Below are 70,783 nucleotides of genomic sequence, written 5' to 3' on the forward strand. Positions count from 1 at the left end.
TTTCCTATTTGAGATAGTGATTTTACTTGTATAACCCTTTTTTAATAGTGGATATGTACATATCAGAGGTTTGTTCATCCGTGGACATTCCGCTTTTGTTTTATTTCTGATTCTCTCCTCTATGTTAAGTAATTTATTCCAGGATTTTTCAGGTATCAGTACGTATCGGCTGATACATATCGGCATGGCTGGTACCCAATGTCGATGCCGTGTATATATTGGTCTGTATCGAGGGTAAAATAGTCACAAAATGTTTTTATTTTTTCCCAAAAAAGTATTGGTTTCCTATGCTAGCGTCCATTACCACCACGTCCCTCTCCATCTCTATCCTCTCTCCATGAAATAATCTCTCCGCCCTCTATTGATTGAACCGATAAAGAGTGCTCATTGCCTCTCGCATGTCCACGTAGCTTCTGCAATAATAAACTCTCTGGACAGGGGGGGGGGAGGACTACAAGAGTTCGTAGAGAGAGAGAGAGAGAGGACTGATGGACAGGGTGTTGCGGTGTCCCGGTATGGAAAGGAGTAGAGGGTTGGGGAGAGGAAGCGAAAGAGAGGAGGGGACGGACAGGGTGTTGCAGGGTTCGGGTGGAGAGGGGAGGAACTGCGGGAGAGAGTAGAGGGTGGGGGGAGAGGAAGCAAAAGAGAGCGGGGGATGGAAGGGGTGTTGCAAGGTTCTGGGTGAGAGGGGAGGGATTACGGGAGAAAGTAGAGGGTGGTGGAGAGAAAGCAAAAGAGAGCAGGAGACGGACGAGGTGTTGCAGAGTTTGGGGGACAAGGGAGAGACTATGGAGGGGTGGGAGAGAGAGATGCATAGGGTGGCAATCGCTTTTAGGAGGGACAACACTTCGCTGATGATCTCATGACCTTCTCCAAGGCTGACCCCCTCTCCCTTGAGTCCATCATGTCTTCCCTCCACCTCTTCCAGGGTTTCTCCGGTCTTCGCATTAACCTCCTTAAATCCCAAATCTTCCTTGCTGGGATCCCTGATACTACCAAAGTCTCCCTCTCCACCATCACAGGCTTTTCTCTTGGCACCTTACTCGTCCGCTACCTTGGCCTCCCCCTCATCCTTGACAAACTTTCAGCCCACCATTGCCATCCCATCCTTGACCTCCTCCGCAAGAGGCTGCAACTCTGGAAGGCCAAACTTTTATCCTATGCAGGTCGCCTTGAGCTCATCAGATCGGTTCTTCAGTCGTGCTACATCTATTGGAGCGGTGTTTTTGACCTCCTTAAGGCCACCATCAAGGCAGCCGAGTCTATTATGTGTGCTTTCCTTTGGAAAGGTGTGGATTCAGCTAGGTTTCTCCACCCCAAAAACTGGTCCTCCATTTGCTACCCTAAATCTGAAGGCGGTCTTGGTCTCAGAAGGATTAAAGATGTGAATATTGCAGGTTCTCTCAAGCTGATGTGGAAGCTTCTCACCAACAAATCTAGCATCTGGACCTCCTGGGTGTATGCTGGGCTTCTTCGTAGTGACTCTATCTGGACTATCAGCTCTACTACAGACTCCTCCTGGATTTGGCGCAGAATCCTCCAAGTGAGGCACATAGCCATGGGAGCTATATCTTACAGGATTGATGATGGGTTGCACACCTCCCTTTGGCTTGACAATTGGCATCCCTCAAGTGTTCCTGCTTCCATTGTCAGCCCCCGTGTCATATATGCCTCCGGTCTAGACAGATCTTCCCTTGTGGCTTCTATCATCACCAGAGGCTCTTGGTCCCCTCCCCTCTCCCCTCCTCCCTTTGTAGACATCTGGAGATCCCTCCCCCCTACCCCCCTGGTTATCGTGGTAGAGGTGATGCAATCACCTGGCTCCCCTCCCCCTCTGGCAGGTTCAGCTCCTACTCTGCTTAGGACATGGTCAGACATAGAGGGACCCTCAGTCCTTGGCACAAAGTGGTTTGGTTTAGAGGGCACATCCCTCGTCAGAGCTTCACTGCTTGGCGCGCCCTATCAAACTGTCTCCCTACCCAAGACTTCCTCTTGCATCACAATATGCAAGTCTCCTCCAACTGCTGTCTTTGTTGGAATGAGCATGAAGATGTGGAGCACCTATTCTTCTCTCGCCCCTTTGCTACCTCCATCTAGAGCCGTGTCCTTCGCCTCTGTTGGCCCGCCTGGAGATCTCCTCTGCCCCTATCTAGAGAATGGGTTTGGATTGATATGACATTTGGTGGGAAATCGATCTGCGATACGATTGGGAAGCTTGCTTTTTGTACCACTATCTCCCACATTTGGATGGAGAGAAACCTAAGAAGATGGACATCCAACTCCCGTTCTTTCGACAAGATTTGGAAAGCCATCTTCTTTGATGTTTCATCTAAAGCTAGCTCCCTCTCCCCCCTCTGGTGTTAAGGATACCCCAAGGAACAGGCTTATTGTTGTCTCCTGGGGTCTTCCTACCTCCATTTTGCGCTCTAGCTAGCCTCTAGCTTCTTTGTTGTTGGCCCTTGGGCTTGTATATTCCTCTTCTTTCTCCGTAATTTATGTTTTTATTCATCCAAAAAAATACACGAAGGCCCAAAAGTGCTCCACTCCTTGGAGGAGTTAGGCCAAACATAACATATGAAGCATGAGGTACTTCAAAAAGCGTAGTTTCTCTAACGTTTAAGTACCTCAAGTGTAATTTTCCTAAAATCTATTAAGAGAGAGAGAGATCATTGTTTGGTCATTGAACTGTGCGATTAGTTATCGTTTTTTCTCGAAAAAATATAGGATTGAGTTCCCTGTCCAGTTGCATAGCGTTTACTAGCACGTCCATGTGTCTATCTCTCTTCTCCCACGATAAAGGGCCAGATTTGTCATTTCAGTGGAGGGAAAAAAGAGAAATTGAGACTTGAGAGGCGTTGGCACACTCTACATGGCTTGGCTGCGTTCTTTTCCCCGTAAAATTAAAAAAAAAAAAAAAAAAAAAAAAAGGAACAAGAACTCTGAAAAGCAGTGTGGCATCTGCATCGAAACACCAAGAGACCCAAAATGACCGCGGGTCCCCATGAAAGACAAAAATCACACCCATATTGATGCTTCTGCATATAATTCCAATTTTCCATTGGACGTGCACTAGTGCAAGGATCACGCTGCCTTCCAATGAACCACTCTCCCCCAAAAAAATCTGAGATTGAATTTATTTGAAAATAAAAAATCTAAAAATAACGTGGTAAGAGCATCCAGCCACAGTCCTTTATAATATGCAAACTCTTGTGGGGCCTGCCGTTCGTGTCACAAGAGCGACTGTATTCAAGGGAAACACGTTGGATTCAGAAATTTCTTATGATTAACGGTATTAATTAATGTACATAATAATAATGACTCTAAAAGTTTGACAAACAACTTATTTTGGTTTTTTAGTACATTTTTTCATTTTATGATGATCTGATGATTCCCAGACTTGTTGGAGGTGGAGGGTAGTAGTGTTAGGTTGGAAAATCACCAGCTCCATATGTGACAAGCAGGATGACATGCTGATAAAGATTTTTTATTTTCTTTTATGAGAAGTAGTTTTCTCTCTAGGAGTGTTGGCGTCGTGTCTATCACTCTTCTTTTCAAAATAAGGGGACTGAGATATCTATTCATATGGAAATGAGAGATACTCATGGGAGTGTTGGCGTAGACCACGTTCCGAGACAAAGATCTTTTTCATTTATTTATTTTTTAATAATGGAGGGCCGATTAGGAATGATATTGGATTCGCTGATTAGCTGATTTATAAAGACTCAAGGTCAGAATAGGGATTACAAGGAGTAATAAGTCCTCCGGAAAAGAAGACTCCCATTACCTTGGAAGTGGGCAAGAAAGAACCTATTTTGCAACATTATGAATTGGTATATTCCTAATTTACCTCTCTTTTTTTTTTTTTCTTTTTTTTTTTTTTTTTTTAAAAACCAGTTTTCCTTGATCAAAGTTATGCATCCCAATTCCATAGCTTCCCAATTTCATTGATTTCATCAGAGTTATATTTCATTCAGATTACTAGCATTGTATTAGTGTCTCCTTCAAAGTCCCACTTTCCTCCTTTGGCAACTTCATCGGCCTATTGGTTGTCTCGACTCACCTACCTTTTTCGGTCTCTATTAGTATCTTTTTGCTCAATTTTGAAACTATAATTGAACCATTTATTAAATGATTTCACGGTTTCGATAAATGGTTCATGTTTATTTTAATACATTTATGTACATCTAAGAGTGTTAAATGATTAATTCAGTTAAACGATCCGGTTCAGTTTAAGACAGTTAATTAAACGGCCTCAATTTTGAAACCTTAATTGATCCATTTGTTAAACGGTTTCACAGTTTCGATTTAAACAATTCGATTCGGTTTCAATAAACTTTCGCATGTTTTTAATATTTTATTTTTTTAAAAAAAAAAAAGGTAAATAATAATAGTTGAGGTTTCCAAAATTTCAGAAAAATGCATTTGAGGTACCCATGAGTCCATGACAAAACAGCAAGAATTAGTTTGGCCTTCTGAGACCTGAAACTATGGGGGGAAAACAAAAGTTTTTGGCCTTCCGTGACTCGAAGGTTGGTTGTCCTGAATCGTCCAGTTTGCATATGTCAGCCGTTATCTAAGGCTTAGCTAGCAAAAATTACTTGAAGGAAGCAACTTCTATTCAATTATTGATGATATTAATTTGTTGATTCAAGTGGATCACACGATCTGAAATTATGAGTCAACTGATGACAACCAATTGAAATGAAGATGAAAAAAAAATAATTTCCTTGTTGAAATAAGAAGAATAAAAAAATATTCCTAATCAAAGTATGCTTGCTTCAGCATAGTTGATTCTCTGGCAAGGAACGCCTTGTCCGTAACGTGTAGGGCAGTTTGGCCTTTATCCTATCTATGACCTTTATCCGATCTATGGATTCAAGATTAATGTTTGGTTTCTATGAGCTCCACACATTTTTCTGAATAAATCTGCATTTTATCAAAAAAAAAACAATGCTTGCTTCATGGTTCTATTTTGGAATGGAATGGAAGAGTCCATGCAATGCCAATATACTCATGGTTTTAAGTATTGGTATTGTATCGCCCGTATTGGGCGATACGTACCGATTTTGCTAGTCACCGATACCATTATCGTGCCGATACCATATAGGTAGCATGGTACGGACAATGGGTAAAATGGTTAAAAACTCATTTTTTAAAGAAATTCAGGGATATTCTTGTCCGATACAGCCAATCCAGACCGATACCATATCAGTATCATATTGATTTTACGTGTTGTCGATACCTGTTCCAATACCATGCACTAAAACCATGAATATACTATAATACTTAGTTGAGTACTTGAGTGAGTATTTGGGATGAAGCATGCCATCTTCCACAAAGAGTGTCTCTCTTAACTGACAAGCTCCTATCCTTAATTCAAGTGGTTAAACCCTTTCATTCTTTCATCCGGACACATTGAATAATTGAATTGATTGATCATTTATTTGCTTTCCGATCTACTTTATGTTTAAGGTACTTTTTAAATGACACTTCCATGATATGTGACCTTCTTTTGATTGTTTTTGTTTTATTTTTAAAAATCCTTAAATTAAGAGCAAGATAAGATTTTCAAAATTATGTCATTCTCGAGAAAGAGTCGTCATTGTCTCACACTTTTTTTTTTGTTACATATGTGAAATAACAACATTTTACCCTCAATCAAAGAAAATGTGTGTTATACTAACATGACTACGAAATAAAGTTAGAATTTATTTAACATTTTAAGGGTTGTCAATAAGAAAATCCCTATACCTAATCTACGTACCTCGTATGTAGCATGCACACAAACCCCCACCTCTCACAATAGTAGGCTTATGTTGCACTAGCTGATCCGTTAGCTCGTAAAGCTAACATTGAGAGACTATTGGTGGAGTTTGTGTGGGACTATAAATCTTTTCTTTTTCTTTTTCTTTTTTGTATGTTAAAATGGGAGAGGGTTTTCTATCCTACAGTGTGGGGGGAGGGGATCTTTTACCCTACATCAATCATGGTGCGGGAAATGTTTTTGTTCAATTAAAGGCCAATATGATTAAAGAAAAAAGAGAGTATCAGTACGAGACCCACATGGTCAGGATATGAGGGCATGGGAAAGCATCCTCACACTATTGTTGTGGTGATATTTTTCCATTTTAATGTTATTTTAATAAACAAAAAATCTCTCCCAAAAACCATCAATCCATATTAAAACCAAAAGGTTCAATTTTTTATTGATGTTACTTGTAAAATTTTGCTCTCTTGTAATCTTTATTTGTATTTGACAAAGGGATTTTTTTATTGACACCTGGTCAAGATGTCAAATAATTTGTAACCATATTTTTTTATCCGTGTAATATAATATAATTTTTTTTTCAATGAGGGTATTAGTATCATTTTACATGTATACTCACAAAATATGCATGACACTGAAAGCTTTTGATAATGATATAACGATATATCATTTTCAAATTATTTATGAAAACTCATTTGTACCCTTATCTTAAAGAACTTTTGAAAATTAAACAAAATGCAATTAAAAAAATGTGTCTTAAGTCTTTTCTTTTTTTTTTTTAAGTAGGAAAAAAGAAAACATGGCATGAGAAAAGATCTCCAATGCCAATTTTCCTAATTTATTAAGATTCATGCAAACCGGACTAGAACATAAATCCAAAAGCCATGGAACCGAATTGAGCCAAATTATCTTACATGAAATTGATAGTACCCTCCCAGCAATTAAGAGGTGTCTAAGTCCTAAATACAGGTTAGAGGTGTCATTCAACACTTTGAAAAAAAAAAAGACAAAAAGAGTCATCTTAAAGACAAATATGTTAACCTAGATTGTGGAAGTGATTCCAATAAAAAAGTACCAAAGAAAGAAAATGAAGGAAAAATTCGTTCTCTTCAGTATTCATTGCAGCTTTCCAATAAAATCATAAGAACTAAAAAAAAAAAAAAGTTTTATACAAATGCCCCTTGAAAATGTCCATTTGTTCAAATATCTCATACAACTTTTCTAATTATAAATTCTTTTTATTTTCAAACATGTAGCACTAACTCCGTTAATTTGAAAGGTACTTTAGTTTTAGGGAGTCTAATAACTAAAATGCCTTTCTGATAAAAATTCATCATAATTAAAGAATAAAATGATCAAATTGCCCTCTTCTTCTCCAAATCGTTTTAGGATTTGAAACTGAACTTTTTTTTCCCAATCGGTTAGGGTTTGAATCCATCTGAAAAGCAAGAGATCAGAACGGACTGGTAAAGGAGGAGAGAAAGGGGGTTTGATGATGAAAAGTTCTGGACAACCTACCCGAGCATCTCTGCAATTTCTTCTTCTTCAGCGAAGAACGAAGAATAGTAAAATCTATGTCAACTCTCAGCTCTTGAACCGTGCGCTCTTGAAATTCTGGTGGTCTTCGATCTCCCATCCATGGAAGGAGCTGGAGTTGCAGCAGAAGAAAATGATTATTCAGTTTTTGCATTACCGCCTGAAAATGTGAACCAGAGGTTGAAGGCGCTAATGAAAGGTCTGAGATCGGATTTCGGAGGTCCCGAGATCGAGCCACACATCACCGTCGTCGGAATGATTCGCCTCACCAAGGCCGACGCCCATCAAAAGTTCAAATCCGCCTGCGAAGGTCTGAAATCGTATACAGCACAAGTAGATTCGATGGCTACAGGTACTTTCTTCTATCAGTGCGTCTTCCTTCTCTTCAACACTACTCCTGAGGTAATATGAAATTATTAATCTCAAAAACAAATTAAAATCATGAATTTTAGATATTCGTAATCAATAGGTTCAGTGATTTGTTCTGTTTCGAATATGGATGCTTGTGATGGTTCTCATCTTTCCCATTTTTATGTTCACAAAAAAGCCGCCATCCCTGGAGTTCCATTTTCTTCCGTTTGAAGAAAAAACCAAAAAATTGCTTCCCAATGGCTTCAAACCCTAATCGATTTGGAAAAGAAATTTTCAGTTTCAAACTCTAAACGATTTGGGAAAGATGAGGGTAATTTGGTCATTTAATTCTTTAATTTTGATGGATTTTATCAGAGGAGTATATTGGTCATTAGATTTCCTGAAACCAATGTCTAACGTCTCAAATTAACGGACTAGACCAAAGTGTGTTTTGAAAATCGAAAATTTACAATTAAAAAAGTTGTAAAGGGACATTTGAACAAATGGGCAATTTTAGGGGGGCATTTGTAAAAAAAGACACTCACGAATCACGCCCAGTCAACGTAGATGTTTTTTCCACGCCATTTCTCTTTTTCTCAACACCTTAGACATTCTCTCCGACAGTGTGAGCTCCCTGTTCATTTGTGAGACATGAGAGATTTCCCTCCCATCTCTACTGCCGAGCTGCCCCGTCCTGCCATGCTGCGTAGACTCAGCAAAGCGGGAAATGACTGCCTTACCTCTACTCACGCAAGGTGCTCGGGTGGGGATAAGGCGGTCATTTCATGCCTTGTTGTGTCTGCATAGTACGGTGCAGGATGGGCAGTTCGGGCAGGGGTAAGGTGATCATTTCATGTCTTGCTGTGTCTGCGCACAGGACGGGTAGCTCGGCAGTAGAGGATCCAAACTGCCCATCTAGTGAGGTGGGAAACTCTCTCCACCAACCCAAGAAAAAAAAAAAAAAGGAATCAGAGATCCTTTTGTACAGGACAGATCTCTCACCACAGCAAATTGACTATGGATGGATAGTTCAACTCCAACAGCAATTGCAACTCCTTTCCGTTCCATGCTCCCAGTCCAGAAAAGACCCAACCAGAACCAGCAAGAGCTCCATCTATTCCCCCTGTCACTCTGACTCTTCTCTCTTGTCTAATAACTGAAGAACTGCTAAATCAAAACCAAGAACAATCTGCAGAGCCAACAAGTAATCACTAAATGGAAGGAGGAGACCAAAAGGAACGAGACACTGAAAGTAACTGTCTCCATCAACCACTGCTCCAAACAAACCCAACACTCCCCTCTAAGGTCTCTCAATTGGAGAGCTTGGACTACGAGTAAGAACTCACTCACTGCATCTCTGGTATCTCTTCTTATAGTCTCCGGACAATTGTATATGAAAATTTAACAACTGGGTTTGTTTCTTCTCTTATATCATTGCTTGTGGCACTTATTTTCTGATACAGAATCAATGAGAGTGATCTCTTTAAGCACGACCGGAGGAGCAGATCCACAGTGCAGGTCTTGCAGTATATTTTAACGAAATGGATGCTGGCCTTGCTTATTGGGCTTCTGACTGGTATTGTCGCCACCCTTATAAATGTTGCTGTTGAGAACATTGCTGGATTCAAGATTCTTTTGGTGGATAACTTGATCAGGCAAAGAAGGTTGAGCCATCTTTCTCTTCTGTTTCTCCGGTCCCCATTTCCTTATAACCAATTTGAGATTCCTCGTTATCAAAGCTTTCTTGCAAGTCCTTCAATTTCGAGTTCATATTTTGCTGGTGCAGATTTGTTATGGGGTTCATCTATTTCACAGGAGCTAATCTGGCTCTCACCATGGTTGTTGCTGTTCTGTGCCTGGTGTTTGCACCTACAGCAGCTGGACCAGGTGTACCTGAGATAAAAGCTTATCTCAATGGAGTTAATACTCCCAACATGTTTGGCGCTTCGACATTGATCGTCAAGGTGGGTAGCTCTTTCAATCAGTGAAGCAGTCTTGAAGAGGAAAATAGATTTCTTCTGGGTTTGTCAATCCAACTAAAATACTATAAAAACCAAATTAACTAGATAGATTCTGGTTTCAAGCTACTATGATTTAAATCATAAACTACTCAAGAGCTCTAATTCACTGAACTGTATCTAATATGGGTACCACAGTGTTCTAGTCGGTAGCAATGACTTGATTGGGTTCACTTCACTATGGTGTAATTTGATAAGCTTGAACTCATTCTCACCTCCAGATTATGTTATAAATCAACTGTTAAAACATAAAGGGACTTTTCCTATATGAAACGGGATTCATCTCTACAGAAGTTCTAAAGAGAAAACCTTTCCCTTTGCAGATCATTGGAACCATTGGTGCTGTGTCCTCTGGGTTGGATTTAGGAAGGGAAGGACCACTAGTACACATTGGCTCCTGTATAGCTTACTTGTTTGGCCCTGGTGAACCTGGCAATCACCACCTTCAATGCCACTGGCTGCGCTACTTCAATAATGACAGAGACCGCAGGGATCTCATCACCTGTGGGGCTGCTTCAGGTGTCTGTGCTGCTTTCCGGGCCCCCATTGGTGGGGTCCTGTTCGCTCTTGAAGAGGCCACAACATGGTGGAGAAGTGCCCTTCTCTGGAGAACTTTCTTTAGCACTGCTGTGGTGGTGGTTGTGCTTAGATCATTCATACAGTATTGCCACTCCGGGCAATGTGGGTTGTTTGGGGAAGGAGGTCTCATCATGTTTGATGTGAGTTCCATTACTGTAAGGTACCAAGCAGCAGATATGATTCCTGTTGCTATAATTGGTATTATTGGTGGAGTCTTGGGAAGCCTGCATAATTTCCTTCTGCACAAAGTCCTCAGGCTCTATAGTCTCATTAACGTGTAAGCAAGCTATTTCCATTTCCTCTAGAGGTCAACTACTCTTTCTAATTTTTCTTTCTTACTGGTCTGATATGATAGCTGATATGGTCAGTCCTCTGGTTTCATGCAGGAAAGGTAGAATTCACAGGCTCCTCCTCACTCTGTCTGTCTCAGTCTTTACTTCTGCTTGCCTTTACTGCCTCCCTTTCCTTGCCAGTTGCAAGCCCTGTGATCCTAGCCTTCCTCATGCTACATGCCCAACCACCGGCCGAGCTGGCAATTTCAAGCAATTTAACTGCCCTGCTGGCTATTACAACGACCTGGCCAGTCTCCTCCATTCTACCAATGACGATGCTGTTCGGAACATCTTCTCCACATCCACCCCTACCGAATTCAACGCCTTCTCCCTCTTCATATTCTTTGCTCTTTACTGGATCTTGGGTCTCATCACCTTGGGCATTGCTACCCCGTCCGGGCTTTTCCTACCAATCATTCTCACGGGTTCAGCCTATGGCCGCCTATTGGGTCTTGTCATGAGGCCCTACACCAGCATAGACCAGGGGCTTTATGCCGTCCTAGGTGCGGCTTCCCTCATGGCTGGCTCCATGAGGATGACTGTCTCCGTTTGCATCATCTTCCTTGAGCTTACCAACAATCTCCTCCTGCTGCCCATAACCATGCTAGTCCTACTCATTGCCAAAACTGTTGCAGACAGCTTCAACCCAAGCATCTACGAGATCATGCTGGACATGAAAGGCCTGCCTTTCTTGCCAGCCCACCCTGAACCATGGATGAGGAACCTTACTGTAGCTGAGCTAGCTGATGCAAAGCCAACTTTAGTCACTCTTCATGGTGTGGAAAAGGTGAGCCGCATTATCGAGGTCCTGCAAAACACGACACACAATGGCTTCCCTGTTGTTGATGGAGGAGTGACGGCAACAGAAGGGCTGCTCACTGAAGCAACAGAACTACATGGACTGATTCTGAGAAGGCACCTTGTTGCAGTGCTAAATAAGAAATGGTTCCTGACAGAGAGAAAGAGAACAGAGGAGTGGGAAGCTAGGGAGAAATTTACATCTTTTGACTTGGCAGAGTGGAGTACAAAGACTGAGATGACTGTAACAGACGAAGAGATGGAGATGTATGTAGATTTGCATCCTTTGACCAACACCACCCCATACACAGTTGTGGAGAACATGTCAGTTGCCAAGGCTGTGGTGCTCTTCCGGCTGGTTGGGCTCCGGCATTTGCTGATTGTACCAAAGTATCAACCAACTGCGGTGAGTTGGTCAAGCATTTCATATGCAGTTCACTTCTCCTCCCCAACCCCCCCCCCCCCTCGCCCCCCAGCCCCGCAAAAAAACAAAAAATAATGGAACTACTTGGTTTTCCTTCAGTTGTTTCCTGTGATTCATAACTCAAACAATTGCTGTGCCAGTATTTCTTTTCCATGGTTTGATATTACAGGATAGGAACTTATGCCGTACTCCTTTCAAGTACCAAGTCTCCATAAGCATTTAAGCATTTGTGATTTATACCACAGATGAAACATTTAGTTTGGCATTTGAGAAAATCATTTCTTTGAAAGAACTGGAGCTGATGGATATTTTTGGGTGTTGAATTTTGTAGGTGTCTCCTGTGGTGGGGATCTTGACCAGACAAGACTTGATGAGCCACAACATTTTGAGTGCCTTCCCTCACCTAGCAAAAAGCAAAGGAAGATAAAGGAGAATGTAAACCGTCTTTAAACAATATACTGAATTATCATATACTTGTAACCTGGATATTCAATTCCATGCATTCGGTCATCCTTCCAAAGGAATAAGAAAACAACCTCAGAGAACTTTTACATTTTTTGTTTCACTCTGTTTTTTCGTACATGATGAAGAATAAATTACATTTTCATCTGAAAGGACGGCTTCCATGGTCTTTCCAGTTTATATCTCATATATCTTGTAGTGATTTCTTCTTCTTCTTTGTCTTTCCTGTTTTCTTTTTCTTGAGGCTGGTCCCTCCCCGTTTGAACACTGCCAAGACTTCAATGCTGCATCCAGAGTTCATTAACATAATCAATATTCAAAGGAAACAAAGAAAATGGCATGTTTTACATCCCATGTCTTGGAATAAAGCTGCACCAAGGTACTTTTACTCCTTCAAATCACCCCCCAAAAAAATGTAGCATAAAGTGCATTCCTTAAGGACTCAAAATATGTTTCAAACCACCATTCATATCAAAAGATTATACTTGAAAATAAAAGAGTACATAAGAATCATCTTCTCAGTGATTGAGAACACAGATTCCTATTGTTTATGAATTGTTGAAAAAATAAGACGGGAGGCATAGTGATTAACAAAATGGACTACGATCCTTTTTTTCCCCATCATTATGTGGACCATGAGACTACATGTAGTTTTCCAGACACACGGAATTATCGGATTGAGAACACAGGGAGTGCCAGATGGAAGCTGATTATAGGGCTCATCTTTTCGAGTGTTTCTGATGCAGATCTGAAGACCTACATCCGTAAGAAGAAGTCCAAATAGCTTGCTGTTTAAGTTCTCATACTTAGTTTATTTTTTATGTCTTTTGTTTTAAATTGAACCGGGTACAAGTTGGTCCAACTTTGGTTCAATTTAAGTGATTTGATTTATTTACTTTTTACTTATGGTAAGTTGAGTCCACTCCTCTCCATGCATAAGAGAGGAATTTTACCCTGAAACCTACCATACTTAAAACTCCCTGTAATCATGCTTAGATAGGCACTCCCATACTTAGTTTATTTTTTATGTCTTCCTCGTGAAGAAGAATCTTGTGTTTGATCAAGGTTTGAAAGCATCGGTGTTTGATCCGATTGACACCTTGCGGTGGGAAGCTCAGGTGGATCATTTGGTTACTTTATTGCATTCTCAACTGCTGCTCTTCAAATTTGAAGGTTCTATTTCAGTTTGATGCCATTAACAAGTACTCCCCTTCTAGAAGGTCATAAACAAAGTGATTTTCGGGATCCACCAAACCAGTCATCCGATTGACCTTAGTTTTTCACCACACCTCCAAGAACCCTAATTTGAGAAGTAATTCAAATTTGACCTAATTGCAGTGGTCCGATTTGGATTTATTCCCAACTTTCCTATTCTGCCCCTACTCCTACTTCAACTCTGCTTTAACTCCTCATAGCTTGCCGCCAATTTTAATTCCTACCCCATTAGCTTGCTGAGATCAGATTATCACACCTCTGAAATCAGTGAGTTAACTTCCTAATACCAACCCTAAATCCAGTACCCTAATTAACCTATGTTTGGTCTGTCAACCCTAGATTGAACCATCCTTTGATTAAAAGATCCAATTTGGTTTCTGGTTTGAGTAATTCAGATCCAGGACTACATTAGTTTCCCATTCATAATTTCTACTTTTCTAGATGACCAAATATAGAGGGTTGCATTTCAAGTGGGGGTTCACATAAAGAAGTACTTCATAATCATATTGTGTGGGCGTTAAAAGAATTGCTTAAGCTTGTAATCAGACTGTAATGTATAATGCATAGGGATAGCTCTGACCCTGGTTAGCTAACCTCAAGCAGCTCACATCTTACACAAAACCTTGTAAACAGCATCACTGACGACCAACATAAATTGACATGATCAATGAGTGAGTTGGATTTGAGAGTTAAGACTCAACTGTTATAACTTATAACTAGGGATCAATCCAATCAAGAATATTAAATTTGATTGCATTGACATGGCAACCCTTTGCATAGCATTTTTATAGCAATGCAGAAGTTAGCCAGTAAGAACTGGCACACAAAGACCAAAACCATGTGACATTTCAATAACGAGGGCTTAGAATTTGTGGATAAGGTATAAATTGAAGGCCTCAACACAATAGATATCTAGTGAAAAGCTATATGCAACTGAATACCTAATGGTACATGATGCTGTTGTTTTCTGATTCTTTTTTTTTTAAAGGGGGAGGGGGTGGGGTTTGGGGCAGGTAGGGGTTCATCACAATGTTTCTTGCATTTTTTTTTGAAAAAAGTAGAACACTGCTTGCACTGATCAATGACTTCAAGTCCAAAGGACCCATTGGTTGTTGAATTTCTTACCATAAGAATATACCTCGACTTTCATCCAATTCCATAGATGGAGCACCGCCTAGGGTTATGGATTTTCTTCGGTTGAACTACAAGGAAGGGTTCTGGGGAATAGGGTAGGGTTGAGTAGGGAAAGAATAACAAAAGCCACTGTTATGAGACTGCGAACACATCCATGAACAGTAACAGAGAATGGTAACAAGGGACCAAACTAGAAATTAAGAAAGTGTAGCTTTACTGCTTACATAACAGTAAAAGGATCAGATAATAAGAAACAGAGTTTGAGAAATTGAAGAGGAGAAGAAGAGAAGAAGAGCAGAAAACAGAGTATAAAAGAGAAACCAATGGCGCAAGGAGAACAGAGCAGAAAGATACCTTCATCCACGCCTAACAATTCATAAGCAGTCTTTGGAGGGTCTTGACAGACCACTCTCTTTGAAGTGAGTTTTTTAGGGCCAAGTTCTTTAAAGGCCTTCATATCTCTCTAGTTGATCCGAAGGGGGTAAGGTCAAGATCTTGGAGGAATGCCTTGGCCTACAAAAGGCTGTTGATGGATAGATCTCGTTGGCTTCTTGGGTCGGGGGAAGTCTTCTTCTGGCTGGACAACTGGTCTAGGGCTGGTCCGTTGATTGATGCAGTGGATAATGGCCTGCAGGTTGATGTGGAACTGCGCCTTAAAGATGCTTTGGAGGAGGATGGATCATGGAAGCAGGGCTTACTGAACCAAATCGATGAGGTGACCATCAGGAATGACATTACTTCAGGAGATTTTTGCCTTTCAGCTAGGGAGGATGTACTGGTGTGGACTCCCGCAAGTGATGGTGTCTTTTCGGTAAAATCAGCCTGGAATGTAATAAGGAGCGCCTCGCCGGCTGTCCCATATGCTAGCTGGATCTGGAACCAGTCCCTCCCTGTGAAAGTAGCTTTCATCACTTGGCAACTGTTGAATGGGAAAATCCCAACTGATGATGCCTTAATGTCGGTAGGGATTCCGATGGCTTCCAAGTGTCTCTGCTGTGGTGAGCCTAGGGTGGAGACATCAGACCACTGCTTGATCTCAGGTGGAACTGCCACAAAGGTGTGGGCCTTTTTCTCTCGGCTGCTTGACATTGAGGTGCTACCAACTCAAGATGTAAGGAGTCGGATTACCCAGTGGCATGCATTGGCTAGTGGACGCTGTCTCAGTGGTTTTATTACAGGTTTACTCCCTTCCTTGATTATGTGGGAGCTATGGAGGGAAAGAAATAACAGGAGGCATGATGAACACAGGCGCTCGGCGGTCACGATTATGGCACGCATCAAAGCCTGGGTAAAAGAGCTCCCAATGCCGATGAAGGTGAGGAAGGGGGGGTCTGCTAGAAACAGGTTAATCTTGCAATGTTTTGGGCTTGAGGCTGTTCCAGCTAAAATTCCTCGCCCCCTCCCGGTTTACTGGTGTCCCCTTTGTCATTCAGTTAAGCTGAATGTGGATGGGGCGCGTCGGGGCAACCCTGGTGAGGGGGGGGGGAGGAGGAGTGATCGGGAACGCGGGTGGCGCTGTCCTGGCAACGTTCTCTAACCACTACGGTCTGTGCACAAACTCTCAAGCTGAACTTAGAGCTATGAGAGATGGTCTTAGATTGTGCCAGGAGCTGGTGTTCAAAGAGGTAGTGGTGAATTCAGATTCAGCCAACACTGTGAGAATGGTGATCCTTCGGAGGTGCAGTCTATGGAAAGGATGGTATTGGTTCAATGAGATTTTAGCGCTGATTCAGGCTACTCAGGCGACAGTGGATTTTGTGTATAGAGAAAGCAACAGGGCTGCAGATTTTTTGGCCAAGCAGGCTTGTGAGACAGGGTCTTCAGTCACTTTCCTGCAGGATAATTTGCCCTCAGGAACCTTCCAAGAGATCATCAGGGAGGATAGGGAGGGCCTACCGGTCCTTAGAGTCTAATGTTGTTTTCGTGGGTTTGGGGCAAGGTGGAATGTCCCCCCCCTGTATTCTTTATTCTTTGATGATTCAATAAAGTTTTGGGGCTGGCCCGGGTCCCAGGTAAGTTCGGGTTAAAAATAATAATAATAATAAATTCATAAGCAGTCAAACCATTTAAGAGAATCAAGGTTATTATTTTTTCGGATTTCAGTGGGATTTCAACCGCTGCCGAAATTGAAGTATTTCGGCAAAATGGCCAAAATCCCACCGAAATTTGGTCCATTTCAGTGAAAATACAAAAATAGCCATTTCAGTGCCCAAAAATAGAAATTTACCCTGAAACTTCAGGGAGTGCCTATTTAAGCATGATTACACATGTTTGAATCATTATTGAAGGGGGGAAAAAAAAACACCCAAAGTGGTAGTTTGGCTTCGACCCTATGACATATGCGACCATGTCATCCTTTGCCTGAAGTATCTCTTAAAGTCCATCACAGCAGCTCTATGGATGGAAAATTTGACCAAATGATGCTTCAAATCTACCCAAATGTTGAAGTGAATGCTCTTAGGCGAAAGGGGGCAAAAGCTCAAAATTTCAACGAAATGAGTCAAATTTCAATGAAATGAGTCGAAATTTTGATGAAACCTGGAATTACCACTGGACTAGCATTTCAGTTTGGTTTCTATCGAAATCAAAATATTTTCCGCCAAAATTTAGAACTATGAAGAGAACTCAAAAAACTCATTCCCAGAATCTGAAAAATTCGTGTTCTATTAGCATGTATGCAAAAACCTAATTTCCAAACTCAAATAGGACTGTAATTTGACTTTCTTTGAGACTTATACATTATCTAAGCAACTCTTATCTATGTTTTCCCTCATAAACCCAGAATAGAACCTAAAAGAAATAGGAGATTGAAGTGATAAATACTTAGGGATGTAAACCAATCGGATTCGGCTCGGATAGTGCTATATCCGCATCCGCATCCAATTAGCTTTCAGACGGATTCGGATAGTGCTAAACGGATATGGACACGGATACGGATCGGATATTTTATCCGTTTACATGTAAATATAGCTTTTCGGATAGCTATAGCCTATCCGTATCCGTATCCGGTTAACTTTCGGAGGGATTCGGATAGTGCTAAACGGATACGGACAAAGATACAGAAACGGATTTTGGCTATTCATTTACACCCCTATAAATACTCTTATAGAGCCTAGACAACTAAACAATAACACGAGAACTCTTTTCCAACTATTCCTACTCATATCAAATGACTTAGACTCAAAGAAATAGGGCATTGACTCCCCAAACTGTGGATATCAAGTATTCTACCCAATAAGGCTTTATATTCCTAGACCCAAAGAAATAAGACACTGACTCCCAGAAACGTGGATGTTGCTAAAGTGTACCAATACCTGAGTGAGTGATAGTAGGAGTGGATGTTGATGCAGATGTCTCAATTTGTTGAATCTGCTTGAGTAACTTACTGAGTTCATCGCATAATGGAGAGACAAACTGACTACCGCCAGAGGTAGAAGCCTGATTGTTGTCGGAGGATGATGTCGTAGTAGAACTCTGATCGGATGTACTAGTAGTTGGAGACAGCTGTTGAGCCTACTCAAGCTTACCATGCTTTGCCGAACATGTATCCACAGTGTGATTCATCTTTCCATAGTAAGTGCATTGATGCATGCCTTGATCTGGTGGTTGTCCTCTGCCATGACCACCACCATGGCCTTGGCCTCCCCCTGAACCACAGCCTCTGCTAGGAAAACTAGCACCACAGTCACGACCCCCCATTATTTGAATTAAGAGCTATTGCCCTTAGAAGAAGTCGAGTAAGACTTAGTAAAGGAGGGAGATACAATACGTTGAATCCGACAAAACACCTCATTCATGGATGGGATCTTGATGTAGGAGCACTTCCTTGGACCGGGCCAAGCCTGTTTGAGAACCCCTTTTTTTGGGTCTAGTAGGATTTTAGGAATTTATTTTATTTGGGAGAATAATGTCTTTTACTTTATTTTAAAAAGTCGGATACGTTAGCAAGTTTTAGAGTTTGTTTTGGGTTTTTGGAATCTTAGGAGGTTGTTTCCTTATTAGGGTCTTTTTATTTTCTTATTTATATTCTTGTAATCCAACAAGTTAGATAGTTGAAGAATATGGAATAAGATTGAGTTTGCGTGGTGTGAATCCTGCATGGCTTGTGCAATCCCTTCTCTCTCTCTCTCTCAGCTCTTCTTCTTCCCCTTCCCAATTAGATCCTCTCATCCTTCTCCTCCCCCCTCTTTAGTTCTAGATGACCCAACAATCCTCACGATTGTGGACTGTTCCCTTCCACCACTCTTCCATCCTCCCTCGTCTTTTGGAAGTGAATTGGCCTAACTTAAACAACACCATCCCAAGGGTTCACCTTCTGAAACCCTTTCTGCTGAGTGGTATCTATCAGATTTCGTATTCGAATTTGCAACTATCACTGGTTTCAGTTTCAGAGGAGTCGTTTCAGTCCCTTTGGTTGCCGGTTCGACTCAGTATTGGGGGAAATACGAGGTAACCCTCTTACGATACCTCAGCTGGGAGATTCAGGGCCATCTAAGGCCATATCCAAGAGCTCCCAATCGAGTTTTCCCTGTCTCTTAGTGGTTGTTCCAAACTGGGTACGGGAGATATATATACTCTAGCTTGATGGGGAGTGTTAAAAGTGTACCGTGAGGGGGGTGTCCCTATTGTTGAGTCGTGGATTAATATTAGAATTTGATGTTGAGTTGTAGTCTTAGAGTTAATGTTGAGTTGCAGTTTTGTTTGGAGTCTTTGATATTTACTGTCTTTATTGTACTTATTCTTTGACTCTTAGTAGGTTTAGTACTAGTAGGTTTCATGGTTTAATGTAAGTGATGAGACTAGACCACAATAGGTATTATTCTGAGTCCTATCGTGGCCTTAGTTCTCTCATCTTCTTCTCCATCGTGTTCTCCTCTCTCCTTTTTCAGCTTCTCTTCTTCTTCTTCCCTCCCATAGCAAGTACTGGTTTTGAGGTTCTTATACTGTTACAGATGTTAAGTATTCTACCATATGGCTTCATATTCCAATCTATTACAAAATGTTTAACATATCCCAGTAACTCCTTGCGGAAATGCTCCTACATGGCTACATCAACTATAGATACTTTATGTGGTAGGCAATCAACAACAGGGTTTTCAGCTAGATAATGGCACACTGAACAAATCCTTGAACAAATTGTTTATCTAGAACATGAGGAATCATGTTCAGATCTCTCTTCTGAATATTATATGTTCCAGAGTATGCCACACCAAACTTCTTTATTACTAATCTACTGCCATTACTTTCTTATTTTCAAATGTCCGAAAGAATCCATATATATAATGGCCCTGTAGTTGGTTTCAGTGCATAGAAATCACGTTAAGCTATATTGTTATGGTAGCATTTTGGTGATACAGCAAAGCATGCCAACAAAAAAAAACAATTCAAATCAATTCTGGGTAAATATAAAGAAAGCTTTACCTATTAGTGCCTGGAAAGAAATTGAAACCATGTGCTTTTTCCAAATGCCATGCCTTAGCAGACAACAAAGACCTGCAATCCTGTTCAACGATATTTGCATTATCAGCTTAGAGAAACAAATAATCAGCAACTTCAATCAAAACCAGATCTAAATTGATGGGTACTAAGCTACTCCACAAAGATGAAATACCTCCTTAAAGCTTTCCCACCCACAGCTTATATAGATAAGAGTTTGAGGCAATGCCTCGCTTTTCTCCCACATTGTTTTGCTTTCTATCTTGACAGAAGCTTCCATTGCACGTAAAATCCATGGCCTCTTCTCATCTTTTGACTTTAAGGAAGAACTGAGGAACCCAGTAATGTTAATTACTTAAAACAGTATCTCTCTTTCTTCTATCAGGTTTATGGCAGCCTGATAGAGATTCCCATATTGAATCTATAAAGCAAGGATATAAGGACTAATGAAACCAATATACCTTTCAGATCTCATAGCTTTATGCGTGGAAGATGCAATACTCTGCAGTGCATTTACTAGAGAAGGGTCCAACCCTTTTCTAGGAGGATCAACTACAACCACATCGGATCCTTCAAGCCAAGAAAAAGGTTCCTGATACAGTTGTAAATGAATCATGAACATTAGCATCAACCTTTCAAAAGAATATCATATTTAAGAGATGTATGTTCAATAAAAGTTGAACACCAACAGTCGAAGCGTCTGCATGGTGCCAGCTGATGCTGCTATCTACAGAACTTGGTAAGCGGCCAACAGTTTTCTCAAAAGACACCTTTGACTCTTTGTTGATCTCTATGCATTTCACGGATCTGCAAACACAAAATAGTTATCATGAGGGATATATAATTAAAGAAACAAAACCATTGAGCATTCGAAGAACACAATAAAGCCATTATGGCACTTGCTTGCCTGCATTTTCTAGCAACAGCTAATGATAACCCAATTGCGCCTGCTCCTGCATACAAATCAGCAACAGATGCTCCATAGGGAACATATTTTTGCAACTTCCCGAGTAGCAAATCAAAAGCCTGCAAGGATAAATCCAGTAATACTAAGGCTGAATTTGTACTCTATTCAAGACAAACTTAGCATGTGAGCATCAAATATCAAGTGAAAGACTAGAATAAATATGCGAGGGCCCACCAAAACAAAAAAGGAAGGAACTGAAACCAAATATACACAAAGTTTGCTTCCAAATGGAAGATATCCTGCACCCATCATTTTCCCATTGTCTAATTGTTGTGTCTAAGTGAATATAGCCTGTTGCAGGGTTTCCCATCTCTGGTTCTCTTTAGCTAGTATCGATGGTTTTAGGCTTTCAGCAACAACCACAAGGCCGTCAATGATGGCATATGATAGAGGACCATAGGACATTACAGATCCCAAAGAAAATAAAAGGACATCATCATACACTATTGTTGTTATAACAGTCACTATCCTGTTATTTTAGGACTATTAAAAGTTACAAATATTGTAACTTCAGTTCAGTTATCAACAATACTTGATTATTTAATCAAAGATGTACAGTGGGAGAGCCTTGGCGCAACGGTTAAGTTGCACTATTGCAACCATCAGGTTGCGGGTTTGAAACATGAAAACAGCCTTTGCGCGAAGCGGGGGTAAGGCTGCATACATTTGCCACTCCCGGACCCTGCAGTAGCAGGAGCCTCGAGCACTGGAACGCTCTTTTTTAGTCAAAGATGTACATAAACAGGAGTATTTTTGTTAATTATTTTTAATTAATCATATTTTAATAACATACTTGTCACAAATTAGATAATTTACGCCAACATTGATTATTTCAAGGTCCACAGATGTTTACTCAATAATTCTCATTATTTTAAACCTTGAAAATAGCAAATGTGTGAAACCTGCAAGTATTAACTTCCCATTCAAATATGAAAATACCAAGAGTTTGATAAATTAAGCTCAGCATACCCGTGTATTTGCTTGGCCAAAGCTTGATGGATCCAAAGAAATATCAATTCCTCCAACATGTTCCCAAAAATCTCTCTCTCCTATTAGATGTCTCCACCTATTTCCAAAAATTATCTGCATGATAAATAAGGATTTTTAACCATAACCTCCAAATCAGATGAACCAGAACCTCAATACCCCAACTTTCACAAAAGCTGCCACCACTAAATGACTACAAAAATCAGAAGCAAGTGCTGCAGGAAAAAGAAAATGTTTTGACAGAATGCCAACTTAAATATCCAACAAAATTTACCAAATTAAGAGCCTCCCATGAAGATGACAAAGAATAAAAGGAGAAAGAGGAGGGGGGGGGGGGGGAAGCAAAAAATAAAATATAACAATATTAAGAAGTGGTAATGGTTTCACATCATTGAAAAAGGGTAGTCTATTATGGGGGTGTATTTGTCTTCGATATCAATGGGTGAGCACATCCATAATTTAAAAAAAAAAAAAACCAAAACAAAAAGGTACGCAATAGTAGCTCATGTTTTCCATTCTTTGATTGGACATAGAGAGTCCCCATTATCCTGTAGGTGAGACCAAAATCTCATACTCCACTTTGTTGACATACTTGGTAACACTTTTAGATTTTCCATCTAAAGGAAGAGGTTAATTTCAAACAGATGATCAAGCACAGAGGGGTTGGTTGAATCATTAAGTCACTTCTTGATGCATTCTCCCTTTCATACCGTGCTACCATTTCTTCCTCATGGAGAAGTTTTAGGTCTCTTGGGTTATGCCAACAGCCTATCTAACCTAATTGGCATCTGGCCAATGAAATCTTCAGCCTGAGGGGGTGAGTTTTGTGGAATGTTCTGCTTTTGTTTTATGTAGAATAGTTTGAGAAGAATTCAACCATCATATCCTTGAGGAAGGAGACCTCTTTTAACCAAATAACTAACCTGTGATGACTTCTCATTTTCGGGACTTCCAAATTTTTGCAATTCAAAGGGATAAGTTTGTTTTCTTATGAAGAAGTAAGAAAGCGTCGTATTTGATGTCTTTCTTCATGTATAGTCTTGCTGATCTTTGATAGATATGATGTGATCTATAATTTTATTTTTTTTCAATAGGTTAATGTGATCTATAATTGTTCTATACTTCTATATGTAATTTGGCATATTGTGATTGCACACTCTTGCTTTAATCACACACTCTTGCTCTAAAGTTGTAACTTGTGACTCCAACAAGATAGAAGTTTTATCAAATCTTACTTTGTTTATCAAAGAAAACAATCTTGCTTATTAATGTCTCATTCAGCATTCTTTTCTAGCTCTTTTGTTACTTTCGTGCAGCTCTTAACCATTTTAGCCCATTTTTTAACTTCTGGTATCCCAGTGATCCAGACATCAGTTCGTTTGTCATTTGAACAGAATATTATGTTGTAAACAGAAGTAACCAAGCAAGTATTACCAAAAAAAAAAATTATACTGATTAACTGCACCAACCCAGTCCCTCCCCCAAAATCGACGTATACCAAACGGCAAAAGACAATAGTTGGTAAATGGAGAAAACAGTTCTATATGAAAATACCACAATTTTATCCATTTTACATTATTAGTTGATGTCTGAAAGTTAACCCAAACAGAGTGAATCAGATGAAGATTGCTCCTCGGCCCACCATTTCTCCATAAAAACTGCAGCCCACAATTGGAAGTTGGAACAAGAACAATTATAATTCCATAAATAGACAAAAGAGAAATGGAACAGATAGAAATGATTGCCTTACATCTACTAATGCATTTAATTTTTCTGAGCTAGACGACTTCTCATTCCTTGAATTCCAGACCAAACTGACCTGGACTTTACCTAAAGAGCAAGATAGGTTCATTAAGGTTTGTATGCTCCTTTTTCTTTCTGTGGAATAACTGAAAATTCAAGTGCAACTCTCATATAGAACTAGTTTAGGTGCAAATTTAAACCATTTCGGTATCTTTCTGCAGTAGGGAGGGATGTATTGTGTGTTGTCACAGCCATCTGCAGACAATTATCAAATTCATATTAGTGAAATGAAGAAATCACTATCATTGTGCTTTGAAAGTATAATGTCACATGTTTTGATAATTCAACGTAACCTAATCACATTGCTAACCTGCACATATCGCAATTCACCTGTCCCTTCATCCTCATTGTATGGATCAACACCCAACTTCATAATACCTGATAATATAGAAGCCCAATGATTGAGGTTATAAACAAAACGGTTGACAATACTAAAATATTAAAGAAAACTTAAAACAAAACTAAATTTGGGCAGCAAAGTAGTGAACATGCCTTGCCTTAGAAGTTCAACAGCGATGTTAATGTTAGGATGATGAGCTGTCGCAATAAATAAATGCAAAATGAGCATTTCAAAAAACACAACCCAAAAAAAAAAAAACACCAGAGTGATTAATTCCATGAAATTTTGAGAAGGTTCATGTCCAGGTAAGGCTGTTTGGAATGGATTCGGGAACTGGTTCTATAATTTATACACAGATTCCGCACGATTGTAAATTCTGGCCCAGAGGTCAATTCTTCCCTCCCCCACACAGAATCCAGATTATCAAATTCAGAAACCAGAATCTTGAATTTTGCAATGATTCATAATCTTATCAGAATCCGAAGCTCTTACCCAAAATATTCATGTTAAAAGAGGATGATTCTGACCTTTGCAGAGAGGAATATCAACGACATTATGAGAACCCTCTTGATAAAGTCCGATTAAAGGACTAACGGAAGAACCCCGAACAGCTAGTTTTGCGCGGCATCTCCAACCCCACTATGAGTATGAGAGTGTCAGAAATCACTTAGTAATGAGAAATGAACCGAAAATTCGAAACGTTAAAGAATTAAAATGATATATACATCAGCAACGCGACGTGTATACCAGTCTGCAACTGTCGAAGGTAAAGTCGGAAACACCAAGTTTCTTGAAGAAATCGGTGACTTCATCGAGAATGGATGGACGGTGAAGGTTCCACTCGTGAGTACAACCCGACCACCTGCATATTCAAATAAGAGGAACGTTACTTTCACACCCAACAACTGAATGAGGAGTGGTTTTGGTATACAGCTGTGGTAGTGAAGGGGGAAGGGGTGCATACGGTTGGAAATGAGGGCAGTGGAGGGCGCAGGATAACGAGGGCGGTGGTGTTGAAGTTGGAACTGGAACTTGATTAGGGCTGGGTGTGAGAGGAAGCTGGAGAGCATGGTTTGTTGCAGGTGCAGGTCCGGTGCGTACTGCGCTCTGGCCAAGGCGAGATGTGATGATAAAGGAAGGTGAAGGTAGTTGAGCATGAATTGAGACGCCAGAGAATAGCGTGAGAGACATTCCCAAGCCGGAATGTGCACAGTTCACTGGAATCTGCCCGTGGCGGAAGCAGATAAGTAGTATCTAGCATTCTCCCTCCAGGCTTCAACTTCCCACTGTAAATGCAATCAGCTATCCTTTTTGCTTTTTTTCCCTTTTTTTTCTCTCCCAATTTTTTCTGCCAAAATCTTCTGATAAGGCTCCGTTTGGCAGCGAGGAAAATTAAAAGGGCAGGGTAGTTAAATTTTCAAATTTAAAATATATTTTTTTATAATCATTATTCGACATGGTTATTTCACTAACTCTAAATCATTATATATTTTGTTATTTGATTTTACTTTTCTTCCAAATCCCCTTGGATTTAAAAAGTAAAATACATTTACATCTAATAAAATCATTATTATTATTACTATTTATAGAGAAGGGCAACTATAGCTACCCAAAAAAATTTATTAAGAAAAAAAATAATATTAGATATGATAAGAAATTTAAGCAATTTATACAATCATTTTAAGTAATAAATATAATGGGGGTTTTCTATAAGGATAGTGTAATGCACCAATGAGGGGTTGGTAAAGAGTATCATCCATGTGGGGTCTAGCTACTTGGGACCCACGTGGTGAGAGTAGGAGAAAGTGTTTCTTATATGAGAATGGTATTAAAGACTCTGTACAAAGGCAACGTAGCAATCTTTTTCTCTAAATACAATACTTTTTTTTTAGGTTTGAAAATTTTTCGTTTAATTTCACTTGCAACCAAATGTAGCTTAGGTAACAAACTCACATGTTATGTTTAAGTTGGAAAAAAAAATTCCAATGGCAAAACAACTCATTAAAAAGGGAAAAAGATCTCTACGTGGTGGTGTTTCCTACACCTTCTCACAGGGCACTATGAAGTGACGCCTCTACCCTCTAGGTGTATATCTAGCCATGTTCCCCCATTGGCCCAAACACTTGCGTAAAGACCATGCGACCAAGTAGAGATCACTTGTCCCATTAAAAAATATGAAATATCCAATAGGGACACTGTTTTTCTATCTGTAAGCATACCTCGTGCCCGTACAATTGTGTATCTCTCTCCTCCCTTATGTAATGACCTCCCTACCCCTTTATTTATACCAAAAGGGTATTGTTTTTTTGGTAAAGCAAAAGGGTATTGTGACTCAGTGACTTTATGAGGGGGGGTTTCTTGTCAACATATATAGTTTACCTTCCAGATAGGAAACACTCCCTATCCAATAATATCGAAATTCAAAGGACAGTAAATGTGCATGGACATACATGGGATCAGGATTTAAAAGCTCATAGTCAATCAAGATCTAGACTGATATAGAATCAACCCAAGTCAAATGGCTGGGGGACGAGGGAGATCCAATCCGATTTTTAAAACCTTGATGGGATGCGTGCTAATACACAATATGGTATTTAATTGAAGGGCAAGGACTTGCCTGGTCACATAGCCCTGCACCAGCAAGAGGTAATGAGAGTCGACAGGGACATTAACATGGATGGGATTTTTTTTAGGAGGGGCAGGGTAGTAATTATGCGTGTTCATGTGTCTGGACTCATGATCCACGTGAGCAAACAACATTATTTTTCTCTTTATTGAATTTAGGGCTGGAACGTTACACATCGTCAATCAATACCATTGAGATACTCGACCAACAACAGGGGGTAATGTCCGTAATGAGAGCGGACAGGGACATTAACATGGGTGGGATTTTTTTTTATGAGGGTATGGGCGTAGCCCCCCACACTTGAGAGCAACAATCTCATGTTATGTTACCGCCCCCTAAAATGAAGAAATCCCAACCTCGTTGATGCCACTGCGTGCACTCTCATTGGCCCTCACGCTTGTGCAACGACCACACAACTTGATAGCAATCTTCAGATGCATATAGGAGGTATCAAAGGGTATTGGTATCAAAGGGTATTTTAAGGAGCATATTAAAACCTACGAGGAGTTTATAAAAACTAGGATAGTGGCTTTCCATTTATGGGGGGAGACAATATAAAGGGCGTACCCAGTGCACAAGGCTCCCGCGTTTAGCAGGATCTGGGAAGGGTCAAATGTACGCAACCGTACCCCTGTGTTCTAGAGAGATTCTTTCCAGGACTTGAACCTGTGACCAAGCGTTCAGCAAGTGAGCACTTGACCAATGCGCCAAACACGATCTTTAGAAGAGAGGAGTCCGTGACACTGAGCGTGGCATTTAGAATACCTAGAAGACTGGAGCCCTTGCAAAGACTAGGGTCACCCTTTTGGAGTAGGGATGAGATCTCTCCGCCCGAGATTGGGGTAAGGTAAGGGTGTCAATTTTTTAATAGAATCGGGAATCGGATTGGAACTGGCTCGCTAGAAATTGGAACTGACCCACGCAATAGCTTATTGGCCCACACCCATGGAATCAAAACAAATTCACATCCTAAACCTATATATTATATAGTTCTTAAGACTCAAGTTCATGAGAACTATGACCATGAGAGACGAAGCCAAAGTCAACCATGGGGAGGAGCGATTTAGGTTTTCCTAGGAGCGCCGCCGCCGCCGTCTGTGCTCTTTTTCTTCTTTCCATCGTCGGTTATTTCTTCATATGACTTTCTTTTTCAGATCATGATCGATGGTTCTTGTTAGGGGTGCTTTGCTTGGTTTATGATTTGGCCACCGTCGAAATACGAAGAAGATCCTGACCTCCTACTGTTGCTTTGCTCGTTTTTTATCTATCTATGAATTAAAGGTTCGGGCACCGGCTAGTTTCTTGAATGAAATCTCTTTTGATCGTTGTTATAGGCCGAGTTCCTTGTTTCTTGTCCGAAACCTTTTCTCGATTTTACCCGGTTTGCATCATTCGGTTTCTTGACAGAAACCCCTCTCCGCCATTTGTGCATGTTTTTCTCCGTCGTTTGTGCGTGTCATTTCTCCGCCATTTGGGCGTGTCTCTTCTTCGCCGTTTGTGCGTGTACTACTTCTCTTCTCCTTCTCTGCTCTGTTCACCATGATCCTTGGAACCGTCGGTGACGATACCGATGATGCTGACGATGATGACGATGAACCCACCCCTTTTTTCACGGTTCATCATTGCCCTGCTTTTTTCGTTTTCTTTATTTGTCTGTTTGCAGGTGTTGCTGACCCAGGTGCTGGTGGTATTGAGTTTATCGTCGACTTAGAAACTCCAGCCGCCGTTCAACCTTCACCATACCTCTCCTATCGTCGGACGAATATCCACTCGCCGATCCTTACAGATCTATTCGAAAGTAGGCTGTGGCAATGTTTCAGATGGTTTTTTAACTGTCTATCAAAGCTCCACTCGTCGATCCAGCAGAACTTTGTCTCTCTAGCAATTATGTTTGAAAGTAGATTGTGGCAGCGTATCGGCACGCGTGGGAAGTCTGGTGTTTTTGGTCTGTTCGGCACGTATGGTCCCCCCTTTATTGGCATGTATGTGCATGCACTTATCTTTAGCTATGTCTACAGCGTTTTCTCTAGGGATATGGTTGTATTCCATCCCCTACTCTGGATGACTAAGTCAATGGCATGTGAGACCGAGCCAATTTCCACTCCTTGGTTTTGGATAATGTATATCCATACCTTGTGTTTATCATGCTCTCTATCTATCTTATGTATTTTGTTTTCCTTTGTTTGACGTTGGGCGCGCATGAATGAGTAGCCTTCTTTTCTACCCAAAAACAAAAAAAAAAGTTCACGAGAACTAAGGTCAAACCCCTGATATTAGTTTGTCTCATATATTATTTTTGTAAAGATTTGATAGTAAGAGAAATTTACTGACCCCCTCCCTGTACTTTGCCCAAATTAAAGTCATTATCTCTACTTTTAATTAATACAAAACAAGAGGTAATATAGACTAGATATTTGATTTGAGAGGACAAAAAAAATAAAAATCAAGCATATTTCTTGTGATTGAAATTAATATCTTATTATAGAGAAAAAGTTCTCTGTCCGGGAGTGTCACTCCCATGAGTCTCTCTCTCTCTTTCTCATGTGAAAAGACACCTCTACCTCCTTGTTTTAAGGAGGATAGAGATAGACACATGGGAGTGTTGGCGTAGGCCATACTCCCGTACAGAAAACTGAAAACTGCTTCCCCTTGCTAAAATATCTTATTAAGGGTAAGTAACCTTGCGCGAGGCTAGGCGCCTAGGCCCGAGCCCGACTCGATTCTAACAAACCCAAGCTGTTCCAGACTCCCAGGCTCGCAGCTCCGCCCGGTCTGAAGCGCTTATTTTTCTTTTATCGGTAAATCATATTTTGGCTGATTCACTGTGGATTTCCCTCAGTCAATTTAGTTGCATCTTGTGTTTATTTTCAGTTTTCGATGAAACTCAGAAACTGCATTTACGAAGGCACCATTGCTTGTGTTTGTGATTGTATTAGAAGGCCATCTACATATAATTCCCCACGAAGGTACCGATATACGTTTGGTTGTTCGGTACGATAACGGCACTGTGAGGTGAACTATAGAGATTCGACTTTCAACTCCTAACAACGAAGTCACAGGGGCGAGACAGGAGATGGCGGATCTCTTCCCTCCCAGATCTCCAACCGATATCTTTGGAGATCCGATCGATTCTCAACCTCTCTGGTTCAAGAAAGATGCATTCCTGCAAGAGAATTTCGATTCAGAGACCTACATAGCAGATCTCAGGACATTCGTTCCCTTCGATAATCTTCGATCGGAGCTCCACTCACATCTATCATCTCTCAAACACGAGCTCGTAGAGCTCATCAATCGTGACTATGGAGATTTCGTGAATCTGAGCACCAAGCTCGTCGATGTCGATGCCGCAATCTTGCGGATGAGAGCTCCTCTGACGGAGCTACGTGAGAAGATCTCGCAGTTTAGGACGAGTGTCGAGTCTTCCTTTGCTTCCTTGCAGAATGGTTTGCGTCAGAGAGCGGAGGCGTCGGCTGCTAGAGAGATCTTGGAGCTTCTGCTTGATACATTTCATGTCGTGTCAAAGGTGACGATTTTTTCTGTTTCTCATTTCCTTTATTTTTTTCCCTTCCACACCCTAAGAAGTTGAAAGTGCTTTCGGAAATCCATCTGGCAAATGTCATCTTTCTGTTACTCCGGGCTTTGATTTGCAATCTCTGACCGAGCTCGATTATTGAAAACATGAAGCTCTTACTGGCTTCAATTTTTGAGTTTTGCGGTTAAACTATAAGGAGTCTCTTTGCAGGTTGAGAAACTTATAAAGGAGTTGCCTACTGATTTGTCAAATGGAGACTTAACGTCCACGGACAAAGTTTCTATCTCCAATGGACATGCCGTGAATGGAACAAATCTAAGAGAGACTCAAAGCATACTTCTGGAGAGGATCGCCAGTGAGATGAACCGACTGAAGTTCTACATGGCTCATGCACAGGTCGCTTTGTCTCTCACACAATTAAATCTAGTCTTTCTTCACGCTGCAGCTCTTGAGTCTTGAATCTAATTTCCTTTAAAAGTGCCAACCACATTTGATAAAAACCGTTTAAACAAACTGATTCATGGAAATGCATAGAAACATTTTCATGTAAGGCTTTGCTTGTGTACAGCATTCAGGCTTGAGTAAGAAACATTTGCTTGGTTGATCCTCATACCCTGACGTAAACTTAAACCGATGAATCAAGTCCCGTTCTCTTGTGGTAGCCTGTAGCCTTTGCGCCACAGTTATAAATTATAGAGATGGATACTCTTGTAGGTGATTCGTTTCATAGAGCTGGTTGGCAGGGCTGTTGAATCTACTTCTACATGGGTTTCTTTAAACATTTTCCTAATTTTCTCTTCATTGTACTGAAATAGATTAATAAATTTCAGAACAATTTACCCCCCAATGAAACATTATTGATAGTTAATAAGGTGCTAATTGTCTGAACATGAGTACTTTATGACTACCTGATTTATGATAGCGAGGAAGTGTGCCACAAGTAATTAGCCTAAAACAGAATTTCATTGGTTTCTGGAAAATAAACTCAAAATTCATACCCATAACTTCACTGCTAGAGAGCTATGGCTGTTTTTATGATCCCAGCTAAAAAAATCAGAAAGCACCAACTTGCAGTATAACTAAAGGACACCAATTGTAAGAACAGCCATAATATCGTTTGAATTTACTAGAACCAATCGCAATACACCATTTACTTTTTCCGACTGTTCCTGCCTTTATATAGGCTACACTGACTTTAGATTTAGTTTTTTCTTAATTATATAAGACTTGCTAAAAAAAAAAAATAGAAAGGAGAGCTCAAAAAAGATGTAGACCCTTCTAAGTTAGTGAAGTACAATACCAATTATCTCTCCCTTTGAAATCTTCAACCTAAGCCTCATACCTATTAAATTTTGACTGCAACTATAGACCTTGCAACTTTAATAAAAATTCCACCACAGTTGACATTATGTTGATAAATTGGTGGTGAATTTTACAAAAGTTTTAGAATCCCAAAATCTTGGTCTTATTAGAAGGGTTACCTAAGCTTTTAATGGCAATAAAATCACATTTTTGCAACAAAAGGTGACTGATACTCCATATTGACTCCAACTCAAAGGAAAATTGTACGTTACAACACATTCATGCACATGCAAAACCTCTGTTAATTGAATGTATCCATACAAAGAAGAGACCATTCTTTGAAGCTTGAGATGTGCTGGCTTCGGTGCCCTTGGGTCGAAAAAACTTGACCGCAAGTTTTGACGAAGTGCAAACAGCACAAAGTCACTAGAATTGTCAACTGTGAGATGTCTAAGAATTTTTAAGACTTATACACAGCAGTGAAATTGGTGCCATTATTTACTAATGGAGCTCTAACATAAAAAAATTGAGTCATATGCTGTGCTTTCACTATAGTTAGAACCTGACACATAAGTTCATTAGACAATTCTTTGTAACTGTCTTTTAATCAATATTAAGATCATAATCCTCATTTGTATTTTATTAGAACAACTTCCTCTACAAACCTATCTTTCATTCAGCACCATCTTTATTGCATGATTAAACGGAAAAACACAATTTTCCTCATGACAGTGACTACCCATGGAGTCTTCTACATGTTCCTTAAACTTTTGGTTATAAAATTATTCTTATGCCTACAACCATCCAAAGGCTGGATTAAAAGTAATTTTGAAAACCTAAAAATTTTGAAATAGAGATAACTGAGAAAAGAAAACGAAGGATTACTTACTTGAGTATTGATGGAGAAGAAGAATGAAGACGAAGTAGATATGACTAAGCATCCCAGTTACTCTCGACTAGAATCCCACCAGCCGTTAATGGTATCCCACCACATAGCACCGCATCTCGCAGCCATCTGAGTCTCACAGAATAAAAGAAAAGGCTCAAGCCAAAATCTCATTAATCAAATTCGTGTACAAGGCTATAGCCCCATACAAACTTATATAGAAGACCCAGAAACAGACTCAAACATTAAAAAGGAAAGGCCTAACCCAATCCTTAAGTAATAAGGTGTTATGTGCCTAATGGGGCTCAATCTAGTGTATGGGCGCTAGATTGGGCTAGCCTAGTATGGGATAGGTTAAAGGGCTTAATTTAATGCGTTCCATCAGCTCTGAAGCATTTGGTGTATCGGTCAAGTACCTAACATTTGGTATTAGAACTAGACACCATGTCACGGGTTCGAGTCACGGAAAGAGCTATCTAGAAGAGGGCTACTTGGAGTAGAGTGAAAGCCGTCAAGAAAGGGTTACCTGCTGCCAGCCAAAAACCTTGGGGCAGAGTAGAGCCTCTTGGAACGGGCTACCTACCGCCAGAGTGAGAGTTGCCTAGAGTGAGAGCCGCCGAGGACGACGACAGCGGAAGTGTGGTGGTCTATTATGTGCCTAATGGGGCTTGATCTAATGGGCGCTAGATTGGGCCAGCCTAGTATGGGATAGGTTTAAGGGTTTTGATTTAACTCTCAACTCTGGAGCTTTTGGAGTATCGGTCAAGTACCTAACATAAGCTAACATAAATTGACTAGGAAACTAAAATAATGAAAGAAACTGACTCAAAACAGGACTCTAACTAAACTATTGAAGTAAATCCCGTTTTTCTACTTTCCACCCATATTTTAGGCTTTGTTAAATTGGCCAATTACAAAGTAAACCCATGGATTCAAAAGCTCAACACCTACATAACCCAACCCAAAGCTATGAGAGACGAAGCCAAAGTCAACCATGGGGAGGAGCGATTCAGGTTTTCCTAGGAGCGCCACCGCCGCCTGTGCTCTTTTTCTTCTTTCCATCGTCGGTTATTTCTTCATATGACTTTCTTTTTCAGATCATGATCGATGGTTCTTGTTAGGGGTGCTTTGCTTGGTTTATGATTTGGCCACCGTCGAAATACGAAGAAGATCCTGACCTCCTACTGCTGCTTTGCTCGCTTTTGATCTATCTATGAATTAAAGGTTCAGGCGCCGGCTGGTTTCTTAAACGAAATCTCTTTTGATCGTTGTTATCGGCTGAGTTCCTTGTTTCTTGTCCGAAACTTTTTCTCGGTTTTACCCGGTTTGCATCATTCGGTTTCTTGACAAAAACCCCTCTCCGCCATTTGTGCGTGTTTTTCTCCGCCTTTTGTGCATATCATTTCTCCGCCGTTTGGGCGTGTCTCTTCTCCGCCGTTTGTGCGTGTACTACTTCTCTTCTCCTTCTATGCTCTGTTCACCATGATCCTTGGAACCGTCGGTGACGATACCGACGATGCTGACGATGATGACGATGAACCCAACCCTTTTTTCACGGTTCATCATTGCCCCGCCTTTTTCGTTTTCTTTGTTTGTCTGTTTGCAGGTGTTGCTGACCCAGGTGCTGGTGGTACTGAGTTTATTGTCGACTCAGAAACTCCACCCGCTGTTCAACCTTCGCCATACCTCTCCTGTCGCCAGACGAATCTCTACTCGCCGATCCTTGCAGATCTGTTTGAAAGTAGGCTGTGACAACGTTTCAGATGGTTTTTTAACTGTCTATCAAAGCTCCACTCGTCGATCCAGCAGAACTTTGTCTCTCTAGCAAGTCTGTTTGAAAGTAGACTGTGACAGCGTATCGGCACGCGTGGGAAGTCTGGTGTTTTTGGTCTGTTCGCCACGTATGGTCCCCCCTCTATTGGCACGTATGTGCATGCACTTATCTTTAGTTGTGTCTACAACGTTTTCTCTAGGGATATGTTTGTATTCCATCCCCTACTCTGGATGACCAAGTCAATGGCATGTGAGACCGGGCCAATTTCCACTCCTTGGTTTTGGATACCGTATATCCATACCTTGTGTTTATCATGCTCTCTATCTATCTTATGTATTTTGTTTTCCTTTGTTTGGCGTTGGGCGCGCAAGAATGAATAGCCTTCTTTTCTACCCAAAAAAATAAAAAAAACCCAAAGCTTATTTTCAATAAAATAAGCCCTTTAGGTGACTTATCTGCATCAGGAAATCCTGCCACAATTTTCCAAAACAGTTTGTAATTGCAATATGTTACATTGTTACTCTTGTTTAGGACAGGTAACTTAATAGCTTTTAAATAGTGGGAAAATCCTACTAAATTGATGAATTTTTGACCTTCTGAAAATTACCCCACAGAGAAACGGATACAATGACTCAAAAAAGAAAGATTTTTTTTTTCCGCATTCAAATGCACTCTTGCAAGATATCCATTCAGTTGAACATGGACATCCTGAAGAAGGGACCACACTGTTTGGAGCTTGAGGTGCTCCAACAATATACGAAACGGTGCAAGAAGAACTTTGCACTATTTGGTTTGGTGAACTCTTGTTATAATAGCATGCTACCTTTAGTATTTGGCGACACATTCACCATGTATCCCATCGTGGAATGCCTTATTTGGAATCCAAGAGATTAGATGGATTGTTGGGTTGGCCAACTTTACCATTGCATTGAGCAGTGTCTTCTCTTGAACTTTCTCTTTAAATCTTTATGACGTCTTTGCTTAGCTTACCAAACTCATTTATTTCTGAGAGTGTTTCCAAGGATCAGATCTTATGAGGGTTTCTGTGATTTTGATAATAATACAAACGGAAAAGGTAGACCTGATCCTAGGTGGAATTATATAGTGGATACACAATTTAAGGATTGGTAAGAAAATTATATCGAGGGTATTGTGAAGCGAATTAACCCAGCATGGGTGTCTGAAGGAAGCAGTCAAGATCCACTCATCCAATATGTTGGGTCACAGTTTTAGATGAGTTGTGTCATCTGTGTCATATTATAGCAGATTTAAGTTTGAAGTGATCCACATGTCAAGTGGCTGAGTATTAAAATTGGCAACAGATGAGTTATAGATGCTGGAAAGATAATTCCAAGAGGATTCAGCTTTTCTGAGCCGAGGTCTCCCCAACCCGGTGGGATCAATTGTGTAGCCTCAGTAAGGTTGAATGGAAATAGTAATACATTAATCTACAGGGTAATAACTTACATACTCAGGCTTGTGTACTTTATCCATTTAGCTTTTCTTACTTTGCTGGCATGCTTTTGGATTGTGTTCTTTATCCATTTTCTTGCTCATTAGGAAAGTGCATCTATTCAGTAGCTGTCAAAAAATAAAAAATAAAAAAATTATGAGATGCCTTTTTGAAACTTATGATTTTTATTCTTATTTCTCTTTTATTTTGTGGCAGTACAGAACCTCCCCTTCATTGAGAATATGGAGAAGAGGATTCAGAGTGCAAGCTCATTATTAGATGCTAGCTTGGGGCGTTGTTTTGTAGATGCACTGGAAAATCAAGATTCAAATTCAATTTACAATTGCTTGCGTGCATATGCGGCAATTGATAACACCAATGGTGCGGAAGAAATTTTTCGCACCACTATTGTTTCTCCACTGATTCAGAAAGTTATTCCCCATGGTTCTTCAGAGGCTGTGGTTGGGTCACTGGGTGGTGAACTTGAGGAAGATTATCGACAAATCATGCAATATATTGATAAGGACTGCAAATTTTTGTTGGAAATTTCATCCTCAGGTATATCTACTTGATTGTGACTTTTGATATATTAATTAGGTTTTTCATTATATAACGGTTCTGATGTGATTGTCTGATGTTCAGCAAATTCAGGTCTTCATGTTTTTGACTTCTTGGCAAATTCAATACTTAAAGAGGTCCTTTTATCTATTCAAAAGGGAAAACCAGGGGCATTCTCACCTGGAAGACCTACAGAGTTCCTGAGAAATTACAAATCAAGCCTAGGTTTCCTAGTTTATCTTGAAGGTAAAAAACAGTCATCATTTTTATAATAAGTTTGTCTCAAAATCTTTTGTAGCTGATAGGGATAATCTTTTCTGTGTGGGGATGACAATGGACCTGGCCCCCTCCCTTCCCTTCTCCCCGTTTGTTGAGGGGGTGGGGTAGGGGGTAAGAGTTGTCATCCTCGACCAAATGTTCTTATACAGAAATCAGGTATCGTTCCCATTGTCTAACAATTTTTAAGCCTGTAATATATAGGACCAGGTAGGGTGGTTAGGTTTATTTCTTTCGTGTTAGAGAAATCTTAAACTGTATGGGACTGTCTATTGGCCGTCCCTATATTCTGAATGCAAGGCCGTACACATTTTTGAGTGACGAGTTGGCTTATATCAGGATATTTGTATCCAGAGTGTTATGTTATTTATTATGGTTGTAGCTTCCCATTGTCATGCAAGGTTGAGTTGGCTTATTAATAACCAGAGTTTCATGTTATTTATTATGGTTGTAACTTCCCACTGTCATGCAAGGTTCCTGTCCCTCCAGATCTGCAATTGCAAAATTTCGAACAGAGGCCGTCTATATTGAGTTCATGAAACAGTGGAATATTGGGGTTTACTTCTCCTTGAGGTACTTAATACAATTCAGGGATCATGAAGTAGCATTATAATCAGAGTTTACTTTTTGAAGTATTATGATTTGGACAACAAATATCAGTTCAATTACGTCAGGTTTCAGGAGATAGCTGGAGCTTTGGATTCTGCACTTATGGTGACTTCTCTTACCCCAGTCTCTAATGAAGGGAATCCTCAGGAGTTAACATTAAAGCAAAGTGTTACCCTCTTGGAGAGCTTGAGATCTTGCTGGAGAGAAGATGTTCTTGTTCTTCCCTGCTCTGACAAGTTTCATCGTTTATCTTTGCAGCTCCTAGCAAGGTCAGGTTGCTTTACTTTAGACAATTAGTTTTTATATTATGTATGCTGTGCCTTTCTACTGGAACATCATCTCCTAATGCATTTTCTGAATGTACGATAGGTATTCAACTTGGTTGTCTTTGGGATTGGCTGCTCGAAAAGCGGGTAATGCAGGGTCCAATCCTGGATCTGAATGGGCTATTTCTGCAATCCCTGAAGACTTCATTTTTGTATGCACCATTTCCTTGTTTTTACTTCTGCCTCCTCCCTTCTGATTTAATTAACAAATCATACCAGGCTGAAATAGCCCGAAAAAAGGAGCATCCGCTGGTTGATTAAAACTGAAATTAAGTTTGATCTGACCTTACCTAATGTTAGAAATCTGGTATAGATTGAAGAATAATATATCCTCTTGAAATTAGAGATCAAATACAATCCTGCAGCCTTGGTAATTGACAGAACTCAAAACAGTATTCAGTTGCAGAAAAACAAGAGTATAAACAGGAAGAAAAAGGGAAGAAGCAGAAGAGAACTATCTCAGGTGGAAAGAAGCCTATCATAGGCCAGGGTATCTCACCCAATCTGATTCTCACAGATTCTCAAGGCTAAACAGCACTCTAAACTTTAATTAACCAAATCATATCTGGCTCTGCGATACATTGCTTATATAGACTGAAATATAAACTCCTAATCACACTATTAAAACTGAAATATACTCCTACTATGAATAGGAGTACTTACAACTTAGCTGAAAATAAAAACAACTATTAAATAACTTTTCATACTTCTACTTGGATTGAAAGTAAAGCTAATAAGCTACTACTAAGCCTAATCCCGTATGCCTACCTTGTACCCACCTTTTAGGCACATTAAAGTGGCCAATTATAAGGGAAACACATTGGATCAATGGCCCAGTACATATATAACCCATCCCAAGGCTTATTTCCAATAAAATAAGCCCTCTAGGTGACTTATCTGCATTAGTTAGTTATAATTCCAGAATATTTTCATGTAAATTAAAAATAATTTGAACCATAGTTTTATCTAGGGCTTAAATATCCTAATTGCCACTCTAGAGGGGTCTGCAGCCAGAAATTGTGTTTCATATGAGAACTTGATGGGGTTATATCTTAAAGTATGCCCCCTACTTCGTGATATATTTTTTCCTAGACATTGACCTCCCTGATTTATGATCTTGACATTGCTTTTGAAGCATGATATTTATCTTTAAAACAATTTTTCTTTTTGTTAAGACAGTATACACTGGCATTCTACTTGCTAATGTAAAGGGTGTACCCAGTGCACAAGGCTCCCGCCATTGCGGGGTCTGCGGAGGGTCATAATGTATGCAGCCGTACCCCTGCTTTTGCAGAGAGGCTCTTTCCAGACTCGAACCCGCGGCCACTTGGTCACAATGGAGAAACCTTACTGTTGTGCCAAGGCCTGCTAATGTGTGGATATAAAAAATAGGGTAATAATACCGTTTGCTTATCCTCTAAAACAATAAAGTAAGAAAAGAAGAGCCTTCTGTTCTTGACAGGGCTCTACACAAGAGGTATAAAGTGAGAGTCACACAAAAAGTTCTCGATTACAGACAGATCCTTGAACAGCTGATTCCTCCAAATTTCTTTGAAATGGAAGCTCAAAGATATGTTTTTCCCCCCCTGGAATCCTTGAAGTGACTTTATAATAATGTTTCCCATATCCCATGGACCTATTCTTCAGGTCAGTTATTCAGCTAGTTTGGTGGTGTATTAAGTTATAATACTTTACAGGGACATAAAAAGAATATGGTCAAGATTCTAAAAATAAAAATAAAAATTTATAGAAGAGTTAAAAATTTTTGCAATGCCAATCAATCTCCTTGTCATACATCTTCTGATTATCCGGGGGGGGGGGAATGTTCCTCAAACTTACATGTATATATTACTAGATCTTGATGCTGCTGGCATATTTATGGAGATTGTTTGATTTGCAGGTAATGCATGATATTGATTATCTAGTGAATGAGCTTAGCAATGATTTTCTTGACCATGTACTTCAGCTTTTAGCTTCATGTTCCACTGAAGTACTTGATCTAGTAAAGCAGAGCATTTTACAGTGTGGGAAGTCTTTGAAAGATTTATTACCATTAATAATGAATACCATGATAGAGGCTCTTGTCGAGAAATCAGTTGAGGTAAGCTTTGAGTTTCATCAATAAATCTACTGTTTTTGCAAGGATCACATTAAAATTCTTCTTAGTTATGTACTGTATTTCAATGGCTTGTATCTTAATCCATCTCTCTTTTGGGAGAACAAATCTAGGACTTGAGGCAGCTGAAGGGAATAACTGCAACATATAGGATGACAAATAAACCTCTTCCTGTAAGGCATTCACCTTATGTATCTGGGGTCCTGCGACCTTTAAAGGTATTTGGTTTTCTTTTCCCTCGTGAAAATCCATTGTTCTGCTTTGGTCATCTTTGTTGTTTGTTTGGGGAGGTAGATCCCTGTGACCATTAATCAATATCTTATTGTAGGGTTTGCAATGGGTATCTGCTTACCCGTTTACCCACCTTATGGGGTAAATATCTCAGTGAGACCAGCTACCATTAGTTATTGCATTTCTGAAGAAATCCATGTCATATATCTGCTTGGGATTTATCATGTCAGATCCTCCATATGTTCTGATCTTCTACGATTATGTAATGATTCTATATACACGTTGGTTCATTGTGCTAATGATATCAACTTATTATTAAAATCTCCTCTGTACACAGTCTTTCCTTGATGGAGAGAGAGCCTCCACATATCTGACAAAAGAAGCAAGAAAAAAACTGCTTCAAGGTGCTGCAACAGAAATTACTGGTCGATACCATGAGATGGCTGCTGATCTTGTCAATGTGGTTAGTATTCAAAACCCGGTATTCTGCTTAGTACATTTGGATTGATCTATACTTTGGAATGCTTTCTGTGTTGATGACTTTGAATTGTTATTAGGCGAGGAAAACCGAAACATCGTTGCAGAGGATACGACAGGGTGCACAGAGACGAGCAGGAGCGAGCTCTGATGTCTCAGATCAGAACGTCTCTGACACAGACAAAATCTGTATGCAGTTATTTCTTGATGTTCAGGTATGCGTTTGTATTGTATGTATATGTGGTGGATCTTTCTTCCTTGATGTTGAGGGATGTATTCTAATTGCATAGCTCTGGTCATATTTTTAACAGGAATATGGGCGCAACCTTGCTGCTATTGGTGTTGCCGCAGCTGACATCTCGGCATACCGTTCCTTGTGGCAGTGTGTTGCCCCTTCGGACAGACAAACGACAATCAAGTTCTAATGCGGAATTCACAAAACATCACGGTAGCTTAAAAGTTTTTCACACATATATTTTCCTTTCACAATATCTTGTAGCTTCTATTGATTTCCATTGTGAATATCCCAGTGGTTTTTAATTGATTTATTTTTTTCTCTCCATTCTTCCTCATCAATTCAGCAACGATGTTAATTGTACCAGGCTTTAGTCCTTATACTTCTTGCTGTTGGCTCGGTCTGGCAATTGATGTTCTTGGATCTGAGTCGCCATTCCCAACCTCCTACTTACTGCATGAACAGACTAATATTGTTACCTGTCCATGGAATTGGAGCTCTAGCTAAGCTTGCAAATATTTGAAAATTGGCCTACCAAGCCAAGTTTGGTTGCTGCAATATCCTCCTATGTATCACATTGTGAAAGAGATTTATGTAGTTCATGGATGGCTTTCCTTTCAAGGGTTTTGCTAAGGTGATGCGAACTTCACGGTTGCAGCATCATGACTCAATACCAACATGTCTTGGGGTATCATAACTTCCATTAAATATGGGGGTGGGGAAATAAAGTTAGGGAGGGTGATTGCTGCCATGCTGTGTGGCCCTCACCAGCGTGGGACCAATGAGAGGTGCAGGGATGTCCAATAGAGATGGAATTTTTCATTTCATGGGGGATTGGTGGTCATTTTGTCTATCCTGTATTTGAGTGCAGAGTGCACGTAGTCTAACAGTTTTCTTTTTTTCCTTTAAATTATTAAAAAAAATTCATGACATGATGGATTTGAGATGGTAGGTTTTCTTCAATTACAACTTTTCGTTCATATAGCTTGGGGAAAATGTTCTGTCTAGGAGCATGGCCTATGCTAGCTCTCCTATGTCTTGTCCCTCTTCTCCATTCTTTGAAATGATATTTTTGTCTTTTATTGGGAGAGGAGAATATAGAAGTGCTCCCAGATAAAAAACACTTTCTTGGGATTGAGTTTTCCTTTGGACACGGTGAAATTGTGAAAGGGAATCCTTTGACTGCAGTTTTCAGATGGGTGGAAGAGGGGTATTGTGCAACAGCATTCATGATAATGGGAAATGGATTAAGTTTTCTTCTACAAGGGTGAAAAAAATCACCGATGTGATGCTACCATGTGAGTTTGGATTCGTCATTAATATCCACCTCGGATTGTTCTAGGTTCGAAATACCTTTCTCCAATCAAAGAATAAAGATTCTCTCTTCACTGGGAGAGAGAAACTTGGTCGATTTGCACTTTTGACAAAATGGATTGGTTGATTGTTAAATGGTTCAATCTTGGTCTGAAGTAATGCAAATAACCGGTGAATCTTGGGCCAATTCTACTACAATCGGAATACAAATTGATGGATTAAACGAAGACCAGATAGACCAAGGTTTCAAATATGTGGAATCAGCAATGGATCGGCCAATTGTTTTCAATTCAGCTGTAATCGATTTGGAATGAATCGACATGAACCTTAGAAATCCAATGTAGATCGGGTTTGATCGTTTACGCCGATTTGATTCTAATTCTTAGAATGGGGTAGGGGTGTCAATTCCAGGCCCAACCGAGCTCACCCGGTTAAAGCAGTCCTGCCCGATTACTAAACATGCCGGGCTTAAGCCTGACACGTTTAGTAATCGGGCGATCTTGGTGTGGGTTCCTAGCCCGTCGGGAGCCCGATCGGACCGATCGATTCCGGGCCCGACCTAGACTGCCTTGTTATAGCCTGACCCAATCGACCCTTTAACTTATAAACTTCTCCTTCCCTTTCCTTCAAATTTCTTTTTATTTGTTTGTTTCCTTGTTGGTATTTGACATTTATTGGTTAGATATACTTAACGTAGGTGAGATGAGGTTTAGTTTTAATTTTTAGATCTTACTTTGTTAGATATCAATTAGTAAGCCCTCATCGTTTAGAATTAAACGACTCATTAGCCTGTTTTAGATCCTGTTTAGGCTCGTTTAGTCTGAATAAGGCTGTCCCGATTAAAGACCGAATACCGATCGATCGAAATGAAACCGTACCATGCCCGCCCAAGGCAAGCTCGAATGCCTAAAAGGTCAGACATGGTGCAGCTTGTAAAATTGGTGAGGCCTGGCTAGGTCCGACCGTGACCGACCGAGCCCAACCTGTTGACACCCCTAGAATGGGGGATATAATCCAATTCTGCAGTTTAATAAATTTTTTAGTGCATGGTATCAGAGTGAGTATCGATCAATCCAAAAAACGATATGATATCGGATTGGTATTGGCACGAACTGGCCGTATCAGACTAGTTTACCAATGACTCTCCTTTGAAAATGGATTTTTTGACCATTTGACCTCTTGCCCGTACTGTGACACTGATAGTATCGGCATGGTATCGGGATCAATCACTCACAAAAATGATATGAACGATACGATATCGATACCTCAAGTCTAGGGTTGATAAGTATTTTTTTTTAATTTTTTTGTAGGGGGTAGGATGGGGAAGCTTCCGAGTTGGATGTTATGGAATCGCTGATTCGGGGAACGTGAACATAGCTTGCTTGAAGGTCAAATCGCGAATGTAGGGTACTGGATTGTCCCGCTCTCGAGTCTCAGGCGAACCTGTGGGAAAGGAAAAGAGGGCAGAGCCGCAGAGCGGTTTGCAGACTCGGAAACACTCTCTCGACTGGAGATTATCGATAAACACTGTAATTCCGTTTCTGTTTCACAACCATGTTCGGAACTCCGGCGTCTTCGCCGGCGTTCGGCACTCCCTCGACGCCATCGTTCGCTCCCGCTTTTGGCTCTTCCTCCTCATCCTCCCCTCTGTTCTCTACTCCTTTTCCCCAGCAGCCACAGACGCAGCAGCAACAGTCGCCATTTTTTCAGCAACCGAGCACTGGTTTCGGCTTTCAGTCTCCTTTTGCGGCACCTCAATCCACTCCGTTTCCCCAATCAACTCCCTTCTCCCTTGCCAATGCCCAATTGACTACTCAAATGGCGCCTGTCGCTCCTCTCCCTTTCTCCCTTGCCGATCGTGACATACAGGTAGTGTTCTAAGTTCTAACTTCTAAGATGAAACCCTAACTCCCCTGTCTCTTCGCTTACGTGTAAATGCAGTATTTTTAGAATCAATGTAACGAAAAACCCTCGCTTTCACTTCTTCTCTGTCTGCTAGGCGATCGTTGATGCCTACAAAGAGGAGCCTGGTAACCCTAAGTACGCTTTTAAGGTTCGTTCTACATTTTCTATGTTAAAATTTTTGAATAAAGGGTTTCCCGCTGCCTTCCATGGTCAGGTGCTTACGCGAAAATTGTTTGGTTTTCTGCAGCATTTGTTGTTCAGTGTGACTGATCCGTCTGCTAGAACCAAGCCTGCTGGCATATCAGACGTGAGTTCTCTTCTTGAAATCACTGCGATAGATTCAGATAGCTTCGTGAAAAACCCAACCCTATATGTAGGTTAGTCTGTTGATTTGGGAGGATAGGTTTGTTTTGCCAGATCATGTGGGCGGAGGCTATGAGGAAGCTGGAAGGTATGGAAAGTGTTGATCGAGAAAGACTTTGGCCTCAGCTTGTTCAGGGGTTCAAAGATCTTTCCCAGCGGCTTAAGGTAGTTGCTTGCTTTGGTTTGAGGAAACAAGATGTGCTATTCTATGTCAATTTATCAACTCATAAAGGTTTCTTTGGTTCACTTGAAAATTTCCTTGACATTTGATAGTGTCTTGTGTACATCCTATTTAATATTTGGTACTTCCCCTGGTTTTACTATCCGGAGAACCATGGCATGGTGAATGTTTTGTCGGTTTCTTTTCGCTGGTGATAGTACATTATCACATGCATCTGACCTGTTCGGTGTTCCATGGCTTTTCCAACAAACAATGACAACCATGTTTTTAGGAATCGGACTGGGATACTGAATCAGCCTCAACCGATATCAATGCCGATCCGGCTGGAATCAGCCTGAACCCTGGAAATACAGTATGAATCTGCTGTAATCGCCGATCTAATTCTTATTCCGATTCCGATTCTGATTCTGATTCTAATTCCAATTCCAACTCATGGAACTGTGATGACAACTAGTTCAATGATCCCCCCCCCCCTCCTCCTCTAAATGGGCAACAATTTTGTACCTATATGTTGATCAAAACATACAAAAGAGCTGCACTCCAAAATGAGTTTTTGTTGTGAAGTTTTAGCTAATATAAGGTGTTGAGAAGATTAATCATTTATTTTAGCATTTCATTAGGCAGAGGGAGGTTTATTAAAATGTGTTTACATACTTGTATCTTTTTCACCACTTATCACCTCCTGTTATGAAGATTTGCATTCAACACTGAAATCATTGAAATTTCATTGTTAGCATTTATCATTCATTTGACTTAATGCATGAATCTCTTATGCATCTGATATTGTAGTAAACTCAACTAAGCCTTATCCTAACAAGAGGGGTTTGGCTACACATCCTGTTTTTCCATTCAACTGTATTCAGGGCTATATTGCTGGTAATTCTCACACAGTGCATGTCTTTTCTTACGATCTCTAAAGTCATTTTAGCCCTGTCCCTTGTTCTTTTAGCTCCTTCAGATTGGACTGTATACCTCCTTCCTGGTGCATTCAGAGATAAGAGTTACCTTTTCCACCTCCCTTTGAAATTGGGGGAATGAAAAACAAAACAGGAGGCAGATGTCTAATCCTAGCAAATTCCTAAATTTGACAATAGTTACAAAATGATAGTAATAGGCACCACATGTTAAGGATAGGAACATGGCTTTATTAACTGCCATTTAGTGCATTTACATGCCTCTGTCTTATCAAGTTGATCTGGCAGTGGACTTTTTATCTTGTTTGTGTGTTTTTAACCTGTGGAGGAAGTATTTCCATTATCAAATGCCTTCTTTCTGTGAAGACATTGTCAAGTTATGTCTTAATTATGATTTATCTCTCTGTACTTATTTGATTAATGGTTATTAAGGGATAGTATGAATATATGGGATCATTTATCTCTTTACCTGTGACTGGGAAACTCTGCCTGGAATTTTAAAGTTGGCTACATCAATCAGATGGCTTTTTAATGCCAAGCTGAAAACCTGTTGTGATAAAAATGGGTGCCAAATGAATATGCAGAAAAATTACTGTTTTCCCTGATGATGTAATTTATTTCAAGCAATTAAAGTATATTTCATGCTTGGGCTTTCAGTTAAAATGTGATGGTCTTGGAAAGAGTTTTTATTGAAGGTAGAAATTGTGCCGAGACAGACTTTGATAAAGGGGAAAAACTGAAAAAGTGATGCTAGGTGGCTTGACATGGAGAGTATTTTAATGGTTCTTTTCTGGGAGCAAAGATTTAAGATTCAGTATTGGTGGTTGGATCATTCCTCATTGATACCAATCTAGATTGTTCCCAATTGGATGATCCAATCAAAGGATCAACCAGGCAATTGAGAGAAAAAAAATAAATAAAAAGATAAAAACCTAATATAAGTGTAACAATGGTTTGGTTGAGCTACCATGCAATCATGTATGATAGACTAGATCAGTGGCATCAGTCTCGCCTAATGCCTGCATGCATCAGATCTGACTTATCCAATGCTGATCTTTCGAACCATGGATATGAATTAGTGTTTTTTTATTTGCAAAAATTGATGTTGAGTTATGGTTTGAAATCCTATGGGAAAAGTTTGAATGAAAAATCAGCTGTGTCCTCGGTCCAAAATGGCAGTATATTGAAATGTGTATTTCTTGGCATGGGTTCAATATTGGATGAAGAGTTGGATTGCCCAAGTATCCTTTTTCCTTTAGAGATGGTTGATCTGGTCCTTTGGAAGCTTATCTATTTTATGCTTCAAAGAGCCTGACTATGATGACATGTCATCGTTTAGTCTTTTTTTTTCATCTTTCAACTGGCTATCATATTCTGTGTTTTAGTTCCATGTGTTCAGCTTTCCCTTGTATGGGAGAGCTTGAGTTCAAACATTCATCTCTCTTCCCACTTCATTTGGAAATGTTTGAAGGAAATCACATAAATTATGAATTAAGAATTTGGGATTCCATGTTGTTGACTGGCTCTTGGCTTTCCTACACCTATTAGGTCGGACATATCAAGTGTCGAGTCCATCCCTAGTATGTATGATATTAATTAGCATACACTAAGCATCCCAGATGTCATGCTATCAGCCAGGGGGTAGGGTATAAAAGGTTTTATGCTTGATGCTGTTGAACATACAATTGTATCTTAAACGCATCAAAGGGCCTGAGTATGATGGGAGGGTTTCTCAGGTCCTCCTCCCATCTTTCTTTACTTGGTTGTCACATTCTTCTGTCTTTTCAGGAAGTGTTCAAAGTTTGTGTTGACATTTTTCTTACTTTTTTTTTTATCAGTGATAGTTTGAATTCATTGAATTAATTGGCGTTGTAATTTTATTCAATGCAGCTTCAAGATGAGGTCATAGTTTCTGATGCTGAGAGATTGCGAATGACTCAAAGCAATGTGAAGACGGTCTGTCCTCTCAATCATTTTATTATTTAAGCATTACACCTTGGTGTATTCTTTCTTATTAATACATTTTATTTATCTATTTGTTTTTTGGTGCAGCTTCAAAGGCATTTTCAAGCAGATACTATTCCATGGATCCAAAGAATGAGACAGAAAGAGCAAGATCTTCAAAGGCGACTCTTAAGGGTGGGAGGGCTTTTTCTGTTTTGCATTTGAGGAACCGGACAAAAGAGATGATTGATCCGGTTCTTCCTTTGTGACCTGGTTACCATCTCATCAAGATCGGCTGGTGATCAAGCAGTGAGGTGCAGCTCCATGGTTTGAAATTGGGGGTGAAAAGAAAAAGATTGTCCCATAATTGCTATAGCCCACTGCCTGATCACTGTCTGGTCCCCTATCAGATAATGGTCTGGGAAGCTTGTATTACTCCTCTCTACATCATATATGCATTTTTTGCCTTCTCTAGTTGTTTCAACTTTTGATGCTAAAATATTTGTCTTACCAAGGTTATGAGAATAGTGGAGGCCTTGGAGGGAAAGGGTTGTCGAGTGCCTTTAATGAAATCTGAAGCTGAATTAGCTGAGAAGTTGGTTCCACTAGCTAGACAGGTTGGTTTTCCTATCCTTTTGCTTCCTGAACCTCTTGGCCTGTAACATGGAGATGATATTAGCAATTTGTGGAAATATTTCCAGCTAAAAGGACCAGGAGCAGAACTGTCTAGGAGGGTTCACAATCTGCTTTCTATGTCTCGTGTCCGTGCGAATGCAATTGGTGGTGGTTCTGTTTACCTTCCTGGTTCAACCAAAATACATGAACAGAGCCTTGCTGATATGCAGGAGGTAAGTGTTTATCTGGCAACCCATTGGTTTACTGATCATTACTAGTTTAATTCCTTAGTATCTTATTTTCCATTCTTCTTTTTTTTTTTTGGGGGGGGGGGGGTGTGTTGTGGCAGGTCTTACAACAGCAAACAGTGGCAATCGCAAGGCTTGGCAATGTATTGAAGCGCGATAGCAGAGACATGGAGATCATCATGGCTGAGGACTCAGGAATGGCTGAAGAGGGAAGCAAAAAAGATTTCCAGATCTAACATAACACACAAATTTGGCATAGAGAAGCACTTTTGCTACTGAGAAAGTGAACGATTTTGATGTATGATTTTATATGGTGGAAATGATGGTTGCTCATGTTGGCCTCAGAAATCTGGCTGATTTCAATACACACATGATAGAGTTGCCCTACTAACCACAACTGGTTCCTGTTTTCTGAAACATCTGGATTTGGTACTTCTCACCATATTCCTCTTACTTTCCTTTAATTAGTTCAGTAAATTATTGTCTCTTATTGATCCGAAAACCATGGCTTCCTTTGCTGATGCGTTGCATCGACATCTGGGACATCCCTTTCACGGCGACACAGCATGGACAAAGTTGGATTGTAATGGATCGTGTAATAGAATGCATCTGGTAGTAAGATGGTTAGAATGGAGAAGTTTTGTAAGCTCTTTTTAGTGCTTAAGAATTACGAGATTTATTGAGCGAGGAAAATAAATCTTGTTATTTGAAGAATCTGAATTTAATGAAATTTTACTCGGAAGAATTGTTTCCAAATTTTACCTGGCTAAAGGTCAAAACACATGCTAATAGCCTAATACATGCTTAGATTCTCATATTTCAGTGGGATTCTAAAATCTAATGAAATTTTACACGTAAGAATTGTTTCCAAATTTTACCTGGCTAAAGTTCAAAACACATGCTAATAGCCTAATACATGCTTAGATGCTCATATTTCAGTGGGATTCTAAAATCTTACTTCAGGGGTTGAAGAAGCAGAACTTAAAATTCTAGTCTGGTAGTGAAAAAAATATCCTGACAGTTTCTTGGGTTTTATGCCTTTCGTGGGAACCAGAAACTGGAGAAGCTCAAGGAACACCCCTTTGATTTTTGGCTTCGTGGCACTCTAGCTCTTATAATCTGAGGTTGAGGAACTTCTATAATCTGAAGTTGAGAAACTACCCGAGTGTGCTGTTTTTGGGACAGAAGGAAGAGATAATGCAAACACACCAGTAGGTGTTAGAGTTTAAAAGCAACCCACCACCAAAACAATAAATCCTATCATACTTTATTTGATTTTATTTGTTTTCAATTTGTGAAACATGCAAAATTTCTGTTTGAGTTGAGCTAAAACAAATTTACAACCGAGGGAGCATCTTCGGAGAACTGGCAAGGTTTGACTAAGCTGTATGGTTGCACCTCTTGGTTTTCACTCCCTATGAACTAATTCCTTTGAAACTATTTTTTCTTTGTAAGCCTCAGGAATAGTTGAACTCACAACCTCTTTATTGTGCGGTGTTGGTCTTTGTTGAGCTACCCCTTGGGGTGCTTTCAAAATTTCTTGTTTGAACAAAGTAAAAAAGAATTCAATTTTCCTTAAATCATGATGCAGGACTTTAGATGTGTGTGGGAGGGTATTTTGGAAAACATATTAAAACCCTAGAGGGTTTGTGAACCCTAGGGTTTCAAAACGTGGGTTTCCTTAACCACGTGGTGTGGTCCAAGTAAAAAAGGCACGGGTGATTCCGAACCAAAAACTTCTTGTTTGAACAAGGTAAAAAAAGTCACATTTGAAAAAAGGGAAGTAGATCTCTGCTCGGGAGTATAGTGTGGCCTACACCAATACTCCCTTGTGCCCGTCTCTATCCTCCTAAAATAGGGACAAAAGTGTCTTTTCATATGGGGAGGAGAGAGATAGAGTCATCGGAGTATTGGCGTAGGCCACACTCCCGGGCAGAGATCGTTTTCCCTTGAAAAAAATAGGCTTTGGGTTCCATACTTTCATTTGTGATTTTATGGATTGTTTACTTAATTGTGCCACATGAAAGGGTGAATAAGCAATCCTGCGATGGAATAACCACCTGTCAAATTCAATCAATATCCTCCCATGTATTGATATGAACATCTTGATGGCTTGTGTATTCAGGATGTTTTGGGCTTTTCTTGCCCCCCTCTTGATGGCTCAAGTATCAACATGCATATGGTTAAGGGACCTTTGACTCTCTCGTCTATAAAAAGTTTAGTCGCAACCCTCTCACATCTCACCGTGGACCTCACATTCTCCTCAATAAAACACTAATGGGGTGCTGTTCTCTGCATGGTAGGGCAGCCTGCATCAGGCACATTGGAGTGGGCATAATGACCACCCTACCCTCCTCATAGCTGCGCATGTCCCTGGGCGCAGGCTGCACTGCGGCAGAGAGAACATTCTCCCAACACTATATTAGATGATTCGATTTCCTACCCCTCATCAGTGGAAAACTGCATTTTGACGTCATAGGGAAATTGATTTCAGTTCCCCTTCTCTTCACTTTAGCTCTTGATTTTATTACCCCCTTCCCCTTGCTGTATGCCAGTAGATCATTCAATTTCTACCCATGAGATGAATACGAGGAAAAGTTTTGGAAGAAGCTGTCCCTAAATTTGGTTTCAGTTTGTAACTAAGCTGTGAATTCGTGACATTATGGAACTCTGAAAGAGCAGTTTTCAGTAATGACTGGAAGCAGCAGAAGACCTGCACGGAGCAGGATTAAACCTACGGCAGACATTGGCAGTGACGACTATCCCAGTGATCGGAAATCGAATCAAAGAAGCCGAAATGATAGAAGTAGAGGTCACGATGCAATTCGTGTTATGGATATTAATCCCAAAACCCTACTATTGTTTGGTTCATTTGCGTTTCTAATCGTAATCTGCGTGATCTATTATTCTTTGAAACCCGTCAAGGAAGTTCAGAAACTACGGGTTATTACCCCATTTCCAGCTCCCAAAGTCATGGATCTTCCACAGGTCAGGAGATTCCTAAGATTTGATTCTTCCGAGTTCTCATCTGCCTTTCGAAAGTTTAATACGATGTAAGTATGCAGTTTCAAGGTGAGCACAAGGAGAGCTTGTACTGGGGAACTTACCGTCCACAAGTTTATCTAGGCATCCGCGCGAGGTAACGAGCTTCTACTCTTCTAGAATGTCTTCCATTTTATTTTATTTTAAATAATAATATATTTTTTCTTCAAATTTATGTCAATTTTCTTATTGATGGATTATTTCTCTGTATGGTACCCCATAGTTCTTCTATGTTATGAATATCTTTTAATCTTCAATTTTTTGAATTTACCTTTGTTGTTGAACTTATTAATATGGTTCTTGCAATCTGCCAGACATAAACCAAGTTTTTCATTGTTAAAACGATTATAACAGCTGTTATTTTATTATAGCTTCTTCTGTTGTTTCATCTTTTAATTATCTTTGTAAGTTATGGAAGATGTGTTGCACATTTTCTTCTGTTCAGTTAGCTTTCCCAACTCCAAGCTCCTAACTCCAAATAATTGAAATGTTCTCTCCCACCTCCCCCTCTCTGGGATAATACATTGTTGCTGATTGCAGGACTCCACAGTCGTTAATTGCCGGTTTGATGTGGATTGGTGTGAAAGATGGGAGCTATTTCATGCGGCATGTCTGTCAAGACTCTGATGAGCTTAGCACATATGGATGGACTCATCATAATGGACGAGATTATGGACATCAGGTGTTGATTGACCAAGGCATGACCTTGATGACAAGCTTCTTGAAAACCAAGGGGAGCAGAAGTGGCTATGGAGGAGATTGGGCAGTTCGTATCAATGTGCAAAATGAGAAGTAAAGCCTTTATCTGCCATAGCCATGTTTATTTTGTTGAATGCTTGTAGTTTGTTGAGCATTATTGAGTTGAGGAAATTCAAAAATTGTACTGGTTTCAAACTTATCTACAACTTCAAGAAATTGGTGTGTGAGTCCAATGGGTAAAGTATGCACCTCTAAGGTGTACTGGTGTAGTTTCTGTAGCTCCTTATTCACTGGTCAATCTTTTGGCCATTGTATCTGACTTTATGTGGAAGTATCAAATTTATTGGAGATTCATATGTTTTTTTTTTTTTTTGGGGGGGGGGGGGGAGTGCAGGTAATTTGCTTAAGAAATTTTTATTTCAGTAAAACATGAGATATTGAAGCTGTAGACACTATTCAGTAGTCATGGTTTCCCATTATTATCATTAGTATCATTGTTTAATTTTTATCAGGGTTTGGTTTATTAGTAACTATTTTCAATTTCACAGTGGCAATCCATATTGATTTTGGTGATGTATTTTAGGTTGGTAATATAAGTATTAAGGTTTTATGCCAAAATTCATTACTTATCTTTTACACTTTACAGATCTCAACTGGAAGAGGAAATGTGGAGAACTGCTCATCTTTTCTTCTATTTGGCTGATGAAGGAGGTAAGGCTCTAAGCATGGATAGGGAGAGATTGGGTATTCGTGATGGATCCCGTCTGACATTTGGATCACGTGAGGATGTTGGAGGCTGGGAGCTTCATTTAGTTTCTGCGGTACGGGAATAAAATCTTCTTGGCCAATAAATAGATAAATATATTTTTATATATGATGTATATATACTAATGTTGTTGAAACCATTGATTTTGGATCAAGAGTTCATGATAACAAGTTAGCAATGCATTGGCTGTGTGTGTGTAATGTAGGACTAGGTCACCAACAACCAACTAATAACCTATCCCACAATAGGATCACTAATACTGACAAACAGTTGATTACACACTGAGTCCTAGCAGCAGAAAAGTATGTAAGAGACCTACAGCAGGCTGGCTAATAAACTAGGTCTGTTGACACTTATGTTACCACAGGTCTGATACGAAGTAATGTCACTAAATACTCAACCACAGCAAGTTAAACCACTGCTGTCAGCAGAACAGAAGAGACTCATAAACCAGAAAATAGGATGATACATCAAAATAGCAACTATCCAACTCAGATGTGGAAACCCTTCCAGTCAAAGGTAGGAAACTTAGGAAGTACTAACTCTTCAAAGTTTCAGCCAATTCTAATGGCTGGATCATGAGTTATGAAGAACTTCAAAATTAGAAAGTAAAAGTTCAGAATTAGAAACTTAATACCTCAGGATGTTGCAACCACTGGATGGGCAAGAAATTATAGTCGAAGATAGCTTAGCACTAGGGGAATAATATACCAAAAGTTGGACTCAATCTACTAGTTGGATGTACTGAAAATCATTATGGAAGATTGCAGTCCAGAATAACCAGAACAGAAGTACTGTAAGAAAAATATTCTCTCTCCAATAGCAGTCCCTGTCAGTGGATTGATGTAACCTTCTCACACATACAACAGCAACAATAATGAAGGAGATGGCCACAAAATCCTCAGTTGATGAATATTGCAGATGCAGTAAAATAGTAACTAACAACACAGTGAAGGATAGAAGAGAAGAAGAGGAAGAAGAAAAGGGGGGTGGGAGAATATGACCAAGGCCTCTCATCTATGGCCTTGGTCACTCCCTCACTAACCTAGGTATCTCACCTAATCTCACTGTTTCTCACAGCCATGGCATACAGACCAGTTCCATTACAACTTCACAAAATCGTTGCTATTGGCACAATGACCCTTACAATATATAGGTGCTTGTAGCACTCTAACTGAAAATAGATAGCAAATAAAAGAGGCTCACACATATAGTGGGAGCCTTGTACAAGAAGAAACTTAAATAAAAGAAAAGGTAGATCTAAGAAACTGAGTTATACTCCTTTCATCAACTCTGGAAGCCAACTTGGTGATATGTTCACCAAAGCATTGTTTAGGCCTGCATTTCTTGATGGTTGTTCCAAGTTGGGCATGGGTGACATATATGCTCCAGCTTGAGGAGGGGATGTGAATAATGTTGTGTTTATGTACTACCGGTAGGGGTAGTTTGGGTATTTGGTTTAATGTATTGAGGTATACCTGTACTGGTTCATTATAACCAGGGGTATACTTGACCGTTTGCTTTATTTTCATATAAATATATATGTTTCTCATGGTAGGAGGAAGTTAGCATAACCATGAGCTCTTCTTTGCTTCTTCTCTCTTCTTATTCAAGCTTGTGCAGTGCTGATTTTTAGGGTTTTGATATTTTAACAGCACACATTGCAAGTGTTCTGATGTTCTTTGGTAGCTACAGCACATGCTCAATAGTCAGCAATTCATATGTGAAAATGTTCTGCACCCTATGGTTGTCTGAATTCAGTGGTCGAAAGTGTGCTCCCAGTGATAATCCTATATCCAACAAAGTGGTGTGAGCATAGATCCTAGTCCGAGTACCCATTTTAGAGATTTCTTTATGGAGTTTGGGACATTTATATCCTTATTGCTGAAGACTGGATAAAATGACCGATTAGTATGTGTGATAGCTACACTAGTCCTGAAATGGTGAGATCAATTGTCCACTGTGCCACCGTTCATTGGGTAGATCAAATCATCTGTTCCTGGATCCGATACTAGCTTTTCCCATTCAATAAAATGACTTGCTGATTCAAGATCTTCTTTTCCTCCTAAATCCACTCTAGACAGAATTGGGTTTTCGCCGGGCACCACTGCTCAAATGGGAGCTGTCCTACCGACAGTTGTAGTGGGACTTTCTTCTTCACGTTTCCTGTGTGCAACTCTAGTTGCCTTTCAAATTTCTTGAAGATCTTTCCTTACGGGTAGAATATTAAGTGCTTGCCTATTGCCTAGAATAGAAAATATTTATGGACGTTTGCTTTTGATGGATATCCATCGGTCCTGATCTCCTTTAGGGTGGGTGGGCCTTACTGTCTTTGAGACTTTTTGCATTGAATTCTTATCAGTCATTTTGGATGATCCTGACCTTTGTTACATTGTTCTGTTGCCACTACGAAGGAAAGTCTTGATTGGAATTTATAATAATTTTTAGCCTTTGTTTGGCAACAATCCTTCCAGCTAAAACTTGTTCAAATGCTGACAATCCGGTCCTCTTTTCTTCTCTAATGATAATTTCCTTGTAGATTACCATTTCCTCCGAGCTTGGGAGCAATGTCATGTGGTCTTTCCTCTTGTCGCAAGAAGCTTATAACAGGGATTTCTCCCTTGCTTCTGCTTTAATGTTTTCATTTCCCTTCCCTTTTTCAACATGCAGCTACAATTACTGTTGCTCCATTAAATCAATCTTTTGGTATTACCTACTCTTAAAATTTGGGGAGGCACTGTTGGTGGAGGGTCGGTAGGAAAGAAGTTGCAGGGGAGAGGGGAAATCGCAAAAAAAGAAGAAGAAGAAGAAGAGGGGGGGGGGGGGAGAAGAGTGCACACACACAGCCACATAGGCCACTCAAACCATAACTTAACTATTCCATTCTATTCAATCTCCCTCCAACGATGGGGAATTACATCAGATATAAAGAAATAAAAGACTCCTAAAAATAAGACAAACTCTCTAACTAGGAAACTAATTCAAATAAAAGGAAACTAGGAACAATTGAGAAACCAAATATCCTATGTAGCTAACTTCTAAAATAAACAGAATAAAATAAACTAAAAGGGCATTATTTCCCCAAATAACATAAATTCCTAAAATCCTAGGAGATCCAAAAACTCAAACTGGACCCGCTTCATCTTCGTCTGGATACCCAACTGGGTCTGGGTTGTTCCAAGGTAGTGTATCTGCATCAACTGTGGCAGTGAGTGCCTGTTTACCTGTCTTAGCATCCCTAGTTTGGAGGTAAGGGGAGGGATTTCTAAGAAAACTGGAAGGGTTAGGTAAGAGAGTCTTACCCTCCAGTTTTCCTGTTTATCCATCAAAATAGGGTAATTAAGTAACTTCATACTTATATTATATACATATACATGTATATTTATAAAGTAAACCCAAATACTCTTTAGTATGAAGCCCATTCCCCATAGCCCATTATAAATCTCCAATCCAAATGGTTGAAAGAGAGTTTTTGGGGCTTTACCTGCTGGGTAAGGGGATGCCTTGTCCTTACACCACTTAGAGGTAAGGGTAGGAGTGGGGTAAGGGTAAGGCCATTACCGGACTCTATCCCCCTACTCAAAATCCTTTGTTCTCTGGGTTCAAAGGGTTGCGAAATATCTTGGTTCCTTTTAGAATATTAGTGAAGGAGTCGGCACTAGAATATCTGTTGGAACAAGAATTATTTTATGTACTATGTGAAAACAGGTTTTGCTAGCTGTCCCCAATTGGGCAATTAGTTTGGTTAAGGTTTAGACGTTTAGTTGAGTTATAGTTCTCCTATGCAGAAGTTATCTGCAATTCCCATGTGCTGACTTCTGTAATAGTCCATGCTTCATGTTCCAGATTCTAGAATCTGGAATTGCTCCTTCTTACTTCCATGAAACTAAGATATCTGCATAGCACCAACCCTGTAATCATCCACAGTCAAATGTTTACTTGTGTTATTTTGGAATGCGAAGTTTGGACAAACTGATTAGATGTTTTCTCCTTTTTGCAGGATAACCTGGAAGTTCATTATTCTGGTTTTAGGACTCCGCACATGCACAATTTAACTGAACTTGTGCAGGGATCTCTGGGAGCCCATGTATGTATTTAACAATTTTAGTTACTTCTTTAATAGGTTAAAAAGTGCTTGGGCCTTATTTTCATTGCTTCCAGGGCTGATCTCTAATCTTATTGTTTATTGGAATTTGTTTCTTTCAATTGCTAATGATGGTTTCTCTATTCATAAATTACCCCAGGCAAGAAGGGTGGGTCTTCTGCAGCTACCTGATGTATCTGATGATTCTCCAAACATTTTAGTTTTTCAGGCATGCGGTCTTATACTACCTCTCAAACTGTGTTACTTTTTTTGTGTCATTCTCATTCATTTCTTTTTCCTTATGGTTTAAACTGCTCTTCCTTCATAATTACAGATTTCTGGGAAGATTCCTTTTCAAACAGATATTGCTTTTGTATCTGGAACTGATATGGAGAGTTCAAGAGTTGGAGAACGTGTTAAAAGTCTCACAGGTCTGTTCTTTGGATATTGTATGTATCTCTCTTTATTTTTATTCTAAATAGGTTGTGTTTTGAGGAAAACAGGGAGTATTTGTGGATAGAATATAAACATGTTTTGCAGTATCCCAGATCCATCCCCCCTAAAAAAAGTTATAACAGTGAAACTTTGAAAGTAAATAACGAAATGATCTGCTTTCTTATATAATTCCCCGCAGCTGATGCATTAGTCTAGTCTCTTCTACTTTGAAGGATGCATTCAGAGTATCTTTACCTTTTCTGATTATGTGTTGGCTTCTTATCATCTCAATTCCAATCGTTTAAGGATGTTACCAATGGCTTTTGAGCACTATGTTCTCAATTTTTGTTAGTTTAAGAATTTAGATGTTTCCAATGGCTTTTTTGAATTTCAGGATCCCTGCTGACTAGTCAACTCAATGTAAAACAAAAAGATTTTGAAGAAAAATACAGGAGGTGCTTTAATCTAACTGAAAAGGTATCCATCTGTTGCAAATTTTCAACATGATCTATGCTTTGTTTGACTTTTAATTTTTATCTTACTAGCTGTGTGGCATGTGCTCTATCTTCCATATTTTCACTGGCAATAACATGTCGTGGTTATGTTACTAATGTGCCCGAATAAGTTGGTAAAGCCACATTTATTTTCCACAGGAGGTGTTTTTACTACTTCAGTTGGAAGTGGGTTACCACTACCATGAAATAGTGGGATTACTTATTGGGATACCCTCAGCATTTGGGTAAAGTACATTTATAGGGTCTTGTAAGTTGTATCTTGTTTGCACTTTCTGGAATCTTATGAAGATTGGTGTAAATTTTGGCAGCAACAAGCATTTAATCGCTACCTAATGCAGAAATTGGAATCCCCTAAACCTAAGTAGGATGTGAGTTACAGAAATCTGTTAGAAAATGGACAGTACTGCTGCTTAGAGGACAGGTTTCAGAGACACAGAACAGTTGTAGAACTGAAAGGGGGTTTGGAAACCGAAATAGGAATCAAGGTCTCATGGGACTGGACAGTAAATTGGAAGAAAAAGACAGATTTCAGAAAGTAACTGAAAATCTGGGAAACAGAGTAAGAGAACTAGAAGCTAGAAACAGAGCATAAGGATTGGAAAACAGAGTATGAATAAAAAAATTATAATTCATGCTCTTGTTTGCTGTTTGCTACCCACAGTATATGCTCGTGAGAGAAACCCATTACAATGATAGCCTATTGGACCATAAGCCCAATATATGTATGACCCATCCCAAGGCTTATTTTGTCTAAAATAAGTCCTTTTTTGTGATTTGCTTGCTGCACTACCACACATGTTCACAAGCTCGAAAGGTACTAAGAAACATGAAACGAGATAGATATACCTGAATTGGATGCAAGTTTCAACTTCTTATGTATATATTAGAAGGGCATTAGTGTATCGACAAAGCTAAAACAGATGCTGATACATAGATAAGCTAGTATGCTATTCTCACTACTTGATTGAACAATTTTGAAATTAGCTTCTGTGATGTATGACGTGGTCATTAATATACAACAACAACAACAACAACAACAACAACAACAACAAACTCAGCCTTATCCCAACTTAATGGGGTTGGCTACATGGATCCAAAAAAAAAAAAAAGGGAAAAGAGGGTTGGGAAATGAGATGAGAAGTGAAAAATGTACAATGACAGATGACGATGGGAATAAGAGAAAAGTGAAATATAAAAGTGACAAATAAAGTAAGAGGAAAGAGGCACAGCCCAGCAAGTCAGAAGAATCTCACCTAGATAGGGTCTACTAAATGGATCCTTGCCCTCCAATAGGCTCTATCCGAGGTCATACATGATACAAGACCTAGAATATGCTGCATGTCCTTCCTCGCAACTTCTCCAATGGTCATTTTAGGTCTGCCCCTCGCTCTTTTAGCTCCTTCAATTGGAATCATATCACTCCTTCTTACTGGGACGTGGTCATTTAATATGATCCCAATAATACATTGATACCATTGACTGGTAGGAAGTTGACTTCTTTGACTGTTTTGCCATTTTGCTAGAGAAATGTGAGTTGGTCCATTTATGTTTTTATTTATCTGACACTAGGTCAGCTGATATTTACCTAAGGCTATCTTTAGTATCATTTATGTTTTTGTTTATCCGACATATTTTCATTTTTGCAGGTGTTTGGTTTGGTATCATTTATGGACCTTTTTTTCTACAACAACAACAACTCAGCCTTATCCCAATTAGATGGGGTTGGCCACATGGATCCCAGAAAAACATAAAGTTAAAAAATTTAAATATGAACGGAAGGAGCACAAAATAAAGACAATAACTCTAGGTCATCGACCCAACTTAGCAACGAACTGCATCATAACTGCTATGGACCTAATTTCTATTTAAAATAAATTAAAATAACATAAAAACCATAATAGGTTCAAGGTCCATTTATGTATTATGGCCAAAAATAGTTTTTTTCCATTTATGTGGTCAACTTTAATGAGCACATGTTCATAAGTCCCAAAATGGAGGGTAAAAGCTTCATTTGCTTCGGTTATAAGCAAAGCAAGCCCCTGCGCACCATCCTTGCACCCACATATCGAGGCTCGTGGTAGTTTGCTTCAAATCAGGGGAAGAAAGGTGGTGCAGTGAAAACCACCTTGCTTTCCGATATGAAGGCGAGATGACGCTCAGCCGCCCAGGGTGGTTGCCATAGATTCTTGCAGTGGGATGATCAAGCAATTTTTCTAAGATACACTCTGAGCATGGTGGGATGATCAAGCAATCAGGCCATTTAATGACCTTGGTGAGTGAGCTTGAAGGGGTACAACAGCCAACAGTCTGCCTCAACATTAAATTCCCCTTTCTCAAAATGGGAGGCTGCAAAGGAGTCTTCTAAAAATTTACAGAGCCTATTCTCAAGTTGGTTTGCATGGTAGGGTGGGACGGGATTGAAGGGGAGGGCAGGCAAGCAGGGGGTGGGGTGGGGTGGGGTTGCGGGGTAGGGTGGGGGGTAATGGGAGGAACATAGGGTAGGATGGGGTGGGGCTGCAGGGCTGGGCGGTAGCAGGGTTGCAGGGAAGGGGCGGGGTGAGGGCGGTTACCTTCTAAATTGATCTCCGAAATTTCAGGGGAAGGGGTTAGGGAGATTGCGAACTTGTTCTCCCTCAAGTTGCAGCCGGTCTGAGGGTTTCTAATGAGCATCGTCTCATGGAGGGGAGCGGGTGGCGTGGGTTTTAGAAGGGAACAGATTGTAGAGTTGCAGGGGGTTAGGAGGAAGAACGGGGGTGGGGGGTGGGGTTGCAGGGGGTTTGATGATGACGTCTGGGCCAATAGGGAAGGAGGTGACATTGAAGCCGTCAATCTTGCAAAATAAAGAAATAGAAAATGTTACGGTTTTGAATTTACGATTTGGGAAGGAAGATGGGTGAAGAGGGCATGATGCAGATTCATCACCAAATAGAGCTTGTTTCATTAGGAATAAGTCTAGGGTTGAGTTACATACATGTTGGGCCTTTGATCCCATGGGTTTCTAATGTAATAAACCACTTTTATGGGCCTAAAATATGGGTATATAGGTTGCATACGGGATTAGCCCAATACTTAGTTTATTTTTATGTTTTTTTAATTGAACCGGTTCAAATTGGTTGCATCCAATTGGTTCAATTTAAGTGATCATGTGAATTGGTTAAGTGGTCATGTGATGTAAGTTGGGCTGGATTAGGACTCTATAAGTCCAGCCATGTTTTGAGTCTATTTCTTTTAGTATTTTAGTTTCCTAGTTGGTTTAAATTACCTAATAGGTTAGGGATAAGGTTAGGCCATTCTTTTTTAGTGTCTAAGTCTATTTTTGAGTCTTCTATATAAGTTTGTAAGGGAGGCCAGCATTAGATACGAATTTGATTAATAAAAACTCAGCTTTATGCTTGCTGCCTTTGTTGCTGCCTTTGCTCCATCGTGAGTGTGCCTTGTGAGTAATATCAAGGTTGCCTTGTGAGTAATATCAAGGTGAAGGGATTGGTGGATCTCCAATCGACTCCTTGCATCGGGAAGATCGGGAGGGCTGCTACTTATCTCCTTGCATCTTGTAGATCGGGAGACCCCATTGTTCATCTTCAAAGTTGCTACCGTTTGAATCTGAGATTTGATTTCAAACCTTCTTCTTCTAATCTGTCCAGCCATTCCCCTTCATTAGACCTAGTCCAAACGCCCCTCCATCCATCAAACCCTAACCTCCATTAAAACCCTACATCCAATTCTACCCTAAATTGCAGAATTTTAAAACCTTCCCAAACCCTAACTTCTTTATACCAAAATAACCCCCTAGACCTGCCCATTAATACCCTATAAATCCCTTTCCCAAAATCCACCCCTAAACCTTAGATCTCACAAACAGTCCATTTTCATAAGGCCTCTAACCCGAAACCCTAGATTTCCAAGTTCATCCAAATTGATCCAAACCTACACCAATAGACTCATAAAAACCTGCACATCATTACCAAATAAAACCCTAGCTCGAAACCCTAACCCTAACCCTCATTCTGCCCTAATTAGCCTAAGCTGTCCCAATCGGCCAGCCTTGTTAGGTGAACCCATTACCCTGGCTCCTAGTGGGATTACTCCTACCTAGGACTACATTAGGACATCTCTTCACCCACATAATTTAAACTATATATGGGCTTTCTTAGTTTGGGCCCATTTTTTCAAAAAACTATTCTGCACATGGGCATATCAAACCTATTTCTCATTCTATAATCAATTATGTCTAGTGGTTAACATACGATTTTTATGTTTTGATTGAAAATGATTTTCATGAATGATTTTTTATAAATAGGCCATAAACAAAAACAAAAATGATGCCAAAGATAGCCAATGCAAATGAGCTAATAATTACCATGTTAGTTATCTCTCTTAGCTGTGAATACTCATACTTTTCATGAAAGTTAATACAAAATCAAATTTGTACCCCTTATGACTATTTTTGTAATGCTGAAGTTATTATCTGGTTTAATGGCCTACCCACTTGATTTAACTTGGTTTATTGGTTTCTCATAATATAAGTCCTTTCTGAATGTGATTGTAGGCATTATTTCTGAAGGTTGTGCTTAGTTTGGACTTTGGAAGTACCTGTGGGGATGTTTACTCACATACTGGCTCCCAAATGTCAGTTCTCAAATGATGAAGAAAGGGAGACAAGCAAAGCATAACAACAGCCAAATGAATCCTTATGATATGGGATTCTAGGAGAATTTACATTTCTGAGGGGCTGAGTGTATGGGAAAACATAATTAAAATTTGTGAAGATTTTGTTACATGAATGAAATATATGGTGGGAAATGGTGAGATGGTGGGGCGCTTTGGGAGAATGAATTTGCTAAAATGAGGGAATTTGAAAGATCTTTGATAAAGGATGTATCGACTGGCTATAGAAGCAAGCAATTAATGCTTCTCGATTTTAAACTGAGAGGTGTGAAATCTTTTGTTTAGAAGGGAGCTCTAGAAAACAAGGTACTAAAACTCGGGTCTCGGTACCAACTCGGCTCTTGGAAAAACCGAGACGAGTCGAGATCTCGCCGAGTTGGTGCATTTTTTTTTCCAACTCGAAGCCTCAACTTTGGGTCAACCCGAGATCCGAGATCTCACCGAGATATGTCGAGTTAGGTAAGGTATTTAAGTGGTAGGTGGGTTAAAAAAAAGGGTCGAAACCGAGATCCAAATTGAGATCCGAGATATTGCACTTTTGAGACTCGCAGGCAGTCTCGTCTCGGCTTTTCCAAAAACTGAGAAACTCGGCAAGATCTCGGCGAGTTTTCGGCGAGATCTCGCGAGTTCTCGAACTATGCTAGAAAAGAACTCGAGGAATCTCCTTTAAGCCTATACTATGTACTGCTTGCTGTTCCTATTCTTTTGCCAAAGTATTCCTAAATTCCTTTTTGTTTTAAGATCCTGCTTCAGTTTAGGACTGCTCCTTGCATTAGACCTGGCTAGCTGATAGATTATCCCTAATTGATTTGGTAGATAAGCATTCTTTATTTTCTTTCTTGTTTCTCCTCGAATGATTTGTTGTTTCTCAGCTTTTATGGGCTTTATTTTGCATTCTTTTCTGTATATTACCTATACTTAAATTGTCTTGATGGTTATATTAGCAGAAAAGTTGTACCTTGTACGTATGTGTGGAGAAGCAAGGTTTAAGAATAAACCAAATCATTGTCAACTAATACTCGAAGCAAATTTTGAAGTCTGGTTGTATATGTACAAAAGTGCCCATTTCACATCGTATCTTGCTGCATATTTGCTCCTCTCCCCTGTATTTTTGTGGGACAGTCATTTTCTATCTGTTTTTTTATGATGCCTTGAGATAAATGCAGATAAGGGCCACATGGTATTTTTGAACATATACAACCAGACAGCGCTATACTAAGACTGGAAATCCTGTTGATTGCTTATTCATTATTTGTTAATAGTCCTGAGATCATTCTATTGTTACCCACAGGTTGATTCTGAATCAATGATTGTTGGTATGGCTGCTATTGGGAATCTTTTGGGTGGCATGGGCTACTTTTATGGTCAGTCAAAAATTGCTCTTCCGAGAGATCTTAGTGTGAGTAATGAAGTTCCATTATCTATTTGATTTTAAGTTTAACTTGAAGTTGCATATCACTGTATTGGATGCAGCTGTCCAAAGAATTTATGCTTAAAATACTATATGCATTCTTGAGAAATTTTGTTTCCCGAATATCAAAATCTGAATGGTGAGAACTACCACTTCAGAAGGGCGTAACCAATGCATGAGGTCCCGCCACTGCAGGGTCTGGGGAGGGTCATAATGTATGCAGCCTTACCCCGCTTTGCGGAGAGTCTGTTTCCCGACTCGAACCTGCGATCTCTAGGTCACAATGGAGCAACCTTACTGTTGTGCCATGGTCCGCCCTTTCATTCTTATTTATTCTTCAAATTTAGTAGTTTTCTCAAACATGATTCTGTTAACTTATTATACCTTCTGTAAGTCGAATTCCTACTATAGTTAAATCAACAGTTACCTTTTTCTCTTTCCTATTTGGGGGGGGGGGGGGGTGCACATATTTTCTTATTTTAAACAAAAGTTTTCCAATGTCTACCCTGGAATGTTTGGTGTCAGTTGGAGGACCAAGTCTAAACTGAAGTTTAAGACCTTTATGAACTATTCCTTGGTTGCATCAGAACATTATGCTATTATTCATCATATCTCTAATGTTGGGCCTTGTGAGGGTCACAGATTGGAATGGCTGTCAGCGCTTCCTCTCATGGTCATACAGTTGAGAGAGAGCTCAAATGGAATTCCCAAAGGGAAAATTCCACGGGTTGTTGAGAGAGGGCTTAATTCTCGAAGTACTTCCAAATGTCCTGTTTTTTTTGTTTTTGTTTTTTTGGGATAGATTACTTCCCAAATTTCAATTTATATGCACATGGTAGCAGTTACATGTTTTGAGTTTGGAACTTTGTCATTCTTTTGATCACTAATAATGCTCCATTAGTTTACCTTTCGGCAATTGTCTATATGATTTCTACTTGCCTGATAGGACTCATTGTTATTTGATAATTATTGATCAACCTTCATCAATGTGCTTTGGCACCTTAAAACCATATGTAGAGTTTCTTTCTTGCAGCTTAAAAATGGTGATAAATTTGTTCTATATTGGCCGGGGGAGCTTTACACTGCTGTTCCCAGCCGACCTTTCTTCCCAAGGGGATTTTTGTGGGATGAAGGTTTTCATCAACTTCTAATCTGGTAAATCACCTGCCATTAGATTCACATGACATTGTGTTGTTCATTCATTTTCATCCTCTTGCATAACTGTTTTGGTTGTGCGTGTGATCTCATGAACAGATTTATATATGTTCTTTACATTGGAAGTTTACCACTAATATTGTCAGTCTGTTTGAATAAATACTTTTTTGTGCTTTGTGAATCTTTTTACCTTGAATAGGCGCTGGGATATTCGTATTTGCTTGGACATTATTGGGCACTGGCTAGACCTAATGAATATTGATGGATGGATCCCCCGTGAACAAATTTTGGGTGCTGAAGCTTTAAGGTGATCTAAATATTCATGCAATAAGTTTGTTTCTAAAGATCAAAATTTCACTTCTTATATATGTACTAATTTGTTTGATCTTCTGTAATATGTGCAGTAAAGTTCCCAAAGAATTCGTTCCTCAGCACCCAACAAATGGAAATCCACCAACTTTATTTCTGGTTTTACGAGGTAAGATTTTTCCCTTTCCAATATATTGCTACATTTATAGTTTAATTAAGGCTCCGCTTGTTTTTGCGTAAAATATTACCTGAAAAATTTTGCGCGGCAAATTTTATTTCATAAATGTAAAATTTTACATGTTGAAATTTTTTCTAATGTTTGTTTCCATAAAAAACAAGCATTGGAACACTTTTCAACATTTAAAATTTTTTGAAGTGAAAAATTTCAAGTAAAATTTAAGATTTTTCCCTTTCCAATATATTGCTACATTTATAGTTTAATTAAGGCTCCGTTTGTTTTTGCGTAAAATTTTACCTGAAAAATTTTGGTGAAATTTTGTGCGGCAAATTTTATTTCATAAAGGTAAAATTTTACATGTTGAAAATTTTTCTAATGTTTGTTTCCACAAAAACAAGCATTGGAACACTTTTCAACATTCAAGTAAAATTTTACTGCCAGGTAAAATTTTACGCAGAAGCAAACGGAGCCTTGTAAAGGAAATTAGCCACCTTCGTTAAGTGGGGATTTTTGTTATGCTTGTGATGATCTTCCTCCAGTCTCAAATTATATATCCTGTTCTTAAATCTTGGAATGCATCCACTATAGACACCAGATCGCAGCTTTGATCAAGACAATATTCACAGTGGACTGGGGAGATCTTCTGCTGTCTTTCAAGATACCAAGATTATATTCCTATGTGCTTGAAATGACTTCTAGCTAGTACCTCCACTTAAGTTTGCTCCTTTCACTGAATGAAGAGAGTGCCAATACTACTGAAAGTTAGAGGACAGTAAGGGTACACTTTGTAGAAATGAAGACACAGAATGTGTAGCTAGTTTTCATTTTCAATAGAGGATGAGGTGGTTAAACAACTCCTATCCATAATGTACTTCTGAACAGGGGGAAGAACAGTTGAAGAATAACTAGAAACCCAACCCCACCCCCTTCGATTCATTCCAGAACACTCGATACTTGGCCAATGAACTTCAGAATTTAGGATGACTTGTCCACTTTTAGTCCTCGTAGGATCAATAATAGAAACCCAATATAGCAAACAATAGTTTAATAGTAACTGACGTATAGAATCAGAACCTTGCTAGAATAGCAAACTCAGGTTAAAACTCAATTCGGATCTCCTAGCTCAGTCAGTCTTTCCACTTCAAATTCTACAGTGTGGGTACACCCTAGGGTAGAGATCCAACCCACAAAGTCTCAGGCTGATCCAAGGAGAAAGGCTGCGGTGTAAGAATTTCTTCTCAGCCCAACACTTAATGCCAGAAACAGAGCACGGTAATGTTTGCAGTGTGTCTAAATACAGTGGTTGTGTATCAACCTGTATCTATTGATTGATATGGGATAATACAGTTTGATACATAAGCCCTTTTTTTATTATTATTTTTCCATGCTTTAATTGTGTATTGTATTGAGAGGCCAAAATTCGATACATATCGTATACAGCCGATATGTTGATACTTAATACCTCGGGTGATACAGCACACTAGGGACAACATGAGAAAATCGGCCAGAAAGCCAGCTCCGAATCTCATGTACAATTTGAAGTCTGAAAACTTGGCTTCTCATTGGGCTTGTGAGCTACCTTATAAAATCAAAATCTTACATAGACAGATTGTTCACAAGCAGCGAGGAGACATAATTTTCAAAACCAAGAAAAATGTGTAAAAGCCTTTTCTCTTGTTGATTTGTGACTTAAGAGCCCTTCATTTTCATCATCAGAATGGCCTATGCTTTCCTAAGCTCTATGAAAGCAACTTCGTGGATCATAGCATTTCCCTCTACTAAGGTTATATTGTCTGCTGAAAACATTTTCTTTGCTATTTTGTCAGCAACTTTATTAACCAAGTAACAGTTTCCTATCTATCATGTGCCCTTTTTTTTTTTTTTGCTTTGCTCTTTTTGCTTTATGAACAATTTCTGTTCAAATATTTGAATTTTTTTCTTGTGTGATACTGCACATGTTTCCATATCTTGAGAAATAATATTCATATGCTGAAAAAGGAGTAGCAAGTGTACTTTATTTTGATGAATGAATCCCAATATTAGTATCAAAAGTTTGTTCCTTGCAGATATTGTTCGTGGCATGAAAGGAAACAAGTTCACTACCACTGAAAGCAATGAAATCTCTTCTTTCTTAGAGAGGGCTTTTGTTCGCCTTGAAGCTTGGTTCCAATGGTTCAATACTACGCAATCAGGTAAGTTGGATATTCTTTTTCTTCATATAGAAGTTATATGGGGTGTCACTATGCTTATAAAGATTATTGGCAAATTTTCTACGTCTCAAAGGAGTTTTAAGATTGATGCGAAACAGTGGAAGCCGGGCCAAAAATACCCTAGTGGGTTCGCTGTGGGTCCACCCGGATACTGCATAACCCAAATAACAAGTAGATGGCTCTGTAATTTACTGAATGCCAAGCTAATCAAAGAAAGGAACAAAATAGGCACTACTCGTGGCTGTCAGCAGAGTTATGTAGGAGGGGCAATTCTGGAAAAATAATAAGAAGAATGGGAAACAGAATAACTAAAGGACTAGAGGGCAATTATGTAAATCTAGTTCAATGACAGTTCAATAGTACCACTCTTAGTGGACAGGGCCTACTTGTCATTATGATGAACAGTACCCTTTTTCTCCACAACATAACAGCACTCTCAAGGCAAACTAACCCCTTTGCATGGGAGAGAAATCACCTTTCAAGAGTTTGATCAGCCTGGAATTTCTGTTACAAGATTGCAATGCCCAAGTCTATCAAATCCAGCAAGAAATGAACTCCAAAAATCTGCTCATGATCGACAGGTTAAGATCTGAAATCAAGGACTGAAGGTAAAATCCAGATTCAAATCTCCCATCAACAATGACCTTTGGATGTGAGCTCCTGGGATTGAAGTCGCCCCTGGATGGTAAATATAATCCCTGAGCTTGCGAATGAACAGAGGGAATTCCAATTGATTTGCAAGGGTCTGACAGTACCGCTGAACAGGGTACCATGGATATAGGGGTGAAGGAACTCAGGGAAAAAAAAGACGTTAGAAGAGAGAAGGAAGCATAAGAAGAAGTGAAGGGAGGAGAAGGTCTTGCAGGGAAGATTGTGGAGAGAGAATAGAAACGAGAGAGGGGGAAAGGATGTATGCCAACAGAAAGCTCACACGATACATCAACTCTGCTAATCTCTAACTCAGTCAATTTCATTCTATATTCTTATATGAATATAAAGAAAAACTACTGACATAACATAGATACCCAACAAAAAAATGGAAACTAAACAACCTCAGGATTACCTTAAACTAGGCAATGTCTCAAATGAAGAAACTACCAAAAGAACTCCTACATAATCTACCCATCCAAATAAAATGAAGGGAAAATGATGTACACACTAGCGATGCATATTGGAATCTTATACACGAGCACATTATTGACCATGAGATTGGATGAGAAGTATCTCAGTCGTTTGATTCAGCACCGCTGCATCACCCCACGATATACTGCTGCTGCATCGCCCCCTCTGCAACTTGCGGTCGTGAGCTCCCCGCCTCCCTTTCTCTGAATTTCTGTCCCCCACTACCCTACACCCACAATCACCCTCTTGTCATGCCTTGTTAGCTTTGCAGCCTCCCTACCGTGAGCCCGTCACCGTGTCCTGGTCTCCCAACCTCTCCGCAACTCCCGCCCCACCCGCCTCTGTAAATCCCACCCCTGCCCTACCACCCTTTGCAACTCCTACCCAACCGCTTTTGCAACCACCCCCACCTCCTCCGCGACTCCCATCCCCAACCCCTCTGCATCCACTGCTCCCAACCACCTCTGCAATCCCACTCCGCAACCCTTGCCCCCACCTTGCAGCCACTGCTCTGCCCTCTCCTCCTGACATCTCCCCGTTGGATTGCTAAGAGGTATGGTGGCTACAAAAAATTCGATTCCTGAATGGCTGCTGCGAGGGGTGGAGCTCAGAACTTTGAGAGAGAACCTCATACTGTTGCCGGTAAGACTGAGACATCAATATCTACATTTGGAAATAAAATAAATTATTCAATTTCCAGGAACCCAATTAGGTAATGAAAGTCTGGAATGGACAAAAACAGAAATAGGAGTGTCCTTGTGACATAGAATGTAAGTTAGTATTGGATTAAAAATTAAATATTGGTTGGAGTCTTTGTGGTCTCAAGTTTTCTGATGACATTTTGTCTTTCTCATCTGTTATTGTTCTAGTCCTCTGGTTGATCGAGTATGATATCTCAAGATTGTTTTCCCTTACATTCTGAATGTTTTAATTGCTAGGAAAGGATACTAGCAGCTTTTATTGGCATGGGAGAGATAAACAAACAACTCGTGAACTAAATGCAAAGGTTCTGTCTTAAAATCTTCCTGATATCCAAAGCCATTAACTGGTGTCCCCCCCCCCCCCCCCGGTGCAATTGTGATTGTGCAGTTTGTTCACTGTAGTCATTCAGGGTTTTACAAATTGGTAAGTTCGTGAGTCCACTATAATTGGTTGAAAACATCAAGCAAGTAAGTGGTGGTTTCAAAGTTTGGAAATTCATCACTTAAAATGACTTGGTATTTGTAATGTAGTTCATTATATAATTTCTTGACTTCTGTTGGTAGACTGCAGTCCAGATTAACAAGGATATGGAAGAAATTAAATTCCAAGTATTGAACAGTAATTTACCTCTACCATGATACTGGGAAAATTGTATCTTATGGTAGGAGAAAGCTTAGATTGGACTAAAGATGATTGAGCATACCCATCATACTTGTAAATGGATGTGCTTGCTCTAATTGTCTTGAGATTGGGCTTGCTAGTTTACTATATTTATCATAAGATCAACTGACCAGACATCTTTGGCTTCTCTCCCTCAACAAGCTGATTTTTGGCCTCTTCTTTCTTTGATCTCTTATCACTGCAGCCTTCCCAAAGCCCTTCCCTCTGCCCTGCCCCACTTTTCTCTCACTTTCTATTGTGCCCTTGGATTAAAGTTCTAGTTCTCTGTGGATTGTTTTTCCGTTAAGCTAATATCTGAGGCCAAAGTCTAGGATGGATGATCCCGTCTGCTGTCTTGTGCTGTGTCTGGATGATGAATGATCCAGGCTGCTGTCTTGTGCTGTGTCTGGATGATGGATGATCCCGGCTGCTGTCTTGTGGTGTATTTGGATGGAAAGAAACCATTAGGGTATTTTAGAGCTACTGCTAAGGTGGCTTATGAGTTCAAATAGTTGATTATTTTCTGGGCCTCAATTTGTTAAGGCGTTTAAGTGGCATATTTTTATTAACTGGTATGGTTTTCTTGGGTGGGCCTTATCATTGTTAGGGGCCTTGTAATAAGGCCATGGTGTACATCCTCTGTTTGGAATCTCATTGCCCATCTAAACCTCTGTTTGTATGCATCAATGTTTTTATCCATGTTGCAATGCAAGACTTCATTATATTGTGATAGAACGTCCAGTAAAAGAATTTTTTCTATGAAGTAAATAATGAAATGAAGGTTCTTGTTTGA

The 70,783-nt window shown here is 39.8% G+C and overlaps 4 protein-coding genes and 1 pseudogene across 6 annotated transcripts in view; 4 read left to right on the plus strand and 1 right to left on the minus strand.

Annotated features, from left to right (window-relative positions):
* The first annotated feature begins 7,405 nt into the window (after window positions 1-7,405).
* Window positions 7,406-12,244, plus strand: LOC122653960 (annotated as a pseudogene).
* LOC122653890 (uncharacterized RNA methyltransferase pc1998) lies at window positions 12,075-25,399 on the minus strand. Of its 2 annotated transcripts, XM_043847846.1 has the most exons (16): window positions 25,114-25,399; window positions 24,897-25,011; window positions 24,677-24,788; window positions 24,302-24,346; window positions 24,120-24,187; window positions 23,950-24,004; window positions 23,752-23,836; window positions 23,581-23,665; window positions 21,989-22,102; window positions 20,960-21,078; window positions 20,742-20,859; window positions 20,514-20,644; window positions 20,228-20,381; window positions 20,038-20,117; window positions 12,406-12,551; window positions 12,075-12,208 (listed from the first exon to the last, which is right to left on the minus strand). In XM_043847846.1, the coding sequence occupies exons 1-15, from the start codon at window positions 25,338-25,340 to the stop codon at window positions 12,452-12,454; spliced, it is 1,608 nt and encodes a 535-aa protein (XP_043703781.1). In that variant the 5' UTR covers window positions 25,341-25,399; the 3' UTR covers window positions 12,075-12,208; window positions 12,406-12,451. The 2 variants fall into 2 exon arrangements, with proteins under 2 accessions (XP_043703781.1, XP_043703782.1); XM_043847847.1 differs by lacking the exon at window positions 12,075-12,208 and having other exon boundaries at window positions 12,251-12,551; window positions 23,581-23,664; window positions 23,757-23,836.
* Window positions 25,400-29,818: 4,419 nt separating this feature from the next.
* Window positions 29,819-40,959, plus strand: LOC122653889 (conserved oligomeric Golgi complex subunit 2). The gene is made up of 12 exons (XM_043847845.1): window positions 29,819-30,298; window positions 30,518-30,703; window positions 35,944-36,280; window positions 36,365-36,526; window positions 37,030-37,129; window positions 37,231-37,434; window positions 37,535-37,643; window positions 39,392-39,592; window positions 39,721-39,825; window positions 40,176-40,301; window positions 40,396-40,530; window positions 40,627-40,959. Exons 1-12 carry the CDS (start codon window positions 29,849-29,851, stop codon window positions 40,738-40,740), a joined length of 2,229 nt encoding a protein of 742 aa, XP_043703780.1. The 5' UTR covers window positions 29,819-29,848; the 3' UTR covers window positions 40,741-40,959.
* Window positions 40,960-43,355: 2,396 nt separating this feature from the next.
* On the plus strand, window positions 43,356-48,475 carry LOC122654597 (nuclear pore complex protein NUP54). The gene is made up of 9 exons (XM_043848758.1): window positions 43,356-43,733; window positions 43,864-43,917; window positions 44,017-44,076; window positions 44,187-44,297; window positions 47,118-47,183; window positions 47,280-47,366; window positions 47,687-47,788; window positions 47,873-48,019; window positions 48,136-48,475. The coding sequence occupies exons 1-9, from the start codon at window positions 43,419-43,421 to the stop codon at window positions 48,268-48,270; spliced, it is 1,077 nt and encodes a 358-aa protein (XP_043704693.1). The 5' UTR covers window positions 43,356-43,418; the 3' UTR covers window positions 48,271-48,475.
* A 2,128-nt stretch (window positions 48,476-50,603) lies between these two features.
* LOC122654596 (mannosyl-oligosaccharide glucosidase GCS1) overlaps window positions 50,604-70,783 on the plus strand; it is a 22,789-nt gene continuing 2,609 nt past the window's right edge. Inside the window, exons 1-14 of one of the 2 annotated variants that reach the window (XR_006331936.1) lie at window positions 50,604-51,022; window positions 51,100-51,173; window positions 51,617-51,868; window positions 52,422-52,596; window positions 56,542-56,628; window positions 56,786-56,854; window positions 56,960-57,056; window positions 57,455-57,537; window positions 63,535-63,642; window positions 64,688-64,809; window positions 65,009-65,116; window positions 65,214-65,287; window positions 67,363-67,488; window positions 69,567-69,634. Coding sequence is in view for 1 of the 2 variants with exons in the window: in XM_043848757.1 (XP_043704692.1) it covers window positions 50,726-51,022; window positions 51,100-51,173; window positions 51,617-51,868; window positions 52,422-52,596; window positions 56,542-56,628; window positions 56,786-56,854; window positions 56,960-57,056; window positions 57,455-57,537; window positions 63,535-63,642; window positions 64,688-64,809; window positions 65,009-65,116; window positions 65,214-65,287; window positions 67,363-67,488; window positions 69,567-69,634 (1,740 nt within the window). In the remaining variant the exon portion in view is untranslated. The remainder of the gene's footprint in view (window positions 51,023-51,099; window positions 51,174-51,616; window positions 51,869-52,421; window positions 52,597-56,541; window positions 56,629-56,785; window positions 56,855-56,959; window positions 57,057-57,454; window positions 57,538-63,534; window positions 63,643-64,687; window positions 64,810-65,008; window positions 65,117-65,213; window positions 65,288-67,362; window positions 67,489-69,566; window positions 69,635-70,783) is intronic. The other variant, XM_043848757.1, reaches the window with a different exon arrangement.

The sequence above is a fragment of the Telopea speciosissima genome, chromosome 3, assembly GCF_018873765.1.
Source record: "Telopea speciosissima isolate NSW1024214 ecotype Mountain lineage chromosome 3, Tspe_v1, whole genome shotgun sequence".
Classification (NCBI taxonomy): domain Eukaryota; kingdom Viridiplantae; phylum Streptophyta; class Magnoliopsida; order Proteales; family Proteaceae; genus Telopea; species Telopea speciosissima.

Coding starts and splice junctions, on each gene's coding strand:
- LOC122653890 (XM_043847846.1), bottom strand. CDS start 25,340: ATGTCTCTCACGCTATTCTCTGGCGTCTCAATTCATGCTCAACTACCT. Junction 24,347..24,676: donor TGATATTCCTCTCTGCAAAG/GTCAGAATCATC, acceptor TTATTGCGACAG/CTCATCATCCTAACATTAAC. Junction 22,103..23,580: donor TTCAGACATCAACTAATAAT/GTAAAATGGATA, acceptor TTTATCATGCAG/ATAATTTTTGGAAATAGGTG.
- LOC122653889 (XM_043847845.1), top strand. CDS start 29,849: ATGGCGGATCTCTTCCCTCCCAGATCTCCAACCGATATCTTTGGAGAT. Junction 37,435..37,534: donor TCTTTGCAGCTCCTAGCAAG/GTCAGGTTGCTT, acceptor AATGTACGATAG/GTATTCAACTTGGTTGTCTT. Junction 39,826..40,175: donor GGGTCCTGCGACCTTTAAAG/GTATTTGGTTTT, acceptor CTCTGTACACAG/TCTTTCCTTGATGGAGAGAG.
- LOC122654597 (XM_043848758.1), top strand. CDS start 43,419: ATGTTCGGAACTCCGGCGTCTTCGCCGGCGTTCGGCACTCCCTCGACG. Junction 43,734..43,863: donor TTGCCGATCGTGACATACAG/GTAGTGTTCTAA, acceptor TCTGTCTGCTAG/GCGATCGTTGATGCCTACAA. Junction 47,184..47,279: donor CTCAAAGCAATGTGAAGACG/GTCTGTCCTCTC, acceptor TTTTTGGTGCAG/CTTCAAAGGCATTTTCAAGC.